The 72,089-nt window shown below is 35.2% G+C and overlaps 3 protein-coding genes and 1 pseudogene across 3 annotated transcripts; 2 read left to right on the forward strand and 2 right to left on the reverse strand.

Annotated features, from left to right (window-relative positions):
* The first annotated feature begins 20,791 nt into the window (after window positions 1-20,791).
* Window positions 20,792-27,010, forward strand: LOC145559776 (uncharacterized). The gene is made up of 2 exons (XM_081621086.1): window positions 20,792-21,557; window positions 26,572-27,010. The coding sequence occupies exons 1-2, from the start codon at window positions 20,878-20,880 to the stop codon at window positions 26,606-26,608; spliced, it is 717 nt and encodes a 238-aa protein (XP_081477212.1). The 5' UTR covers window positions 20,792-20,877; the 3' UTR covers window positions 26,609-27,010.
* Window positions 27,011-28,329: 1,319 nt separating this feature from the next.
* On the reverse strand, window positions 28,330-35,114 carry LOC145559777 (NAC domain-containing protein 73-like). The gene is made up of 3 exons (XM_081621087.1): window positions 34,445-35,114; window positions 34,115-34,316; window positions 28,330-29,059 (listed from the first exon to the last, which is right to left on the reverse strand). Exons 1-3 carry the CDS (start codon window positions 34,613-34,615, stop codon window positions 28,566-28,568), a joined length of 867 nt encoding a protein of 288 aa, XP_081477213.1. The 5' UTR covers window positions 34,616-35,114; the 3' UTR covers window positions 28,330-28,565.
* A 14,060-nt stretch (window positions 35,115-49,174) lies between these two features.
* On the reverse strand, window positions 49,175-49,681 carry LOC145557642 (uncharacterized). The gene has a single exon (XM_081618818.1). The coding sequence runs from the start codon at window positions 49,679-49,681 to the stop codon at window positions 49,175-49,177; it is 507 nt and encodes a 168-aa protein (XP_081474944.1).
* Window positions 49,682-66,086: 16,405 nt separating this feature from the next.
* LOC145557643 (protein DMP7 pseudogene) lies at window positions 66,087-66,728 on the forward strand (annotated as a pseudogene).
* Window positions 66,729-72,089: the final 5,361 nt, after the last annotated feature.

Raw genomic sequence — 72,089 nt, forward strand, 5'->3', positions numbered from 1 at the left:
TATTCATGAATTTCATGTAAATTCGAAATTTATAATGCTCGATTTGCTTTGTTTGTCAAGTTTTATGCCATGAAATTGCTTGATTATGTTTATATATTGCCTTGGGAGTAATTTGAGACTTGTTTGACTCAATTTGGTGAAGAAATGAGCAATTTTCCATTGTTGGACCTCTTAAGGTCGTGAAGAGCAATGTGGCTTGTTCTTGATGTTTTTGCTAGCAATTCTTGTCCAATTTGTCACTATAATTACTATAGTGTTGCAAGAAATTGTGTGATTGCTTGAAAAATGTCGTTATGCTCAAATTGAATTTGTGCTCTGTTTTAGTACTACGTACTCTGTTTTTTGCGAACATAGTATCATGCGGCTAGGCGAACTTTAGATACTATAGAACCTCAATTTATGATGTTTTTGCACAATGTAGCATGGCTAGACAACGAGGTTCGAGTTCACGGTCCCGAAACACCGGATGGGAGCATGAGCCCGTAGAGGATGACGTCACGCATTCCACTTCGCTTGGTCGTTTTTCGGAATGGGATGAGCGGACCCTGTTCTTTGCCCCCGTCCACCACATTTCTGAGAGGGTGAGACGGGGCATCACGCCCGGGAGGACGCGACATCATGACTCCGGCTGTGATGGTTTGGGCGATTTGTACAGGATGTACATCGCCAGAGATCTTGAGACGAGACTCCTATGGGAGTCTTGCGGGCTAGCTACTTTGTTCGAGACCTCTGAAGCTATGGTTGCCTCCAGCGGGGGTCATCATGTAGTGCGCGCTTTGGTGGAGTTCTTCTAGGACACCACCAACACCTTTCATTTCCCTTGGGGCAAGATGATGGTCACCCCTACGGACTTCAGTCTCATCACAGGACTGGAGTTCACCTCTGTACCACTGCCGTTTGACAGTGGAATCAACGTCTTTTCTTCAGAGGTCGAGGAGCTGTTGGGGCCGATCGCTATTCGGGCCCGAGCTGAGGTCGAGACGACTCAGTTTAGTGCTAGGGGAATTCGCCGCTCGACGCTGGCAGCGGCTCTTGATGACGATGCGACCACCCGAGAGCAGCGGGTGCGCATCTTTGCGTTGATGTTGTTGTCAGGGAAATTCTCCTCTGACAAAGGTAGTAGGGCGTTGCTTTACTATCTTCCTGTTGTCCGTGATCTTCACCGGATCGGGACCTATGACTAGGCCAACTTGGCCTATGCTGACTTTGTTCGTGCGCTAAGGGACTCGTGTTGACACCGGTCCTTTGGGACGAACGTTGCTTTGTCTGTCTTTTGGAAGGTCGTAGAGGTAAACATTATTCCCTATAAAGTTTAGCTCTACATATTAGTTAGCATTTACTCACACTTTTAACTCTTTGTAGATCTGGTTCTACGAGCACTTCCCTTCTGCTGCGCCGGCGAGACCATCGCCACGGGGATTTCCAGTGAGCGCCTCTTGGGGCGGCCACCATGTGGATATGTCTACTACACATGTCCGAAATCGGATCATCGCGGTACGACTTTTATTGTTTACTTGCTTTTTCGCGATGCTTTAGGTATACTCTCGCCTGTTGATGTTCGTTGTAGGGTCCTGAGGTGGTGTACCGGCCATGGGGCGGTTGGACAGTCCCTGGGTTAGCTGCTCAGTATTCTGCTGAGCGTCGCTATTTCCTGGGGACTTATGGAGCGATCGTGTACTTAGGAGAGAGGGTTGCTAGACAGCATTCCTCTGATGTCTTCGTCGTTCCCGCTGCTCCACCACGTCATATGTTCGACGACGTGCGGTTGTCGAGCATGTCTGAGGGAGATGGTACCCCTTGGCGATCCTATGTGATCCCTGGGCAGTGCTACGCTGAGGAACTACTACTGTTGTTAGCTCCAGCCCCCGTACCGGCCGAGGATGTGAGGGTAAGATTTTTCAGCCTTTACTTTCCATGAAGTAGCCCCCAAGTAATGTTTTACTGACTTTTTCTTGTTTTATCAAGACGGTGCTGCTGAGTTCGTGCCACCCCGTATGTCCATCCACTACCAGGGGATGTACGGGCCGATTGAGGAGATGATTTCTCTGGATCCCGAGGGCGAGCGCTTCGTAGAGCGGTCGATTCCTCGTCACCAGACTCAAGTAAGCCTAGTTATTCACAATTTTGTGTTCATATATCATGCATGTTTACTGACTTATTTTTCTGGCAGTTTTCGCGCGAAGTGGTTTCGGCGATGGCACGATGCATATATGCCTTCCGGAGCCAGCTCGTCCGGATGAGGAATGCGGTCACTTGCCGTCGGGATGACGTCATCCGAGAGGTAGTCTTTATATTTTTTGCATTACCGCTTCAATTTTGTCTTGTTTCTGATTTAATTCTTTTTGCAGGGCCAGCCTATTGCTTCTCACACCCGCACGAGACCTGAGGGGCGGAGGGATCCGGCGAGGTCTAGCTCGAGACACCGTCGTACTTTGTTAGGGGGTAGAGGTGGCCGCTCTAAGGCTGCTTGTGCTGATGTTGCAGAGGGCTCGGGATATTCTTCTGAGGGTGCTCATGTTGCACCGGTAGGATAGGCTACCTCGGCTTTCAGAGGTGGTGGGATGTACGAGGTAGGCTTGTCATCGCAGCAGCCTGCGCAGCCTCAGCCTCAGGTTGATCCTGGGTGGAGTGGTCCTACATTGAGTCTTCCTCCTCCTACGGAGACTGGAGCTGGAGCTGGGGCTGGTGGAGGGGTGACTCCTCGTACGGCGCAATTTTATGATATGATGGGCCTACGTCCTCCAGCGCCGTAGTTTGTTCATGTGTATATTTTATTTTGACTTTTATAGAACTTTGCCTTAGACTCATTATTTATAGACACAATTTGTATATTTATGCTATTTTGAGTTTATTTGTTTATTATTATTATGTGTATGTTTCTATGTGAAAGAGAAGTGTGACAAACAATTTTGCGCAAAAATTCCGTCATTTTTATTATTGATGGAGGGTATTGATGGAGGGTATCCGACTCTCTCCCCCAAAAAGAAAAATAAAAAAAGGAAAAGTCAAATAAAAAGTCGGGTGTTTGGAATTTAATTTAAGTAAAGTCCAAGAAAGAATAATATAATTAAAAATAATAGCTATTTTAATTAATTAAGAAAAAGGATGAAAAAAATGTTTAGGAAAAATAAACGGAGCCATAAAGTCATTAGTCGACTCGAGTTTAGGATTAAAAACGCAAGTTAAACACGTGCGTCTGATGTGGCAACTTGGCGCCAGCTGGCGCCACAATATGGCGCGTGGCGCCAGGCGCTACACTTGGCGTGTGGCGCCAAGCGCTGGCGCCAAGTACGGGGTTTTGACGCCAATTGACGCTGATACCGTATTTCATTCAGATTAAAACTTCTCGCAATTTGTGTATAAATAGCCCCCTGCCTAGTCGATTCTTCTCATAATTCCAGCGAATAAAATTATTCTCTGCTTTAGAAAAAATAATAACCATGTCTATAGTCACCAAAACCTTCACCCAATACACTCATGAATGGTGTCGATCTCTTAATGCTAGGGAGAGAAAAGAATTAGATTTATTTCACTTGGGGGGAATTTATGGCATCAAAGGGGTAGATCTTGACTTAGATTTCATACATACCGCTCTAGAATTTTGGAATGTTGATACTCATTGTTTCAGAATAGGGTATGATGAGATTAGCCCTTTGCTAGAGGAATTTGGTGCTATTTTAGGATTCCCTGCAATAGACCTCATAGTAATCCCTAGAGTAGATGCATACTATTATAAAGATTTTGAGCGCTTCTTTAATTTAAAAGAAAGGGATTTATCAAAAATAGTAGATGGCAATATAGTTAATTTGAAAGAATTTGCACGCCATTATTTTGATAAACCTCTTTCTGAATCTTTTTAAATATGTAGAAGAAGGGCGTTCCTATTTTGCATGCTTAATCAATTTTTTCTTAGTAGTGGTAAAAATAATGAAGGCCAATCAATTATAACCACTGTTTTAGAACAAATTGAATCAGGGAGAAATCTAATGCCATTGATAGTTGGAGAGACCATGATTAGTCTTGATGAACTGAAAAGGGACCCAAAAGCACCTTTTCGCGGCTCTCCAATTTTATTACAGGTAAAAAAATAATATTTTCAATTACAGAAATCAAAAAATATATTTTTGTATTGTAATAATAATTTAATTGCATTGCAAGTTTTTTACAGATGTGGCTTATGGAAAGGCAAGGATTAATTAGCCCTCCGGACGATATTGAGAAGTATACTCCTAATTGCTTCGTGAGGAGGAAGAAACGCTTCCCTAAGATTGGGCGTCATGGGTGGAGAAAAGTCTTCGAATCACGTGATTTTTCTATCAAGCAACCTTTCTGCCGTCTTCCAAGTTTGTCCCGTGTGACTTATTATTACCCCTGCAAGGTAAAAAGACAATACGGCTTGCTTCAGAATATTCCTTCCGGGGATCTTCGTCCTCCCTATGAGTACCCTGTATCTCAAGAAGTAGACAGATTTGATGCTTACTGAAGCGCTAGACCTTTATGGGAAGTGATTACCCAAAAGGTTCCTCCTTCTTTGCCCAATGATGTAAAGAAGTGGTTGCTGAAGAAGTCTTCGAAGGATCAGGGTAGAACTGATGTGAAGAATCGTCTAGGTGATAGGGTGATTCCTGCCAAGGAACGCTTAGGTGCAAGAATTGAATTCAAAACACCTGCAATGCCTAGGAAGAAAAATGCTACCAAAGGGAAAAGGAAAGCTAACACCACAGATAAAAAGGCTTGGGTGGAAAAGAAGCATGGAGTGTTAGCTGAAGGGGAGACTATCTACTCTAAAATTGAATGTAGGTCCTCTAAAGGATGCCTACTAGCTAAAGTTATGAATGAGGAGGAGGAAGCAGACAAAAATTGGAAAAGGGCTAGAAAGGAAAAGAAAGATTAGGAGCATTGCTTAGCTTTAAATTATTAGACTTAGATTATTTTTATTTAATTTAAAGTTTATTTGTTTCAGCTTTATTTAAATTCCATAAATAATGTAATTTTATTTTATTAATGAAATTTTAGCTTTCAATTAAATTATTTACTTTAAATTTATTTTATTAAAGCAATGAAAACCGAAAAAGTTAACTTTCCAGAAATTCTTCGAGTACGGAAGTCGAAAATTTCCCGAAAAACACCGAAATTTGCCCAGAATTTATTTTCAAATTGGCGCCACTTATTTGCAATTGGCGCCAATCATTGGAGTCTGGCGCCAAGCGCCGATTTCATCGGCTGGCGCTGATGATTTTTGGCTGGCGCCAAACTCTTTTCTGCGACGCCGATTATTCGCCGATCTTCTGTTGAATGTTTAATTAATTCTGGAACGCGGAGATGTCGAAAAATAAAGTGGTCGCACCCGTAAAGGGTTGCCTACGTATCCTTTCTTAAGGAATCAGGCCCAACGTAGCTCTCTTAAGTATCCTACTCAAGTAATTATGGGTAGTATTTCTTAAGTTGGTCAAGATTTGTCATGTTCGAGAATTCATTGCCATCCATATCAGTTAGTTTTGGTGCACCTCCTGACAGGATTGTTTTGACAATGTAGGGTCCAGACCAATTAGGTCTAAATTTACCCCTTGGATCTAAAACATTTTTCCTTAGTGCTTTTAACACCAAGTCTCCTACTTTGATATTTCTTGTCTTGACCTTCTTATTAAAATGCCTAGCCATACAAGTTTGGTAACACTGAGTATGATGTAGAGCTTCTAGTCGTTTCTCATCGAGTAGAATTAATTCCTCATATCTTGCCCTAGTCCATTCAACTTCATCGAGTTTACTCTCCAATGCAATGCGTAGAGATGGTATTTCTAGTTCGACAGGTTGTACGGCATCCATTCCATATACCAAAGAAAATGGCGTATTTCCTGTTGATGTACGGATTGACGTGCGGTAACCCCACAATGCGAAGTGAAGTTTGTCAGGCCAATCTTTGTAATTCTTCGTCATTTTTTCGATGATAGTCTTTAAATTTTTATTAGCTGCCTCGACTGCTCCGTTTGCTTGAGGTCTGTAAGGGGAAGAATGATGATGTTGAATGCCATATTTTTGTAGCAATTCCTCACATTCGGCTTGAAAGTGAGTTCCATTGTCACTTATCATTTCATGTGGGACTCCGTATCGACAAATAATATTTCTCTCGATAAAGAGTACTACATGTTTTGCAGTGAGTTTAGCATATGATTGCGCTTCGACCCACTTTGTGAAGTAATCGATTGCTACTAGGATATATTCGTGGCCTCCTGTTCCTGGGGGAGTGATTTTGCCGATGATGTCAATTCCCCATGTAGAGAATGGTCATGGCGATGTGTAGGTATAGAGCAAGGATGGAGGGACATGTTGTAAATTTGCATAAATTTGGCACTTAGGGCATCTTTTTACATATTGATGGCAATCCCTATTCATTGTAGCCCAATAATATCCTTCTCGCATTATCTTTTGGACTAACATTTTGCCATTTATATGAGTGCCACAGATTCCTTCGTGGACTATCCGCATTGCTCTTTGTGCATCTTTCTTTCCTACACATAGGAGAGCTCGACCCTTAGGTACCCTTTTATGTAGCTCGTTGTCTATGAGTACATATGGAGAAGCCAAAAGTCTTAATGCTCGTTTTTCTCTTTTGTCAGCATGAGGAGGGTATTCTCCATTGGTGACATAATTGAGTATGTCCGTGTACCACGGTTCTTTTTCTTCTTCTTCTTCTTCGCCTCGGACTATTTCGTCGTCTTCTATAGCCTGGACGTATGCTGGTTTATGCCTTTTTTTCCTATAGTTAGAGGCATTTGCTCGATTTCCGTGGGAATCCTAACCATTGAGGCTAATCTTGCCAAGGCATCAACAAATTGGTTTTCCTCTCTAGGTAGATACGTGTATTCTACCTTTTCTAACTGATCGGTAAGAGTTTCCAGATAGGTTTTGTTTGGGGCTAGACTTTCGCTCCTTACTTTCCACCTCTTAGATATCTGATTGATAATCAAAGAAGATTCTCCGAATATCCTAAACTTCTTTACTCCCAATGCCAAAGATGTTTCAAGGCCTACCACGCATGCTTCATATTCAGCAGCATTGTTGGTAACGTCGAAATCAAGCTTTATGGAGATTGGAACATGCTCCTCTTTAGGTGATACTAGTAGTACTCCAACGCCACATCCCTTTTAGTTTGAGGCTCCGTCGAAATACAAGGTCCAAGTATCATCTTCAGTGACCATTAGGTCTTCATCTGGAAATTCATTGTCTTGTATTGGCGTCGAGTCTTCTATTGGAAAATCTGCTAGAAAGTCTGACACCACGGATCCTTTGATAGCTTTTTGTGGCATGAATGTTACATCAAACTGGGCTAGATTGACTATCCATCTTGATATGCGTCCATTGAGCGTAGATTTCTCGAATAGATACTTGAGTGGATCTAATCGGGAGACTACGAAGACGGCATGCACCAGCATATAATATCTTAACTTAGTTGTGGCCCACACCAAGGCGAGGCACAACTTCTCGAGCGGTGTATAGCGTGCTTCGTATTCGAGCATCTTTTTGCTTAGGTAGTAAATTGCGTTCTCCTTGCCTTCTACCTCTTGTGCTAGCATAGCTCCCATTGTCTCTTTGGTAACCATCAAATATAACCTAAGAGGTATTCCGGGAAGTGCTGGTGCTAATACGGGAGGATTCGCGAGATAGGCTTTGATCTTTTCAAAGGCTTTTTGACACTCGTCATCCCATATTACTGGTACATTCTTCTTGAGCTTCTTGAAGATTGGTTCACATATTGTCGTCAGTTTTGATATGAACCTACTTATGTATTGCAACCGGCCAATAAATCCTTGAATCTTTTTCTCAGTCTTAGGCGGTGGCATTGACATGATTGCTTTGATCTTGGTTGGGTCCACCTCTATTCCTCTAGAGCTTATGATGTAACCCAAGAGCTTGCCTGAGGTGACTCCAAAAGCACACTTAGATGGATACAACCTCATATTATATTTCCTTAGCCTTTCGAAAAATTTCCTTAAGGATACTTGATGGCCTGGACGGTCTTTTGATTTTACAATCATGTCGTCGACATATACTTCGACTTCTTTGTGCATCATGTCATGGAGTAAAGCAGTTGCTGCACGTTGGTAAGTAGCACCCGCGTTTTTCAACCCGAATGGCATTACCGTGTAGCAGTAAGTGCCCCATGGCGTTATAAAGGTTGTTTTCTCCATGTCTTCTTCTGCCATGAGAATCTGGTTGTAACCTGCGTATCCATCCATAAACGAAAGAAGCGCGTGATTTTTCGTGTTATCTACCAGAATATCGATGTGTGGCAAAGGGAAGTCGTCCTTTGGACTTGCCTTATTTAGATCTCGATAGTCGACACACATCCTTACCCTTCCGTCTTTCTTCGGAACTGGGACGACGTTGGCGACCCATTCGGGGTATTTGGATACCTTGATAAAACCTGCAGTTATTTGTTTTTGAACTTCTTCTTTTATTTTAAGATCTACGTCGGGTTTCATTCGACGTAGCTTTTGTTTTACAGGTTTCATTCCTGGAATTAGTGGTATAGTGTGTTGAGCTATTTCTCTATTAATGCCTGGCATATCTTCATATGACCAAGCAAATATATCGATAAATTCTTTAAGTAAGTTAATTAAATCGGTTCTTTCTTGCTTATTCAATGTTAATCCAATTTTAACTTCTCTTTTATGAGTTGAATCATTTGAGATATCAACTGTTTCAGTTTCTTCGATTATCGGTGTTTTCTTTTCGAGTGTTTCCATTGCTTTAATAATTTCTTTGTCTTTTTCATTGTTAGCTAAGCAATGCTCGTCATCTTGGGTTAGAGAAGAACACGAGAGGTAAGGAGAATGAGAAATATTATTATACTCTGAGATCATTACATCAAAGAGTGATATGTCCTCAGGGACTGGATCACTAACTATCCTAGGAGAAGAAATAAGAGGGGGAGGTGTTACTGCTAAAGACTTAGAGGACTCTAGGGGAAAAAACTCTGACTCAGACTCAGACTCAGACGACTCTTCAAACATCGGTCCTTGCCCTGTCGTGATGGATATCTTCCTTCCGCTTGGAGTAGTCACCTTGATAGTCTTGCGCCACCCTTGTAGTGATCCTTCAGCTGGAGTAATTAGCTTCGAGGGATCGAAGCTTTCACTTTGTAGGACTGTTTGAATGAGCGAGGAGTTATCTTGTTTATAAGTTGGCTCATTCTTTTCTTGCCCGAACAGTAATCCCATGATGTTAAAGTCAAAGCATGGGGGTGCTTTCTCCTTGTGGACGAGAGTTGGGATTTCATCAGTGAAGTAGCAATCCAAGAAAATCTCAAATCCTGATTGTCTTATGCCATTTACAACAAATGGCTCGTGAAATTCATGGCATGGATAGTCCTCTCCTTCTTTTATGAACTGACCATTAAGCGTAAGAGGGTACTGATCCATTGGAATTGCTTTCTTTTGAATGCGAGCGTCCCTACGTGCTTTCGACTTTTCCTGGGCTCGCTTGAGATCTCTCCGAGTCGGTTCGAAACCAAGTCCGAAAGTATCTAACTTAGGGAGGCCAGGTGACTCCAGCGGTTTTGCCATTCCTTTCTTCTTCCCTAGGGTCATCCCAGGAAAGTGTCCTTGTTTCTTCAGCATGGCATTGACAATCATGTTGGAATGGGGGTCTTGGCAAAGAGGGGTCCTTTCGACCTCCTGGATTAAGGATACTTCTTCGTTAAAGCCCCATAAATCTTTATCATCCTCGTCGTGCTCCACATTAATGATTGGATTCTCTATGGATTTAATCCTCATAGGCGAAGCATCGATAGTGATTGGAATTCCCCCAACTATAGCTTTTACTTGTAGGTGGAGAGATGAAGGGACGGCCTTTAGATCATGAAGCCAAGGGCGTCCCAACAACAAGTTGAACGAAGCTTTAATATCTACTACTTGGAAAGTAGTAGCATGTTCTATTGCTCCTGCCGTTACATTTAGAGTGATCTTTCCAAGAGCTTGACGAAGAGTGTTATCGTAGGCCCTTATTCCTTGTGTGGACGGGGTTAAATCTTCGTCCCTTATGCCGAGCATCCTCGCAGTTCTAAGTGGACAGACATTGATAGCCGATCCATTGTCTACAAGAGTCATAGGAACATTCATCCTCTTGCAAACTACTGTGAGGTTTAATGCCTTGTAATGTTTGCCACCTTTTGGGGGTAAATCTTTGTCAGAAAAAATGATCAAATTAATCGGACTAGGAAGGTCACTTGTGAGGAAGTTGGCTAGTCCCTCAAGAGTAGTGTCAGAATCTATCCCGATTTTGTCCAAGGCATTTATTACAGCCAACCTATGTTCTCGAGATGTTGCCAGAAGTTTCCACACATTCGTCTCAACTTTTGTCTTCTTAAACTGCTTAACACTATCATTGTCTTCGATGATAGGTATGGGAACTTGTTGTGTGGTTGGCATAGGTTGTGTTGAAACGGGAGGTTGCATTCTCCCAGATCTTTTGAGGACGTCTATCGATGAATCTTCTTCACCCCAAATGTCATCTATGGTATATGACACAGAAGGTGTAGGTCCTACTACATCCTTCAGATAGACATCTTCTTCATCACTGTCCCAAACTCCATTGATGGTCGCATCCTCTTCTTGTTGAATTTGGACTAGTTTCTTTTCATTAATCATTTTCTGTACCAAATCCTTGAATTTGAAACAGTTTTCTATAGTGTGACCCCCTGATTGATGATACTGACAGTAATATCTATCTGTTCTTTTCAATGATTCGAATGGTCTCGGTTCGAGAGGTTTGATCTCGCCACTCTCGGAGAGAATTTCGAACATTTGTGCATATGGGATCCCAATTGGAGTGTAGATTCTATTGCTCTTCTTGGGTTTTTCAGTGACTTGTAAGGGAAAATGTTTTGCCTCATAAGTCGTTCTCACTAGTGTGAATTCTCTTTTAGGTTCATCTTTCGGAAGTGGAAGCTCATCATATTTCTTATGGAGTTCGTTCATAACTTTGAGAGCTTCACGTAGTAGTTGCGATACCTCCCTCATAGACAGTGTGAGCAATTGTATATCTTCCTTATTTACCAGTTCTGGAAGGTTATCTTTGACATCGAAAAAGATTTCCTCTTCTTTTTCTTTGACACGGATTTCTTTGACAGGTCTAATGAGAGATGAGGGGTCAACCTCGTTTTCCTCATCGGAGATAGCCAGGGTATGAGCGAGAGGTGCATTGTTAATGCTTGGCTTCTTACTGGCAGGGGGCAACGACAGTTTATTATTGTCGATTAGGTCTTGGATAGCTTCCTTAAGCTTCCAACAGTTTTCAGTGAGATGGCCCCTACCTTGGTGATACTTGCAGTGTGCATTGGGGTTCCAATTAGCCGACCTCTTCTCAACTGGTGGGTCGCCAAATGGTCCAATAGGAGTTATAAGACCTTTTGCATTTAATCGATCAAATGCGGTGTCATAACTCATGCCAATAGGAGAGAAGTTCCTCCTAAATGGTTTCTTCTGTCCTTGATTGTTCATAGCAAGGACTTCTCCTAAATTAAAGGTGCTAACATTGTTTGAGTGGGCGGTTTTGGAAGAAGAAGAATTGTCGTTCTTCTTTCCATTCCAGCCACTGTTGGAGTTATTGTTGGCAGCTTTTAACTTAGCCAAGTCATCTTCAATATTGATCCCAATGTCATAAGCGGCCTTGAAGGTATGGAGGTTATTTTGATATTTGAGATGCTTGGAAATTTTTCTTGAAGATTTTTAATGAACAGTCTCACAAACTCTTTTTCACTTGTCACCTCAATCATTTTTGCTGAGGTTTCTCTCCACTTGTTAAAGAAAGAGGTGAAGCCTTCATTCTCTTTCTGTTTGAGGATTTCAAGTTCCCTATGGTCAGTCTCGACTTGAATGTTGCACTTGTACCTATCAACGAAAGCGTTTGCTATGGACTCCCAGGTGGAGTTCTTTTCTTTCTCGAGAGAAAAGAACCATTGTTGGCAAACGGTCTCGAGAGATAGTGAGAACAGAGAAGGGAACACTTTCTTATCAATACCCTTGATACTCATTATTGTTTCAAATGCTCTTAAATGAAAGTAAGGGTTGTCAATTGCTCTGAATTTTGGGATGTCGTTGGCGTTGAACTTCTGCGGAAGAAGCTCTTTGTCCACCGAGACCCCTTGTGATGTAAGCTCTTGAAACTTGTAGTCGCTAGATAACTTGCTTAAACTCTCTTGCATGAGGTCCATCTGTTGTTGCTTCACGGGATCATCAATCTTGATTGCGAGAAGCTTCAGTGTCTCAGTCACGGTAGCCAGTTGGTTCTTAAGATCATTGACTTCTTCTTGTGTTGCCATTATAGTCTTAGCTTTCCTCTTACGAGCTATGGGTTTGTCGAAAAGTTGGACTTGTACGAAGAGGTTGTCTTTGATTAACCGTCCTTCCTTTCTTGACCACGCGCTGTAAATTAAACCATTTTACGTTTTAATTACTTGACTCGAATCAACTTGACTTTACGATTTATTTTAAGGAAGAAAAGAGAAAAAAAGAAAAAAGGGGTGCATATTTTCTGGCAAAAATAATGTACATATTTTTAGGGAACTAAGTATAGTTTTTTTTTTATTGGAGGATTAATATCCGACTTACCCCCCTAAAAAAATGACGGAAAAACGCGCACACAAGACTCTCTTAAACATGGTCAAAGTATGCGTATTGGTGTGTGCATTAAGTGTAAGTGACATGCTTGGACTCTTGTGTAAGACCATGGGACTTAGTGTCTAAACGCGATCATTTACTCAAATAAATACTATTGACAGCAAAAATTTAACAGAATTAAATAGAAAACTGATTAATTAGACTCTAGGTGATGACTCGACCAATAATCCGAACTTTCGGCCCAGCGACAGGACTAGCGTCGCACTGTGGAGCTTGGCGCCAGACGACAGAGCTGTCGTCAGGCGCTACACTCCAAAATGTGGCGCTATAGCTCAGACCTTGGCGCCAATATTGGAGCTTCGATCTGGGACTGTTTTCGGTGTTATTAGTCAACTGGGGTATGCCTAAAGTCGTACTAGGTCAATTCAGATTAAAATAAAATTAGACTTTATTAACTCAAATTATTTAATTAATTAATTAATTAGGCAAAGTTCTTTAAGTCATTAATTTATTAGTCTCAACACAAGTCAACAAACGGTTAAGAGAAACATAGAATATATATGCACAACAAATACTGCACAATTAGTCAAGTAGGCACAATATGATGCAATGCGTTCGCAACCTAACCATGGCTCTAGTTCTCTAAAGTTTGGGATATGGTTTAGTCAATAGGGTCCATGGTTAATTGTCCGGATGCACCGCGCGGAAGCCTAACCGTGAAGGGTTGGCGCGAGTGGATGGGACACCACGAGTTTTTAGAAAGAACTCGCTTCCATGGTTTGGTGAATTCAACATCTCGGATGTACCCTTTGTTGCACGGAGCGTTCAATCGGGTAGATGGAGCATGAATTCCCACAGGGTTATGTCCATATGTAGAACACATATGGGTTTCAGAAAAGTGAGAAAAAACTCAATCAGGAAGTAGGATCGAGCAAACAATACGAAAAACTGGTCGAAATTAGAACGCATATTTCTGGCTCGGTATTGGGGGAAATTGGCGCCAGCAAACAGAGACTGGCGCCAGCTTTTAACTGTAGCGCCTGGCGCCAAGGCTGGCGTCTGGCGCTACGGTTAAAATACTGGCGCCAATGCTCTGGCCCCTGACGCTACTTCCCACATGCCTCAGCAGCTTTCTGTGCTCGATAAAATTTTTGAGTTTCGCGCGGTGTTATTTCAGTCCTAGTTGTGAAAGATATTTCTCAAATTTCCTACGTGTAAAATCCTATGTTTTTAACTCATTACGGATGGTCTTTCCAATGAGAACTTTTTTATGCATATGACAATAATGTTAATCAAAATTACACACATGAAATACTTAGAACTTTTCGAGTCTCATCCACTCATTCTAAATCATTGTCGAAACAAATTCAGGAATTAAAATAGAAATCCTCCCTAGTGGAGTCGCCAAAAACTGTAGGGAATAATTTCAAGCCTTAGAATCCCACTAGCTTGAACCCCACTGTGATCATACACTAAAGTACGGTGGCGTCCAAAAGGGAAGAAGATAGAGCAAAAGAGTCGCCAACAAGTTTTTTAGGAACTTGTAAACCGTTCATAGGATGAAGGTTACACCCCTTAACGATCCAAGGGATCGTCAACTCCATAAGGTCATGAACCAAATAAGGGTTCGAGGATGAAGGTCCAAATCCAACCTAAAAGAGATTGAACCTGCCCTAATAATAGGCCTCTACTTTATTCTGATCGTATTCATGTGCGCTTTCTGATTAACATGCAATCAATAGGATTAACCCTAAACCTGTTTATCTATGTTGGTTGAATATTAATGCACAAATAAACTATTATTGGCGATCACTTGAAATTATAATCAAATTAACCCTAACAAGATTATCAATATCTTATTAAGCGTGATTACAAGTACCAATTCCCTTTAAACATGCAATAAAGGTGTGATCAAGCAATAACAATAAATATCAAGCAACATAATCATAAAATAAATATCATGAATAATAATTATAATAATAATAATATTCATAATCATCATAAATTATAACAATTACAATCATGTTAATATTAAAGCATAATAAAAATAGCAAGATCCTAGGCATGATACTGACAAGATTAATAACAAACCCTAGCATGTCACTAAGCAATAAAAATCAAATCTTTAACCCTAACATGATACTAACAATCATAAATATTAGGAAGAACATCGGAAGCATCGTAGGAATCATAATAAGCATATTTGATATTATAACTTTTCCCCTAAACATGATACTAGGAATATCATAATAACAATATAAACATGATTTCTACATCATAACATCAATAAATCAATTAAAGTACTTACTTTGATGCCTCGTACCTCTTTCTAATAAGAAAATACACACGTTAGTAACTTCAAGGAAAATAATAATCAAACAATCAAATTAAATAATTGAAAGAGAGATTTGGGACCAAACCCTCAGAAATTAAACCTTTCACGTCTAGGGCGAAGGCAACTTTGAATATGGCTAGGTGTTTCTAGATCTTGCGAATGCGGAATTTTGTATGTAAAAGCAAAGTTTAGAGAAAGAAAGAAAGAATTGAAAGATTAAAGAATGTTAACTGATTGTAGATGAGAACTTGTGAATGAGGAGAATTGGTGAATGTAGATGAATGAAAACGGAGTTTTTAATATGATATTTATAGAGAAAACCAACCAAAAAGATAAAATAAACAAAACAGAGTCTGACGCACAAAAAACAGAGCTGGCGCCAACCCTGGCTAGCTGGCGCCAGGCACCAACACTAGCTCCAGGCACCAATGGCTAGCGTCAGGCGCCAGGCCTGGTTCCAGGCGCCAAAGCCTGGGGTCAGGCGCCAAGCCTATTTCCAACGCGTTTTCGAAAATCAAATAAGTTTGTCGTACTGGAGGATAAAATCATATAATTTCCTCGAAAATGCTATTTGATTTTGATTAAAACTCTGAAAAGTCAAAAGTCAATTTATCAATGCTAATTGAATTAGGAATGAAAAGAACCTTCTAGAAGATTCTAGAAGACTAAAACCATTCCTAATTACATTAGGAATGATAAATCATATTAGGCCCTCCCCAAGATCATTGGGCCGTACATAAAGCTCAAACCGGGCTCAGTTTGGTAAATTGGCCATAACTTCCTCAATATTCATCGGAATTGGGCTTATAATATATCGTTGGAAAGGTCTTTGCAATCCCCATCCAACTACACTACTTTTGGACCCATATTATGGACCAATCAAACTGGATTGGCTGTTTTCTTAAAATAAGTTTTCAAAAACAGAGAGAGGGGAAAAGAAATTAAAACTTTCCGCAACACTAGACTTTCCACACTTTCGCTTCATTCGATTATGATTCGACGCGACAGGTACTCATCACTGGGTTTGGTTTTGGGGAGACACAAATGGGTGTCTACAAGAGTACAATGTGTAATGTAGTTTTAAACTCTATTATTTAATTGAGCTAGTCATGTTGATTATCCTATTATACTCTGTATTTCGATATGTGATGATTACTCAGCTTTTTGCTGGCGTATGTGTGTTTGTTTTTTGTGCTACTTGTGTTTATGGCCATTTTTTTTTCTTATGGTGGCCCTGCGACGATCTATTTTGGAATTTGCTCTTAATGATGAGCAGTCAAGTTTTTTCTAAGCAGGTTAAGCAAGCGATCTTATCTAAAGGAGCTCAAGTCTTTCGATTAGTATGCTATAATGAGTTTATAAGGGTGTATAAATATCACACTTATTTTATTGAGTTGTAATTATTGGGATTGGGATTTTGTAAGCCTTAACACTTGACAAGTTGTTGATTGTGGCGGTAATACCTCCAATTTAGGTGTATGCTTTCGCATTTTTATTTAAAGGTTGATTATTTTTCCTTTAATTCTTGATTATTATTATTAGCTAGTAAATCGGGGGTGTTACAAACAACAACACAAATTTGCTAACCCCGATATGGATGCTCTAAGTGCCCAAATGGAGGGGATGCAAATGCGTTTGGAAGGCATGTACGACCAAGACATTAAGACAATATATAATTAAATAAGAGGCATTTCGGAGATGCAACAAGGTATGTTTCTCCAACAACAACACTTATATGATGCAAGTGTTAACCATGAGGAAGTCTCCCCCGCGGTTAACTACCCATATTTTCCACCCCAACTTGGTCCTATTCCATCAAGTGGGTATCCTTATTGGCAAGGACCCCGGAGGTCCAACACCGTGACTCGCTCATTCCCCGATGAGCACGGTAACTATGATTACCGTGTTCCCGGTGGGAGCGATCATAGGAGTGATCCTAACTACCCTTATGTCCACCCCAGCTGCTCGCTTTGCCCGAGCAATATTCTCCCCTTGTCCCTTGGCAACAAGACAACTTCAAGAGGCACTATGGTTGGCCACCCGGTTACACCGAGGGATGGGATCCTTAAGGTCCCCCATCCGGATTTTCCTATGACAGGGATGACCATGATAGTGCTAGGCCGAGTGGTAGCTAGTTCCCTATTTTGTGCATTTTTCCTCCATCCCTTATTTTATGTGTTGTTTACTTTGTATTGATGGGATGTTGAGATGTATTCATGTTTATCTTGGGGGAACTTTATTTTCTTAGGGGTTTGTCTCGATGGCCAATATTGTTGTTGGGAATTGCCTTGTCTTATTTTTGCCTCGATGATTGATGATTTCATGGCTTGGTCTCTTATTGATGGTGTTTGATTGTTGTTTCTATGAGCTTTCTATGTCTATTCCTTCTTTTTTTATGATGTTGTTGTTGTTGTGTTAATATTTATGATGATGATGCATGTTGTTTGCTCCCATGAATCCAAAGCCCTAATATCCAAAACCCTTGAATCCAAATCCCTTCAATCCAAATCTTGTAGTTTAGGTGATTAGTTGCTAGTTTAGTGTATAGTTCCTTTAGGTTTCTTTGCTTATTCTTACTTTCTTTTTGGTATTTTAACTAGATTTTTGCTTTGTAGTTTCTTTTTGTTTAGTTTTTTTTTTCTTTTATATTGTTTTGAAGTTACCAACCGTTTTCTTTGTTTATAGCTCTATTTTCTATTTTTCTTCTCACTTGGATTTGATGATGATGCTATTGATTCTTGGAGCTTAATGAAGATGGTTGATCTTTCGCCTTATTTTTATTAGCATTGCTTGGAAGCCTGGTGAGATCATTCTTAGTTTCTTTCTTTAATTTCTTTACTTTGCTTGGACGCATAGATTAGGATTAGTTTTAGGAGAAGTCGAACGGTTCGAGGATTTATGCTTGTAACACGTTACAGTGTTTAGGTCATTGACGTTGTTGTCGAATGACCACTTGTTTGACGATTCGGAATTACGTGTTATACTTGCATCTTTGTCCCTTTCTTTATTTTCCTACTATTCTTTTATCTTTGTTTTCCTATTTTCTTTATTTTTCTTTACTTTTCTTTTCTTTTCTTTTCTTTTCTTCTCTTTTCTTTTTGTTTTTGGCTTGAATAAAGTTTTTGAGGCTTTTCTTTTTGTTGTCTTTCTTGTGAATTGAACTATATATCAACGGACTTTTGATTTTGACTGAACATCTTCCTAATTGGTGTGGTATGCACGGTTTGAGAATATGCTTGGTTGATTCTACGATGGCGTATGCTAAGGTAGCATGTCTAAGAACTAGGGGGATCATGAAAACCGATTCTACTTGTTTGTGGCATGCTTGGTAGTTGCTTCCTATGATCGATTAGACACCTATAGTGATTTTTTACTACATACATGTGAGGTTTACAATTTTTCAAGCCTTCTACACTTACTTGCATGAGCGGCATGGATCCTTGGCTATTGCGGACCTAATCTAGAATCTTGACTCATAATTCTTAAACCCGAGACCGAACCATCTTGGGAAGACAAAGGCATCTTTTTCGGGGTGGTAATTTTTCTTTTCTAGGATAGTCTCTATTATTTTTGGTCCTTGGGTTTACATTTTCCTACTTGCTAACCATTTGAGTCTTTTCCTTTCTTTTCAAGCCACATCTTTAGAACTTTGAGCCTTTTGTTTCATTTTTGTTCCATTTTTTGTTTTTGTGAAGCCAATGATCATGTTATTGGAGATTGTGGTATATGAGTTTGATAATTGGTTCTTATTTGTAAGTAAGCTTGTGTTTTATATATCTTGTGAATAATGGCAAGTGAATAAATCTTGTGAATAATGGCAAGTGATCGCCAATAAATAGTTTTGTTTGTGCATTAATATTCAATCAACATAGATAAAACAGGTTTAGGATTAATATAATGATTGTATTTTAGTCAGAAAGCGCATATGAATATGAGAAGAATAAAATAGAGGCCTATTTTTAGGGCATGTTCAATCTCTTTTAGGTTAGATCTGTACCTTTATCCCCGAATATCCAGTCATAGTTCCAGAACACTATGAAGTTAGCAATCTCATGGATCGTGAAGGGGGTGTAACCTTCAACCTGTGAACGGTTTTCAAGTTCCTAAAACTTGTTGGTGACTCTTTTGCTCTTGCTTCCCTCCCTTTGGACGCCACCACACTTAAGTGTATGATTACAGTGGGGCTCAAGTGTGGGATGCTTGAAATATTCCCTACAAAAATGAATCGAGCAAATTCAACATACAATACACAATGTAGATGAGCTAAGAGTTACATAAATAAGATAAACACTGTGTTTGGATAAATAAAGGGGAAGAAAAAGAAGGGGAGGGAGGAGAAGAGGAGGGGAGGGAAAGGGAGGGGAAGGAAGAATGATGAGTTTTCCTTCCAAATCTATCCCTTGTTGGAGGGATAAATTTCTTTCAATTTAATCCCTCCATTTCTCTTCCCTCCAATTCCCTTCCTTCCTCATTTGTTATCCAAATGAAAGATATTTCATGTTTCCATTTCCCTTCCCTCCCCTTCATTTCCTTCAATCCAAACACACCGTAAATTGGAAACAATTCTGCAATTGAATCTATTATATACGCTACGATATGGAATCGCCACATAACTTGTATATTTCAAGCATGACAAGCATGTTATACCAATCACATTCAATCTAAGTGAAAGATCATTAGATAATAATCAAGAACATCCAAAATACTTGAGTAAGCAAGACGATGAGTTCTTGATGTAAGTAAATGGTTAATTTTACTTAAAAAGGTTATAAGTGGGATAAACTTCTTAATATTTTTTCTTAACTCATTATATTTCAATATTAAGTTTAATGTTGTTTAAAATTAAGGATTTTTTTGAAAATAACACCACATATTTTGAAAAAAATGGATCATAACACCACATTTTCTCAAATTTTTATTATAACACCACATAAAAACCCAAAAATTAGATTTCACCACCATCTAACAGTATCTTTGGATGGAATCCGTTAGTGGGACCCAATAAGCACACGTGTCATTCATTGATTGGTTTAAAAAAAAAACAAAATTTTAAAAAAAAACAAAAAACTTAATCCCTAACCCAGCCCACCGTCGGCAGCCTTGAAACCCTAACCCAGCCCCACCGTTGGCAGCCCTGAAAACCTAACCCACCGTCGGCACCTCAAGCCACCGAAAAACCCACTGGAGGCAACTTCAAAACACCCCAGCCACCGAAAAACCCACCTAACCCATCCTTGAAAAACCTCAGCCACCAAAAAACACCTCAGCCGCCGCTAGCAAGGAATGGGGTCGTAAACTAGGGTGGGGATCAGGGCGGGAATCATCGTGCAGGAGGGATTTGTGGGTCGTCGAGCAGACGGACTTTGGTGGGTCGCGTGTCAGGGTGCTGGAGTCGCGTCTGGGTCGCGGTGGCTAGGGTGGTTTATGGGGAGGAGGAAGGATGGATTAGGTGGAGTTAGCGGTTTTGGTGGGGTCAGGGGGTTCTAGTGGGAGGTCAGGTGGTTTCGACGGGTTCCGGCGGGAGGTCAGGGTGTTCCGGCAAGAGGTCTGGGGCCGTCGACGACGTTGGTTGGTGGTTCTTGTGGTGGGGTTGGGTTGGGTTAGGATTTAGGATTTTTATTTTTATTTTTATTTATTTAAAACGAATCGCAATGTGACACGTGTCCAAAGTAAGCCCCAATAACGGATTCCATCCAAGAATCTGTTAGTTGGTGGTGAAATCAAATGTTTTGATTTTTATGTGGTGTTATAATACAAATTTGAGAAAATGTGGTGTTATAATCCATGTAAACTATTTTTCTCACATGTAAGTATGTAACGCGATAGAAAAATTAGTACAGTAGTACTCCATTCGTTTCTATTTTTCTCATATACTGCTAGCCAGAACAAACAAAGATCGTAGTAATTGTTAAGTTATCAACCATGAAATTTACAGACTCGCCGGTAATCGAACTTGTCGTCAACAACACAACTCTCTCACTCCAACAGGATAACAAGACTATGCATGTCGGCACTTCAGTCTGGCCTGCATCTCTCGTCCTCGTGAAATTTGCTGATCATTGGTCTCACTTAAACCCTAAAACTCCAAACCCAAATCCTTATTCCGATCTCCTAAACTTCATTGATAAACGCGGCGTCGAACTCGGAACAGGTTGCGGCGTTGCTGGAATGGGTTTATATCTCTTGGGGTTAACCGACGTTTACCTCACCGACATCGCCGCTGTAATGCCTGCATTAAAGTACAATTTGAAGAAGAATAAACCAGTGTTGAAAAAGTCCTTGAAGACGGCACAATTGTATTGGGGTAATTCCGCACAAATCTCGGCACTTTCACCGCCTTTTGATGTTGTGATTGCTGCTGATGTTGTATACTTGGAAGATACAATAAGGCCGTTGGTTGAAACTATGGTGGAAATGGTGTCGGAAAATGGTGTCGTATTGTTCGGGTACCAGTTAAGGTCGCCGGAAGCTGATAAGCTGTTTTGGGAGGTTTCTGCCGAGGTTTTCGAGATTGAGAAGGTGCCACACGAGGATTTGCATCCTGAGTATAATTATGAAGAGACTGATGTATATATATTCAGGAAAAAGAAGAATAACATCGAGTAAGATCACTATTAACCTTTTATTTAATTATGTATTTATTTTGTTATTTCTTATTCATGGAGGATTTTAGAATTTTAATTTTATTGTGATTTGGGGTTATTGTGATGATTTTATGATAAAATTTGATTGTATATGATTGTGACTAAGAATGTGTCCCTGACAATATAGTGTTTTGTGACTTGAGGAGAATGATTAAAATACACAGCCTAGTTAAATTGGCAATAATAATGTGTGCTGCACTTGAAACTTTGACGAATTTGATTGTTTCTTATGTGAAGATTATATGATCTGTGAGTGAGGAGGGATGGTTAACAGGTAACGTGTCTTTTGATGTTTGCTTGCAAATCGATTTGTGATTGTTGCTGTCGGTTTGACTACGGAATGACTATCTGTAGCTTAGTCTATCGTTTGATTGTATTGCAAAGAGGAAAGAGAGACCATGGAACACTTTGTCTTGAAGCAGCTTTCAGTTTAGATGGCTGTCCTAGTGTCCTGTATTGAATCGATCAAAGTTTTACTTTGGATAGTGAAGGGTTTGCTACTTTGCTTGCTACTATCATTTATTTAATTTTGCTTAAGAAAAGAAATATAGGCTTTTTGGATTTCGATGTAATTTGCAAATTTGCTAGTCAATTGTTAAATGGTGGAAACTGAAAATTTGTGTGTTTGAGTATGAGGTCTAAACTAATGAACAGCTAGTTGGTATTACTTGGTTTTGTCATATGCTTACTAAGTTACAATCATGATTGTTTTCTTTTTGGTGTATATTTTTACATATACATTTGTCTTTAACAGCTTGTTTGGATACAAATATACAATCATGGAAGGGGTAGGGAGGGGAGGGGTAGGGAGGAAGAAATTCAGCTCTGGATTAAGGAGAAGAGGAAGAAAGGGAGGGGAGGGAGGAAGAAAGGGTGAAGAAGAAGATTAGAACAATCTACAGCAGCAAAGTCGTGTTCCTTTGCTCCATTCAACTACCAAAATTTGAATTCACATTTAAACCAAAAACCGTTGATTTTCTTCTTCTTGCTATTTATCTTGGCTTGTTCAGCACATGATTCCTTCATCTTCAAATCAATCATAGCAAGTTACTTAGCTCTTAAATTTCAGCAAGACTTTGGAACAATAATAAACAGTTTGGATAGATGGATTTGTTGGCAAAGGGAGGGAAGGGAAAGGAAGGGATGCAATTTCCTTTTCTGGATAATAAATTAGAGGGTTGCAAGAAAAGAAGGAAAGGGAAATCAAGGGAATTTATTACCTTCAATGTTTTAATAAAAATATCTCTTAAAATTGGAAAGATTTGGAATGAAATTGGAATCATTAGGCTGTTACAGTGCTCCTCCTCTATGTCTGTTCTTCATTCTTCGTTTATCCACAAATAATTGCCACTTTCGCTGTCCTCTACTTTACAATTGGATAAACGGCAAACTACTTCCGCTTATTCGAAACTATAATTTTAATTTAATCATTGTTCAAGCAATCATGTTACTGACATCAATGACGACAAAAGTAGACACAACTTTAGATGCATTTCAGCTTTTCAAGCTCCATTTTAATAACTACTTCCTCCATTGATGACGAATTTTCTCTCCCTTCCCTTTCCCTCATGGTGTTTGTTATCCAAATTAAGGAATTTGTTTTCTTCTTCCTTACCCTCACTTTCCCTATCCCACCCTTAAAGAGATCAGCGAAGGAGGCGGAGAAGAGTTTGCTTAAACAGTAGAAGCCATTGATGACAAAGACAATGACACGGTGGTTCTTGAAAATTAGAATTAGGAAATTGGGGATGAGAAGGGTGCGATGTCCAGCGATTTGAGGAGAGAAAATTGAAGGATTTTTTTTTTTTTTAAAAGAAAATAAAAGAGTGCTTTCCTTTAACAATGCTCCCAAAAATTGTAATTCCATAAATATAGCCACACTTTTAAAATTTCCCATTATACTGTCCACATCATCATCCAAGTATTAATTCTTTTTTTAATCCGGTTGAACCCATAACCGCCATTTCAGTTAGCGGTTTTCCATTGTACGTAAAAAAAAAAAAAAAAAAAAAAAAAAAAAAAAAAAAAAAAAAAACTACAATATTCAGGGGGGAAATTTAGAAGAGCATAATGAAAGCAAGCTATGATTAATTATACTCCAAATTAAATCAAACTAAAAAAATCAAATCTTAGTTATGATTGATAACTAAATCAAACTAAAAAAATCAAATCTTAGGTATGATTGATAATACTCCAAACTAAATCAAACTAAAAAAAAAAAAACAAATACTCCAAATTAAATCAAACTAAAAAAAATCAAATCTTAGCTATGATTGATAATACTTTAAACTAAATCAAACTAAAAAATATCAAATCTTATTTTTGTTAGATCTTACATACTGTAATTATAAAAAATCACAATCTACATTATTAACCAAATGGCGGAAGTTTGTGACGATGAGGCAGCGGTACAGCTACGGTGGTGATGGCGGCGATGGCACAACAATGGTGGTGATAGCGGCAGGAGTCCATAGCAGTGTTTAAAATTTTAGGGTTGAGAAAGAGAGATTTGCAAGATAATCAATTTCCCAATCTTAATTTATCTATGCCCAAATTGAATCAAAAACCCACCAACCAACAGGCTTTGAGGATGATAATAAGCAATAAATGATGAAATTGGAAGAATGGGTGAGAGAAGTTTGAGGGAGATAAAGTTTGAGCAAGGTTTAGCAATGGAGAATGGATCTTTGGTTTGTACGCCGGGAGAGAGAAAAAGATGTGGGCTTTTATTTTTTAATGTACCTGCTGTAATTATTATAAGGTGGAAACCGCTACTTCAAGTAGCGGTTTTCCTATCTAATCCGCTTTTTAAAGTAGCAGTTTGTGATAAAACCGGACAAAATTTTTTTAATCAATTGAACCGCTGACATGGACATTATATTTGGAAATTGTCCGATTCGTTAATTTCCAAAATTTTAGGACATGGGGATTATGTCCTATATTTTGACACAGGTGCGGGGGCACAACATTTTCATTTTTTGCAAAAAATTACATTACAAAATATTTAATTATTTCATTAATATTCAAAAAATTTATACCATATAATCCTAAACTATGACAATAACACTTATTATTTGGGGTTTTTTTTTTTTTTTTTTTTTTTTTAAAAAAAAAAAAAAAAGATAAAGATGAAGTACTTAAGTAACTCAGTAACTCACTGTAAGAAATTAAATAAAGGAGTAAAAAAGTGATGGACACAACTGTCACAACAGTAAAAAGGGATTTTTAAAAAAAAAATAAAAAAACCAATAAAAGGGAGGAATACAGCTATAAAGCACTATCTCTTTGACTTTCTGATTTGCTCCCTCAAACTTCTTACTTATCCATAGCTATATTTCTCCTTTGCTTGAAAAATTAGGCATTTTAAAAAAAAAAAAAAAAAAAAAATCAGCTCTATTTCTCCCCTTCCCCTCTTTCTGAAGTGTCCGAGTACAGATTGCCGAATCTGACACGAATTTCGTGTCCGAATCCGCGTCGTGTCGTGTCGTGTCGACACGGACACTCCGGCATTTCAGCTGAGTCCGGTGAACATAGGCTGTATTTATGGAATTGCAATTTATTAGAGCAAGGGTAGAGTTGTTTTTCATAAAAATTCAGTTTGTATAATTTATTATATTTCCAAATTTTTTCAAATTTGAAAAGATTTTAGGAAAACTTTATTTTAATGGTCCTAACTTTAGGCCAATTTCTATAAACAATCCCACCCTCTAATTATCTCATAATGGACCCAACTTTGGGCGACTTTTTCCCAAAACAATCCTTGGCTTCAAATGACCGGGTTAACCAGTTACTAGTGCCATGTGTTGCATTTTTATTGAGCTTTTTTAAACTTTTCTTATAATTTATCTCTTCTCTCACTCTCAACCTTCATCAGCTCCACCCGCACTGCTAGTCCATCACAAACTAGCCTTCATGCAGTTCCACCACCCACACCATCATTGGAAACCCTAACCCATTTGCCACAACAACTAGCTTCAGACCCGCAACCACTTTTCCATATCTTATGCCAAACCCAAACCCATTTTCCGGGTTCACTGCCATTTTCCAGCGTGGTTGGCGTAATGGAGAGAGAAAAAGAATGTGGTGGTCGATGTGGCTGGGTGGCCTGTCAGGGTTCACACAGGGCAAGAGGAGAGAGAGAGAGAGAGAGAGAGAGAGAGGGTGTTGCTTGTGGTGAAGAGTTAAAGGAGAGAGGTGGTGTTCATGGTGGTTTTACAGGGGTGGTGGATGGTTTTCCATGAAAAAAAAAAAAAAAGAGAAAAAGGTAGTGGTTTCGTGAGGCTTGGGTGGTTGGGTATGGTAGCCTATGTAGGTGGCTAGAGGACTAGGTGGTCAGGCAGGCGCTGGTTGGGCAAGCAACGAGGTTGGTGAAAGGGAGGACTTGGAGGAGGTGCGTGGAGAGAGGATGATGGAGGTCTTTTTATCAAATAAAGATACAAACAATAGTGCCCAATAAAAATGCAACACGTGGCACCTCTAACCGATTAAACTAGTTACAACAGGTTAGGGATCGTTTTAGGAAAATTCCCCCTAAGTTGGGTCGGTTGTGTAATAATCAAAAGGTGGGACTATCCCCCTAAGTTGGGTCGGTTGTGTAATAATCAAAAGGTGGGACTATCTATAGCACATGACCTAAAGTTAGAATTGTTAAAATCAAATTTTCCAATATTTATTCTTAAACAATTAATGGAAAATTTTCCTTCCATTTCCCTAACCACCTACTAGGCTACAAATGTTATCCAAAACAATAGAAACTGCCCCCCTCCCTTTCCCTTCTGTTTTTTTTCCCCTTCCTTTCCTTGTATCCAAACAAGGTGTAACTCTGTTGATGATGATCTTTTATATTTTACATATTCACTATGATGGCTAGTGTGCTTTTGCAGTTGCTTGCTGAAATACAAAGAATATAAGCTTCCTCTGCTTTAATTTTGCCACTATTTCTTACCTACATATGACTATTGGTATATTGCAGAGATGAAAATCAGGCATACAGCCAACGAGGGTGGTAGTTCTTGAAGAATAGACGGGAGCATTAGGAAAAAGTTCCTACGGTGCCTAAGGAAATTGTTCTGAAAAGGAGAGTAGTTGGAGCCAGGTATTGGCAGGAACTTTGATTAGTGACTTATTATTAATTCCAAATAGTCTACTTTCAGCATACCGCTATCATAAAAAACTGTTTTTCCTTTGTGTGTACATGAAGGCCAATCTGGCTCTCTTGTAAAGGAGTTGTAATGGGGTTTGTGAGGATATAGGTTTAGTTTAAGTAGTAATATATATATTGTTGGGGAGATAATTTTTCATAGAGGAGCCTATCCTCAATGGATGGTAGGGGGACATGTACTATGTTTAATTGAACAGAAATAGAGAAACTCTATTAAGAAATTTAAGATTTGCCAGGTTTTGTTCTTGAAGTTCTTAAAGAGCAGATATACTAAATTCTCTATTTTTGATGGGTTGCTTTTATAATATTTTCTTTATCTGCCGTACTGCTGAACTTTTTTTGTATCTTTTTTTTCTTTGGCAATCCATCACGTGCTTATATATGACACACCCTGATATATAGTTTTCTGTACCCAATAAACAGTGAATGGCTAGGAAAATGCTTCTTAGGGTTGTATGTGAATTGTATCAGGTGTTATGATTTGTTGTTGTTTCTACCAACTGCAAAAGGCAGTATCGTTGAGACTTTCATAATGCTGCTGCTGGAACCTCATTTTCCACCAGTGGAGATTAAGGTAAAAGAGGGGAGGGATGGGGGGCTTGCCGAACTTGCTTGCACAAGTATATGGTGTAAACAAGGTATCCTGATTGTTACCAAACTCATATTTTCGGAGATTGTTTGCTCTAATTGTATGGGTGTTGGTTGTATCTTGTAGGTGACAAGCAATAAGAAATTTGGTGCTTTAGTTTTTCTGGTGGATGTAAAGGCCACCTGGTTGGGTTTCTCCTTCTAAAGAGTTCAAAGATTATTTTGCTTAGACTTTGAGGTCAAACTTAATCAATTTTGACCGTAATTTTAAGAAAATTATTTCGTTTATACTTCATATATGTGGAACTTAATTTACTTGTATGTTATTTGAATTTATTAATAATAATAAAAAAAAAATCACTTTAATTGTGAAAATTTTAAATAAAATTCATTATGGTATACCGCTAAGTTGGAGATTATGAGGAGAAATGTGAGAGGGTATTGGTGTTTCATTGAGATATATAAGTCATGTAGGTATCATAGTATCTAAGTACTACTATGCTAGAATGCTTTGTGAAGAAATGTGTTTGTGATATTATTGCCTTTTTAGGTACTTCGCCAGAAAGTCATTGCTAATGTGTTTTAGATATAACTTGCCTTCTGGCCATTGCAATGCACGAGATATTTATAGGTGTACAATATAATTTTTTATTTTATTATATATTTTAACTGAAAAATGAATAGTTTAGTTTACAAAGGAGAAGACAAGTGAAATTAAATATAATTGTAGAAGATATTAAGTTGGGGGAAAATGAATCAAATAACATTCATACATGTATTGAATTAAAGCTAGTTTAAAAATATGAGGAGATGATGGTTTGTGTTTTTAAATACTATGTATAGATTGCCTTTTTAAGTAGCGTTTGTTTCATTTCCTGATATTGACAAACTTTTCTGCATCATCTGTTCACTGATTTACTAGTAAAAAATGAGAATCTGGCAATTTAAACATAAATATGATAGTTAGAATTGTACCTTTATTACATTCAGTTTGATGCTATTTTAAAATAAATGTGTTGGGTCATATTAGACCTTATTACAGCACCCATGTACACTTCCTTATAAACTTATATACCAGTAATACCACTGATGAACAGAATTAGGGAAAATTAGTGGCTAGTTTTATTAGTCTCTGGTCATCTTCTGTTGAAAAAGAATTGTTGCCTGTTTATGTTCTTTTTTATGTACAGAAGATTTGATAGGTGATTAAGAAGCTATTATGGACAGCAAAACGGGAACATAGTTGTTGAAGCAGCTCCTTTGGTATTGTTATTGCTTCTCTGATCAAAGGAAATGATGGAGGAATGACTGCAATAGTCACCCGTCTCATTCCTTGGACCCGGGTTTGCTATTCGCCCATTTAGCTTCAAAATGGATCCACATTGTCTTGGCTGTGTTTGGTAAAAGACTTTAGAAACTACTAATTCCCCATCTTTTTCTTCTTCATCGACACCCAAATGATATTGATGCATAACCCAGTTAGTCTTTTGGGGTTTTTTTTGCTTGCCGTAATTCGTGTAGAGCACCAAGATCTTTTTGTATCCTCTCACTCTACCATTGATGAGGACGGGTCGGGTCTTGCCTGTTTTATGCCACCTTGTCTCGCTGCCATCTTCTTCGGTGTGGACCTTCCTTCTCTTTCTAGTACCTGTAGTGTATGCTTTGGAAGGTCGGTGGAAGAAGTGACGGACTTGTCCGTCATTTTTTACTCCTGTAAGATGTCATGCTAAATCATCATGCTCGTGCAAATTAAATTATAGATCGGATCACTTTAGACTAGGTCGGATTGGGCAGATTAAAAGGGGTTGTGCATTGTTAATATGTGGCTATTTATATATATATATATATATATATATATATATATATATATATATATATATATATATATATATATATATATATATATATATATATATATAATTATTGCTCAGTATACATCAATCTCTCTCCCTAGTTAGCATACATCAATCTCTCTCCCTAGTTAGTTTTTGACACCAAATGGACAAGACAAATAGACGTTTTGCCAAACATATACACACTCACCAACCCCTCTGCATCTATACAATTGAATAGAAAATAAGTCTTTGTTTTCACAAAATAGACTTGAAAAGGAAGTTGCATCAACATTTATGTAATTACCATGCATTCTATTTCGTGTTCAATAAATCAATGCATTGACATTAGACTAATATCTTTGATGGGTACTGATTAATAAACGAGGCACAACTATTGAGTATTGACTATAACATGTAATGTTTCCAATTGAAGTCACATGACAATTTCTAGACATGCTTTTATTCTAATACTTTGATTATCAGTAGGTTACTTGTTTTCTTTTGATTCGGAGGAAACCTTTTGGGTACATAGTTTTGTTTGTTAACGGTGGAAAATAATTTGGAAAATTTGTCAAAAATAAAAAGACCTTTAGCCGGTCTTTCAAAAATAAAACGATCATTGAATTATTTCAAAATAAAATGACTTTGTACTCGACACGTGTTATATTGTGATTGACTATGATATTTTTTTTATATTAATTTCTTTCTTTTGAAAAATATGATTTTGTTTCTTATAAAAAATTAAAAAAACTCCCACCCCTATCCCGTTTAGCCCCTCCACCCCTTTTTCGTTCACTCCTTACCTATCGTCGACCACTTCGCCCTTCCCGATTGTCGAGCAGACCCCACCCCTCCTTGTTGTTCGCCGCCAAAAGTCCCCCTCACCCCAACCCCGACGCCCTTCCACCTAAATAAGAAGCCCCCACCTCTACTATTCCGAAACCCAACCCTCAAACGATGTTCACCACTAAACCTAAAAATTGGTGGACGTTGTATTGCTTTCGAGGGAGGGTAGGTGGGATTTTGGGTTTCGTAACCCCTATCGAAGAATTTCGCTCATAGGGGTGGGTTGGGTTTACCGGGGAAGGGGGGTTGGTGGGATTAGCGTCAGAGTGGTCTAGGTTGGTGGCTACCAGGGAAGGGGGCTTTTGACGGTTAGGAGGGGTGGGAACAATTTGGGTTGATTTTTTTAATTTTTATTTTTAAATCAATTTTTTTTAAAAGATTAGTGTAATTTTTATTAAAAAAAAAAATCATTGTGATACGTGTCACAATAAACCATTAAACATATAATTAAGGGGGATACTAAATGCAGGACTTAATCCTTTTTACTTTTTAAAAATAATTAAAATAAAATCCTGTACAACCCTAACTACATAATCATCCCTACTGTTTAATTTACAACCATATTCTAACGTATTCAATCTAGATTCATATTTAATATTCAATACTATACAAATTCATAAACAATAATGAAGTACACTACAACATTTTTTTAAGGTATGAAAATTATATAATGTAATAGATGAACAAACAAACAAAATAAAATTTCCATCTTATACCGCTAAGATTTTCGAAGGTCTCTAGCACCCCCCTATAGATTTGCGGGGGTCTCCAATGCCTCCCGGCTCGGATTTTTGGGGGTCTCCAGTACCCCCCGGATAAAATTTCTTGGGGTAAATAGTACCCCCTGAAAAACATAGACGGGGTACTTAAAATGAAAAATTACAACAATTCAACAAAAAAAAATTAAAAAAAAAAAAAAAGATCGGATGATTTATGAGCGGTGAACGACTTCTTCGTCTTTAGGGCTCAGATTGAAGAATTTTAAGAGAAATGGTGAAATGAAATGAATTAAAAAATGGTGATTCCTGTCAAAAAAAAAATGGTGATTGAAATAATGAATGAAATGAAAAAAATTGGCGAGTAAATGAATTGCAAAATAAAAAAAAAATGTAAAAACCAAAAGCCCGGTGAAATAGCGAATCAATTTTTTTCATTTTGGAAAAGGGTATTTCAGTCTTTTTATTATTTTCGTATCATTAATTAATTTCTGTATTTATGTTATTTTGTACTGCATTTAGTACTTGCGATAATTAATTAATCACATTCTATTTTGAGCAGATGTATGTCAAAATTTTGATTTGATAATAATCAAAAAGTCAATTTAGTTTTGGAAGACAACCTAAATTTCGTTTTATTTTTGACAATTTTTTTAAAAAAAATTTCACGGCTGTTTCAACAGTGAGAAACATATTTCTTTGAAAAGAAAGAAATGCCACATTTCTTCACTACTCCTAACTAGGGATGTCAATGGGGCAGGCGGGTCGGATGTTGGTCTTTCCATCGCCATCCCCACCTAACATTTTCATACCCATCCCCATCCCCATCCACGCGGCGGGTCCAATATTCATCCCCATCCCCGCCCCGGTGGGTACAACTCCAAAACCATCCCCGCCCCACCCCCCACTTGGATATCCATCCCCACCTTATCCCCACCAAAGACCCGTCTAATCCCCACCCAAGACCCACCTAATCTCCGTCTCTCAAATACACATTCCTACATAATTAATACGAATTTGTAACTCTTTTCGACAAAAAAAAAAAAAAAAAAAATCACAAAATCACAAATTTTTTATATGTGGCTGGCCATATCGTGTGACAAGCCACATTAATTTTTTATTTATTTATTTATTTAATTTTTTTTTTTTGAAAGAATGGTCAGGGGTTACTTGGCCAGTCAGGGGATACTTACTCGGTTAAGGGTTACTCGATCGGTCAGGGGTAACTCGATCGGTAAGAGTTTACTGGATTGGTCATGGGTTACACAGTCGGAGGTTACTCAATCGGAGGTTATTTGGTCAGTCAAGGGTTACTCGTTTAGGGGTTACATGATCGGTCAAGGCCTTAAGGATTACATGGTAAGGGTTACTCGTGTGTTAGCTGGTCACACAATTTTTTTGTTCTATTTTTATACAATAGCTGAACATAGAAAAACACATAAGAAATCTAAAAGGGGAAAGGGGAGCTAAACAAAGTAAAAAGAAGCCGACATTGGTTGGCAAGTAGGTGAGCTTGATGAACATCCTCTCTTCAAGATTGCACGGTATTGGAACAAGCGACCTAACTTCTTAATTTCTTAGGTCGTCCAATGAGTTTCCGCATGAGCCATTTTCTTATGTAAAAAGGAGTTCACTAATAAAGCCGAATCTGTATGGATAGTAACTGATTGATGCCTGCAATTAAGACTCCAACGCAAGGCGGAGAGGCATGCAAAACCTTCTCTGCTTGAAGCTGGGTTGGTGTTACGCTAGGGGAGGGTTGGTATTACCCTAACCTCATTATGAGGGTAATGATTTTTTCACGCATCTCTCTCCCTTTCTCTCATGTAACAACTAAAAACACCTTCTCTTCCTGTAGTAACACCTCTAATTACTTACTTTTTTTCCTCGTTTGAATTTTATTACCTCTTAATCAATTAATCGAAGCATATCCTTAGTCTCCGTTTTTAATTTTTGAAAGGCTTTCATCGGACTTTACTAGTGGAAAGCCCAATCTTACATTTTTAAAAGTTTTTGCTTTTTGTTTGTTTTTAGCTTATAATAAGGAATTATTGACATTTGCTACCAGCGAAAGTCCCTCGTGTTACATTTGCTACCCGTTTAATTTTTTATTTTCTTTTGCTACCACCCAAATCTCTAAAATATTTATTTCACTACCAACTGATTTACGCCGTTACTATTTCCATTAGTTGGGTTTAGCCACCGTTCAACCACCTTGCAGCCACCCCTCCACCTCACTGCCACCCCTCCACCTCATTGCCACCCTCCCCTCAACTGCCACCCCTCCCCCTATCGGCGTCGGTGCGAACCCACCTCCTCCCTTTCCCCCACCCCTACGCAGCCCCCCTCCCCTTTCCCCGTTCTCGCTGCCCCGACCCCCACCCCGAACCAAAACAACCCCTTTCCCCTTCCCCCCATTTAAAAACATATGCATTGCACTCTTTTGTTTATAAAAAAAAAGATCAGTGATAATAACAATGATAATAATTATCACATTGTACCTCAAACCAAGGGCGGAGCCACCCCGGGGGGGCTGGTGGAGGCCGGGCCCTCGTGGCCAAACTGCAAGTTTCTTTAATGTTAAAAGCTGGCCCCCTTAAACAATTATTATAAACAATGAATTTGCATAAAAATGATGCCTTGTAATCTATATCTCAGCGGTAGGAGTGGTCATGACACGGCCCATTGGCAAGAAGGTCCCAAGATCGAATCTTTTTTATTTTTATTTTTTAACCATTCAACCTTTCTTTTTGTTAATTTTGCAAAGTTCCTATTTATTAGTTTGGTTTATTTGTTATTCCAATCATTCATATTCTTAATTGACTTAATTGTGTAGCGTAAATTTAAATCTAGTATTAGCTAATAAATTTAATATTTGATAACAAAATGGTTTATTTGAAACCATACATTGAATTTAATCATAATACGTATAACCTATTAGCTAACAACATTTGTTTTGTTATACATTTTTTTGGTGTTTAGAGAGCCACAAGAGCAGGTGATGAGAATCGATCCTAGGATCACCTGGGACTGGGAGGGGAGCTCTACTCTAACTACTTGAGCTATCCCTCAGTCTCATTTGTTTTGTTATATATTAGTAAAAAAAAAGTTATCAAAAAAATATAGTCGAAACTAATTTATAATAATGAAACAGATAATTTGGAACTGAAAACATATATAATATTATAAGTCTCGACCCCTATAGATTTTAATTCCTGGCTTCGCCCCTGCCCCAAACGCTTTGAGTCATAGTAATACATGCAATTTCTCAATACAATATTACGCAACATACATATGTTTATTACAGACCACAAATTGGTTTATGTACTGTATCACAAAAAGATTGTTAAATTAAACTTTATTAGTTACCTGGTAATTTTTCAGGGTGGGTGTAACAAATCCCATTTTCTCCTTCAAGCGTTGGTATAAACTCATCAATGAGAGGATGTAATCCATGAAACGGCGATTCATCATTCGGCCTCACCTTGCCCTCTAAATGCCGAATTATTTCTTGGTCAGTTGGATCGAATCTAACTCCCGCTGGTAAACCCGGCAGGTCATTTATCTTAGCCTAATAACAAGTACATTCATGTAAATCAATAATAAAAAAAAAAAAAAAATATTGTTAATCAGTAATTAATTAGTACACGTACAAAAGTACATACTTCTTCCGTTACTAAATAATTAAATTGATTATACCTGTTGTTGACATTTGATCTGGTGACCGCATGAAGGGCAAGACTTAGCTGATCTTGCAGTAACGTTATTAGTGTCAAGGTTGTCATTGCTTGGCCTCGACGACGTTGATGATGGAAGGGAGTTATTCTTCTCCACCGTTTGAACGTCGGTGACTTCGTTGCACCAAGTCATACTTCCGTGTGTAAATTAATAAGTTAACCTCTCTAGATTTATCTACTTCTCATGAGCTCCCCAGCTTAATAAGCTTTATGAAGTTTTTAATTCGCAACAAGGATCGAACAATAAATTAAGTAAACGAATACATGTATAAGCTAGCTTATAAAGCTTTATCTTTCTTTTGATGATAATAGTGTGTTCTAAGAAGGAAGGTATTCAATACTCCGATAACCCTTTTTAATAAGTAAGGTAGAAGAATGGAAATAATAAATGGTTTTGCACAAGATTTAGGAGCTTTTTTGAAGCATAATATGATAATAAGTTAACCCAAAAAAAGTGGGGGAGTAAAAAAGGGGAAAATGTTTTGCTTGGATCTTAAGTTTGTAATATATAAGCTTATTAGTTTGTGAAAAAATAATGTAGAGAAGTCTCTTTTAACACTATCCTAAGACAAAGTTATTTGTTTTGTTAAAAACTAGACGTAAAGAAGCTGAAATATATAGTATATAAATTTAGTGAAGACAGCAAAAGATTTAGGTATAGTGTGATATAATAGTAAAATATATTTGTAAGTTAGAGTGATAATTGGGCAATCTATTGTTTGTATGAGAGAGTGAATAAGATTTTAGTTCCTATGTCATGCTATAGAGTGTACACGAAGTAAGTGACATGAATAACACAAGCAATAGTATATTTATATTTGCATCTAATTTGGAGTATGAAGTTTATATCCAACAACTACCAATAAAACATATTTCTTCATCTACACATTTTATTTTTCAAGCAAGAAATCTCACTCTTCATTCACTTCACTCAAACAACTATGGAAATCCAAAAAAAAAGTTAACTAGTATATTTATATTTGCATCCATTTTTGCACTATTCATTTGTCCTACTTTGACTAATGTTTATGATTTATACATAAGAAAAAATGTAGTCTTGTGGGTACTTGTTGGAATCATCTCAATGAATAGATTATTATTTTTCAATTGTTAGAATTTATACTTATTGATAATTAAAGATATTAGTGATTAAAGTTTAGCATTGACATGCGTGTCCAAGAAAAATGAAGCAAGTATTTAAAAACGGAGGGAGTACATTTTTATTTATTTGTTTATAGAAATTATAAGCATCATTAGGTAGAATAGTTAAAAGACATTTCTATTTCAAGTTAGTTTGAGCGTAATCTATGTTGTGTAATGGATTAAATGAAAAAATATCTTCCTTAACATGCAAGTGTTTTTAAATTTGTAGTTGATGAGTGCGATTATCAGTTTTGTAATACTCTCAAGCTCGTCGGTTAGTATTACTAGGTTTTTTTTTTTTTTTTTTTTTTTTTTTTTTTTTTTTTTTTTTTTTTTTTTAATATTACTTTTATAATAAAACATAAGAAGTTGACCAATAAAGGCATTAAGAGAATGACCTTTTAAGGAATATGATACAATACCTTGATTTGTTTAAAAATAATAATTACTAGTTTTGTGCCCCTTGCGATGCCCGGGTTGTTTATGGAATTTTAAGATAAAATTATATTATAATTCAATTTAATTGATTGAAAATATAATTCTAAATTAACTTTTTTTTTTCTACAAAGTCTATCTTTATTTATCCAACGTGGTACGACACTTGGCGAAAAGTTAAAATGCTATACGATGTTGTCTTGTGGCTTAATTATAAGTTTATTATTTGGTATTTTATCGAAAATAAAACTCTAAACTAACCATCTTATTCTAAAATTCTATCCTAATTTGCTTGAAAAAAGAATTTTTAACTAACTTTTTTTATCTTATGAATCTATTTTAATCTATTCAAGGTGGCGCGACACTTAGCGAAAAGTTAGAATGCCAAGTGTCACAATTTCGTGGCCTGACTAAAAATTTAGCTTTATATAATAGTTATATGATATGATATTATTATATATTTTTTTAAAATTATTATTCTTATATGTTCTTTGTATTAATTTCGACCCCAATTATCTACAGTTCTTTAACTATATAGCCCCGAATTTTTAGTTTGTTCACCATATATATACTCCCATAATTTTTAGAATACAACATAATATACATTTTGAAAAAATTAGGGATTTTGGCGGCTATTTTTTGGAAAGAGTTTTTACGTACAATTGGACATAAATGTATTAAATGTTGTATAACCGGCTATTCTATTATAACTATTTGCATATAGGCGATAAATGTATTAGATGTTGTATAACCGTTTTAGTACAATTAATTTAGATTTAGTGAGGAATGACAAATATTATAAAGTTCTAGAAATATAAGTGTTTGATATATATATATATATATATATATATATATATATATATATATATATATATATATATATTTCTTTTTTTTTTTTTTTTTGAGAAGAACAATGTTATACTACTACTTAGGAGTACTTATTAGGGAAATGTATTAATGAGAAAAAAACCAAAGCTTCTTAATCTTATATATGAGGGTAAATATGTAAACAAACAATTTAATGTAAGAAAAAAAAGAGTTTAGTTCTTCAAGGTAACGTATAAACGGGGCAAATATGTAAATATCTGCACACTATTTATAAGAGCTCTCTTATACATTTTAAAAGGTAGGGAATAGGGATGCATTGGATGTCTTTTAATGACTAAGGATCCTAAACTCTGCTGCACTACAAGAAAATTGTCTTTTCGTAGCGATTATTTTGTAGCGATTGTACATTCGCTACAATATGCAAGTATGTTTGTAAAATAATTAAGGAAATTGTATCATTTTACAATCACCATGGTTTTCCCATGTAAAGTTGATACGGAAAACATAATAATACATATCCACACTTTATTTACACATTTATAAAATAATGAGAAATCGCATCATTTACAATCGCCACTAAATCCCAAAAATCGATATGAAAAGCCTTTTCTACACTAGATATATGGCAACAGGGGATATTGTATCGAATGACCATTCGTTGGGAAAGCTTTTTGTTGCAATTACAATCGATACTAAAGGTTAAAATAATCGCTACGAAAAGGTTATTTTCTTGTAGTTGTTAACTCTATTAACCTATCAACCCATAATTGACATATAATTAACCCATACTAATAATTCTATAATTTAGCTCTATTAGAGCATCTCCAATGGTATACAAATAGGGACTTTCTTGCAAATTAATTAAAATTACAAACATGTAGTTTATCATTAGAGTGAAAAACTGATGCAGCTAGGTTAAGCAACGTTGCTCAAACAAGCTACGTTGCTTGATTTTTCAAAGGTACTATCACCCATTAAACATATGACATTTGCATAATAAAAACTATTTTAATTATAGGATTTTTTTGTGAAAAACTACCTTTTAAACTCCAAATTTTGTGAAAAACTATACTAAAAACAAAATGTTGTAATTAACTACCTTGTATAATATAAAATGTTATAATTGACTACCTTCTACCGGAATGATACATTTGACTTTTATTTCTCAACGTTGACCATGTCACGTGACCCTTTAATGACTTAATTCTTCTCTTTTTCCCAAATTTTCCTGCTTTACACCAATTGAGCCCATATAATTATCAAAGGGGTTGCAAATAAACAATATAAAATATGATTAATCGTATTGTTAAGGAAAATAGTTGGTATATATAAAGCGGGAAAATTTGGGAGAAAGAGGGGGAATTGAATTAAGTCATTAAAGGGTCATGTGACCCTCACATGAATGTTCAACACCGAAAAATAAAAATCAAATGTGTTATTCCGGTGGGAGGTAGTCAATTACAACATTTTATACTTTATAAGGTAGTTAATTGCAACATTTTATACTTTATAAGATAGTTAATTACAACATTTTGTTTTTAGGGTAGTTTTTCGCAAAATTCAATGTTTAAAAGGTAGTTTTTCACAAAATATCCTTAATTATTTATATTTCTTCCAAGCTACAATATGCTACAATCAACCATTGGAGCACTTTGTAGCTACAAAATATATTAGCTTGAATATTTGATGAGACAAGGTAAGCTACAAAGTATTGTAGCTTACCATTGGAAATGCTCTTATCTCTCTCCTTTGACATTAACCACTAGACCCCCAACATTGACAAATCATCTACCCCCGAAAACTCCGTCCTCCATCGAAGACTAATTCAACCCCCTTGCTGGTGGTTACTAAAACTAGACTAGCACTACATCCACCTCACTCCACTTCCCAACCCTTAAAACCACCCCTTGGCTTCCTTCACCCCTGAAACCACCATCAATCCTTTCCCCCACCTTGAAACCACCCAACATCCCTTCCCTCACCCCTACTACCACTTCAAACTCCTTCTCCTACACCAAAAACTACCTTTTCTCCTCCCCAAACTCGAAACCACCTTTTCTCTTCCCCACCCTCGAAACCACTTCCTCTCCCCCCCCCCTCGAAACATTGTTACCCGGTGACTGGTTTGTGGTGGGGAGAAATTTCTACAATAAAAAATTAATCATTAATTAATATTATTAATTTATATTTAAATTTAAGAAAAAAGAACGAATTGATCAAATTGACATGTGGCATAGTTAATCAAATGATTAACAAAGTTAAAAACCTTTAGTCATCCATTAGATGTATATGGTGTTTTTTTAATTAAAGGGTAGATATTGCAAGATTTTTTTTTTTTGGATATAATTAGGGTTATAGTTATAGGGTTGTAGTTGATAAAAAGTGAAAAAAAATCATTAAAAAAAAGTAAAAGTGAGTAAAACATATAAAAAAAGGATGAATATAGAAAATGGGTAAAACTTAAAAAAAAAAGATGAAAAGTAGAATAAAAAAATTTGAGGGAGTGTAGAGCCCAAAATTACACTCCCTCAAATTTTTTAATTCTACTTTTCATCTTAATATATATATATATATATATATATATATATATATATATATATATATATATATATATATATATATATATATATATATATAGGACCAGGTTATAATGAGAACCTATTCTAGAATAGGAACTAGGAACAAATCTGGACCGTCAGATGTAGAAGAAGAGGCGCGCGATCTGACGGCCCATATTTGTTCAGACAAATTAATTGCAAAATTCAATTCAGGCGCCTTTTCTCTCTCTCCTCTCTCTCTCTCTCTCTCTCTCTTTCCGAAATTTTCTCACTCTTTCCATGATTTTCTCTCTCTTAATCGCCATCTTCAACTGCAAAAAACATTCGAAAACCGCCATAACCGTCAAATAAACTGCTCAATCTTGCTATAAAATTACAATTTCATGTTCTACTGTATACATTTTTCAATTTAGGAACAAAAATTTTTGAAAATTGGCGAAAATTGACGAATATAAGGTATTTTATCACAACTTCGAAGTTCATACTATTTTGTTTATTTTTGTTGCTATTTTATACTTATATTTGTGTTTTTTGCTTGATTATGTTAGATTTGAAGTAGCTGAACTTGAATCCGAGAAATTCAAAGTTCAAATTTAGTGTTTTCAGTTTGATTTCTTCATAATAAGGTATTATCGCAAATTAGTTCATTTTTGTTCAAATTATGATTAATTTACTTATAGTTTCTGTGCAAATATGTTGTAATTTAGGTTAATATCGACATGCATGTGAAAATTATTCAAAGTTTTAATTATATTTGTGTTTTTTTTTTTGCTTGATTATGTAAGAATTGAAGTAGCAAACCTTGAATTGGAGAAATAATTTTAGGCTAAAATCGACATGGATGAGATAATTATTCAAAGTTTTACATAAATTAATATTAGGTTTTTCATAAATTAGGTATAAAATTATAGTAAAGTGTTTTTGAAATAATATTTGAAAAACTTTAGATTTGTTTATATTCATGAACTTAAGTAATTTTACTTAAACTCATACTAATTTAGAATAATTTTGGTTAATTTATGAGTAATATTTGAGTGCATTATTGTTGATATAGTACTTCTGTTCTACTATTTGAGTGTCAGAAATTTGCTAAAAGTAAATAAAAGATTATTAAAAGTAGATAGAAACTGACTAAAAGTAAATTAAAAGTAGTTGTTTGAGTTTATATAGTTTTGAGTGCATAAAGTTTTAAAAGTAAATAGAAATTTGTTAAAAGTAGACAGAAATTGCCTAAAAGTAAATTTATTAATTGATACTGAATTACTATGAAATCTATAGATATTGTAGCTTGTGTATAATTCAATAAGTTAATGTGACTTTTGTATAATGGCTTGTGTATAACATAACAAAAATGATGATAATCATTGCTCATTTCATTACCCTATACATTATTCTTGGTCATCTCATATTTGTTTTGAATTGTTCACAGATTAAAATGGCTAAAACTACAAAGAAAAAACCTGCAACAAAACCAGATCCAACAAAGGATATTGCTGCAGCAAAGAAGGCTGTTGCAAGTAAAAAAGTTACTGCAATCAAGAAATCTCCTACAACCAAGAAATCTCCTGCAGCCAAGGTGACTCCCAAAGCCAAGAAAATTCCTGCAAATACAAAGCAATCTCCAATTAAAGGTATATAGTATAAAGTAAATGGAGTATGTTATAAAGTAAATAGAAACACTTATAAAGTAAATCATTTGTCAGAAATATGTTTTAAAAGATTTTTAATATGTCTCTACTTATAAACTGATTGTGTTAACTAAATGTAATAGGTGCTAAGCTTCAAAGGATTTCAAAAAAGCAAATATTGATAAAGAGAAGAATTAAGGAACTAGAAGCATCAAAAGGCTCATAAAAGTTTATATAATTAAATTCATTTGTTATGTATTATATTGCACCAAGGTATTACACCAAGGTATTACACCAAGGTATTACATAAAAGTAAATGAAGATTGATATAAAGTAAGTACAAATTGTAATAAAGTAAATAGTAACTCTTCTAAAGTGAATGAAGATTGATATTAAGTAAGTACAAAGTGTTATAAAGTAAATAGAAACTCTTCTAAAGTAAATGAAAACTGTTTTAAAGTAAACTGTTTAGAGTAAATCATTAAATGTCTATGATGTTTATTGATAACTTTAATAAAGTTAACAAAAATGTTTATAAAGTAAATATAAATGTTTTCAAAGTTGGTTAACATGTTTAAACAAATTATAGGAACAAAGAAAAGGTTAAAATCTGAAGTGAAAGATAGCAATTATGAACCAGAAGAAGATCAGAATGAGGATTCTGATGGTTCATCAGAAGAAGACAGAAAAAAGGGAAAAGCTCATTTAAAGAAAAAAATTTGACAATGCTGAGCTTGATGTACATTAAGTTATTGATGTGAATGATGATGATGATGGTAATCTGGAAATCAAGAAAACACACTGCAAACCCAATGCAGTTGTTGATTTAATTAACGATTTTAGTGAGCAGCAAAAAAAAGATGTCATAAGTATTGGTTTTGGAGGACTGCTTGAACTAAAGTTAAGAAGAATTTAAACAAAGATGCTTCCATGGCTTTGTCACCATTTCAATGAAAGCAGCTGCATGTTCAAGATTGACATGTTGAAAGAATTTTCAGTGAGTTCCTATGATGTTGAAGATATATTCTTGCTTCCGCATGTAACTGAGAACAAGGTGACTTTTCAGTTAAGGAAGCAACCTCTATCAAACTTGCTGATTCAAAAAGAATGGAAGAAAAAGCTAGAAATTCCGGAAGATGATGAGATAATTGTGAATAATTTGGAGAACAAATTAAAGAGTCTAAAGGAAGGAGGGGAGGATTTTAAAAGATTCTTTGTGATGTATGTTTGCAGCACATTCTTGGCCCTTGTTGCAAACAGAATGATTGATTACAAGATAATCAATTACGCAGACAATGTAAAAGAAATACATAACCTAGATTGGTGTGGTTATGTGATGAATAACCTGTGCAAATCAGTGGGAAGCTTCAAGAACAACAAAAAAAGGAATCAAGATCGGGAATAAGTGGATGTATCCTTATTCTTCAACTTGTATACTTCATCATCTAGCATTCAGAGGGCAACCTGAACCTACAACACTGCCATTGATCCAACATTGGTCAAATGAGAAAGTCAAAGAAAGAATTGCAAAAGAGGCAAAGGCATCTTTTGGTCAAGGAGAACTTCAAAAAGATGACTATCCAGTTTGTTGAAAAAAAGGAAAGCAAACATTCTTGGGAGATGTAATTGAGAATGCTTATAGAAATTTTACTGATAGGGAGAGAAGATTGGTGTCATTCAACCTACCAGAAGGTGTGATGATAGATAGTGAAATACATGAAGCTGCAAAAGATGTGACTAATTTTTATTTTTTTAGTTACAATGATTTCTTTTATTTACTTTAAAATGAAATGTAGTTACTTTTATCTCATATTTGTTTACTTTTATTATATTGAATTGCTCTGCTCCTAGTGGTAATAATATATAGTAAATGATAAACATAAAGTAAATAATGTTGACTTAAAAGTAAACAAATTAACTTTAAAAGTTAATATTATTTGTGTTAAAAAATAATGTACTAATAAATTGTTGTTATTTATTTTGAAGGAAATTGAAGAAGAACTGCATTTGTTGACTAGAGATTCACAACTCTTTGCAATGATACATGCTGAGCGTATAGCTACCTTAGGAGAAAAGATGAAAAGGCAACAAATGAATGTGTCTACATCTAATTCCCAACAGGTTTCTGAAACACAAAGGCTGATGGAAGATCCTATAGTATAAAGGGCTATGGATGAAATAGTCAGGCTTTATGATGATCTAAAAAATGTATCTAGTGTGATTCTGTCAACATGGGAGGAGCAACATAAAACTGACACAGATCCTAAAACTTTTGAAGAAGATGCAGTTGATCCTAAAACTGTCCATTTGGATGTTGATGATGAAGATTTTGAAATAGAGGATCTGGATGATGGAAAAAAAGAGAACAATGACAAAAAAGAAGAGAATGAAAATAATAGGCAGGAGGAGGAAGAACAGGATGAGGAGGAAGAAGATGAGGAGGAGGAGGAAGAAGACGAGGAGGAGGAGGAAGAAAAGGAGAAAAAGGAGGAGGAGGAAGAAAAGGATAAAAAGGAAGAGGAGGAAGAAAAGGATAAAAAGAAGGAGCAGGAGGAAGAAGAAAAGGAGGAGGAACAAAAAGAAGATGTTGACAAAAATGAAAAAGAGGAGGAAGAAAACCAAGAAGAGAAAGGAGAGAAAGATGCTGAAAACAAGGGTGTTGATAATCAGGGAGAGAAAGATGATGAAAACAAGGGTGTTGATGCTGATATTAGTAAGGTAGTGCACTCAGTTACTGAGAGTATCCTAAATCATCCAACACTTACAAAGGAAGGTAAGTTGTTAACTTTAATAAATATTAATCAATCCATAGTCGATAGTGTATCATTATATTGAAATTATATCTGCTATTTTATTACAGTTGTTGCTGAAAAACAACTTTAGGCAGAAACTTCCTCAATTAAGTTTAAGGACATTCACAATGAGATAGTTTCAAAAGTTAAAATCAATTTAGATTATGGAGAGAAAGATGTTGACATTGATTTTGTTTCTAAGACAATGAAAGGAAACAAATCAAGAATGAATGAAATGCCAGAGCTTTTTCAAGTAGTGGCTGATTACTGCTTTGTGAAGTACAGCCCATTCAAACAGTAAGTAATATATTATTTAGGTTCAACTATATTATATCTATTTTAAGTTATATTTAGTTTACTTTAAATAATATTTTATTTACTATAAATATTTAATTTTGCACAGTGAAGAGATTGGGAAATTTGAAAGTCTTCTCATGATAACAAGAGATGATACAACATCCCTAGCTCCAACAACCCCTGCTCAAATGATAAAATCTAACATAGTTCAATGTTGGTCATTTCTAATGAATGATTCTCGATTGAAAGAAGATCCTTCATGCTTTTTCTTTGGCATAGATCACAGTGTAAGAATTAAAAAAACTGTTAAGCTCAATCATAATTAAATATGTATGATCTCATAAAGTAATATTTTGTACGTTCTCATTAATACACAGAGACCTCTAGAGCTGTCTCTCAGGTCACAAGATGCTTCCCAGCCAACAGATAAAAAAACAGAGGTGAAGTCTCCTTTAGTACACTCACAAGAATTGAATCAGGCATGGTACGATTGGATGTGCATATGTGATGCAAAGGAGAAAATTAAGACAGCTCAGTTGGTATGTCTTATTATTCTAATTATTAAACTACATTGTATGGAATTATGATTTTGAATTTGTAAACTAATAACTGTAATTTAATGACAGATTTTTGTTCCAATCTGTATGAGTAACCACTATAGTTTGATAGTGGTTAACTTTATGAATCAGACAATTCAGTACTTGGATAACAGGGAGTATGATGACAGGCACAAGCCTTTCTACAGAATTCTTGGATCTATTGTGGTAAGATTTTTTTTGGTTTATAAAAAGTAAATTGTTAAAGTAAATAAAAGTACTATTAAAGTAAATGAAAATGTATTAAAAGTATAGATTATAATGACAGTTAAAAAATAAGATAAAATATAAAGTAAAAGATGATCCGATTAAAGTAAATAATATTTTTTTATTAAAGTAAAAGAATATCTATTAAAGGTACACATTTTATTACTTATAAAAATATAATATAAAATATAAAGTAAAAGATGTTCTAATTAAAGTAAATCATATGAAAGTAAATAATATAAATTAAAGATGCTCTAATTTATACTATAAATTTGTTTTACTTATATATTGCTTTACAAATGTTAAAGGTGAAGGAAATGTCAAACTTTCTGAAGAGAATTGATCATGAAAAAGCTGATGAAATTCTTGAATATGAGTTTGATGAAGTTAACTTCAAGTGAAAGACACCAAGATATACTCTTGATTGTGGTGTATTTGCAATGATCCATATGCTGTGTTTTTCTCGAGAGACTTTTGATTATGACCTTGATTTAGCAAATAGGAGAAAGGTGTATCGTGCAGAAATATGTGCTGCTCTTGCTTTGGCAGACATAAACACCAAAAGAAAACAACTTCTGAGAAAAATTTCAAGGTTTATGGTAGTTAGAAAACTAGAGAAGGAGAAAGGGGTAGAAGATATGATTTGTGTTTCTGATTTCTTGAAGAAACACAAGGATGTAATGGATAACATGAGTTTGCAATGTTACCAAGTGATCGACTACTTAGCAATCAATGATGGTGAAAAATTTCCAAACAAGAGGTATGTTTTAGACTTCCTAAAAAACAAATAATCATATTGCATTATATATAATATTGTTTGACATAAGTTTAACTTTAAGTTTAACTCTACATTACAGCGAAGTAGTTGGATGGTTTATAGATTCAATATAATTGAAACAGTAAGGCAAGATTGTAACGCTTTGCTCAATGAATGGAAAGTTTCAAGTAATGTGATCACTGCTTGGTCAAACCACCTGAATAACATTGAAATGGAAAAAGATAGGTCTGAAAATGACTTGATGCTTGGATTTGACTTCATGGTAAGTTTTTCAAATTAACTTTTATAGTTTAGAATTCTGCATCAAATAAATATTAGAAATAATAATTGGATTTTTTCTTTGGAAGGATGCTTTAACAATGTGTTTGAAAGCTCATGGAAAAAAAGGAGTAACAAGTCTGCAAAAACTATGGATTGATTGGAACACTTCACAATCATTGGACTTGGATGCAGCTCAATGTGTAAGACATAATTAATATTAAAGTAGAACAATATATGTTTAAAGTAATTAAAAATAGGTTTAAAGTAAATATGTTTATATGTAGGTGTATATACATCTGATGTTAGAAGATCATTATTTTTTTGCTGTGATAAACTTCAAAAATGAAACAATTGATCATCTAGACAACACTTTGTACGAGACAAATGAAGAATATGAGCCAGTATAGAGTTTTATCTTAGAAACACTAAAGAATCAATGGATTAAAAAATTATCTTTAAATTCATTTTTAAATATATTTTATTATACTAATATTCATTGCATTCAGGTGATACATGTACAAAAGTTGTTTAAAAAAAGGAAGCATCCATAGGCAAATGATATGCTGACCTACAAGCTGAGAATAATTGAACTTCCATTCCAAAAAGAAAGAGAAGATAACTTCTCAGCAAGCTATCTACTGTTGCATAGGAAGGTTTATAATGGTGAAAATGGCATAAGATTAGGAACAATAACAGAGGTAAGTTACCATACTTATTTTTGAATTCGTTACACTCTAGAACTAATCTATACAAAATTATACTCTTTTTTTTACAGGAATTTGCAAGACTGAATCACCATCATATAAGATTAGTACTTGACCTACTTCTCAATGAAAGAAATCAAATGAAACAGAAGTTGCTAACAAATGTTGAGGATTGGGAAGAAAATAAAGAATCAGAACAAATGTAAATGATATCAGTAGACTTGAATATATCATAGATATTTAGAGTACTTTAACTTGTGTAGTATTAATGCAAAAATTTTATTAAGTAGTGGTTGAAGATAAGTTACTGGTGCAGTTTCAAGTTCTGCAACTTGTATAGCAATTTGGTAGTTCTAGTATAATATTATGCCTTATTTTGGTTAGCATCAATTATAAATGTGAAAATTATGTGATGCTATTTGTAATTAAAACTATGGGTTTAGCCACTTAATATAATATTTTCAGTTTGTGTTAAAAAAAAGAATACATATTATATATCAAAGTTAAATTACTAGGAATGTTCTTTCTCAAAAATTATGGAAGATATAAAAGTAAATGTAAATATTGTTAAAGTAAATAACAATGTGTTTAAAGTAAATACAAAAGTTTTTAAATTTTTTTTTTTGAAATGTGGTGTTCGATTTTAAAGTAGAGAAAAATACTTTTAAAGTAATAAAAAATGAATTAAAAGTAGAGGTGGAGATGAAAAAAAGTATTAAAGTCAAAAAAATGTTATTTGATTATAAGTAAATGAAAAAAATGTTAAAGTAAATAATACTATGTTTAAAGTAAAAGGAAAAAGTTTTAAAAAAAACATTATGAAATAAGGTGTTCAATTTTAAGTACAAAAAAATACTGTTAAATTAATAGAAAATGGACATAAAGTAAAGGGAGAAATGGGATATAAAAGTATTCAAGTTATAATAGTTGACCAAACTCAAATGACACGACGCATGACCCAAAATTGACCCAAAATCATTAACCCAAAAAATGACAAAAAACTCAAAATTAACCCAACACAACCTATAACCGAGTTGAAAATGGAGTTAACCTAATGTTGACCATACACCCGAACTCACCTAGCCTGAAGTTGACCAAATTGAATTTGACTTGAAGAGTTTGACCCGAAGTGTTTAACCAATTCGAACATGATCTGAAGTGTTTGACCTGAAGTGTTTAACCAACTCAAATGTGATCATACAACAAACTGGGTATGGGTTAAGTCTCTTAGTTCATTTGCCTCGCTAACATCCGGCCTATGTTGATCGAATTACAACCGGTCAAATTACATTCAATTAAAGTCAATAATTAATGGTTAGAAAATTATTAACCCAAATAATGACACAAAACCCAAAATTAACCCAACCCAACCCATACCCGACTCGAAAATGGATTTGACGTTATGTTGTCCAAACACCCGAACTCACCTGACCCGAAGTTGACCAGCTCGAATTTGACCCGAAGAGTTTGACCCGAAGTGTTTAACCAACCCGAACATGATCCGAAGTGTTTAAACTGAAGTGTTTAACCAACTCGAATGTGATCTTACAACAAACTGAAGATGGGTCGAGTCTTCTACTTCATTTGCCTCGCTAACATCCGACCTATGTTGATTGAATTACAACCGGCCTTACATCTTATTAGATTTGGTACAAGTTTAGGTGAGTTTAATAAATGGTCAAATTACATTAAAGTAAAGTCAATAATTAATGATTAGAAAATTAACTCATTCTAGAATTTTAGTCTAATTGGTTCAAGTCAATAATTTTACGGGTTATAATCAAGTTGAAATCAGCAAGTCAATAATATATGGGTTACATTTAGGTTGGATCATTTACACGTCAATTCATGTTCAAAATCGGTATCAAATACTCTTGTCAACTCGGGTTCCACGAAAAATGTGACAAGTATTTTAGAACAAAAAATGGATATGGTAACAAGTATTCTAGGAGAAAGGGAATAATACAAGCAATTATCTTTAATTTTGTAAGTAGGAACATTATATAAATCTAATAATTCATATGATATAAAATATGATAAAAGTAGATGAAATATTTCATAAAGTTAAAGTATAATAGCTAAAAGTAAACAAACTAAACTTAAGTTCTGTAGTACAATCACTTATAGTAAATATAAAAATATTACAATAATAAAAATAATAAAAAATATTTGTTCATTAAATCTTGATCTTGATCTTCCAAAACATCTTCGAATTTCCAAGTATTAAAATAACTGCACAAAAATAAACATTAGTTATTTGTCACAAATTAAAGTAAATAAATTAGAATATAAAGTAAATAAATTAAAACCTAAAGTAAAAAGGTAAAGAGGTAAAATACCAATTAAAAAAATACCAAGTATAATAACACCTGCACAAAAAAAAAAGTAAATGAAGTTACTGTTAAAGTAAATAAATAGAAGTTTAAAGTAAATAGAACACACTTAAGAGTAAAATACCTGAAAGACTACTTGTTTGGACAGTTTCTACTGTAATGGGAAACACCAGATTGCCCACAAGCTCTACAAGTTCTGTCTTTTTTAGATTTTTCTTCAGTAGCTATTTCTTTTGCACTCTTCAACCTCTTTGAACTTCTGGCAGAACCCTTATTAACACACTGATTTGGAGGCAAGACATTTACATCAACTTCATTTGACCCAACCAAAACCTGAATATCAACATCTTTCACCTCTTTTGAACTAGGTGAATTTTCAAGATTATTCTTTGATATCATCTGCTCCTCAAATGAAGATAATGTCCTAATAAGCTCAGATAAATCATCCTCAGATTGATCAGTTAAACTCACACAACTGAAAATCTTGGACCATACATCACTGACCAATTGCTTCTTCTTATAATACTTAGAAGCATCATCCGGAGCAACATCTATGATAGAAGCTTTCTTCAGAACATCTTTTCTCCAACGATTCAAGATATAAGCATCAGGAATTTCTCGTATACACTTGCCTTTCATAACAAACAAAATGTGTCTACATAAAACACCTTGACTCTCAAACATTCTACAAGTACAACTTGACTCATATGTTGCCAAGTCAAAATTTACATAAAAAATTTTCCTTTTCTCATGATCAACAATAACTCAAAACTCCACACCATCTCCATACAGAGAACTACAACTTTCAACACCACATGAAAAACAGGCTTCCTGGCATTCTTCTTGAAAATCATAAAATATGGAACGAGTATAAACAACAGCAGCATGCTTTTCCAAGTGTAAATTAGTAAACAAATGAAGCTCAAGTTTATTAAGCCTATACAACTCATCCTGTTCATGCCTTTGAGCATCAAGAGCAGTTTCATAACGGACAAAGAATTCAACACATGTTACATGAGGATTTGTAAAATTACAAAAGAAACTGTTTTCACCTTCAGACCTAGATGTAGAACGCAGTAACCCACCCATAAATAGGTTAAAATCCTCCATAACACTATTCCAGCCATCAACGAATACATGAGGATTAATCTCTCTATCCCAAACTACTGCACTTAGCTTTTTCAGGAAATCAGTTTCATTACAAAAAGCAGTTCCAACCTTTTCAGGTACCTTCCTCATTATGTGCCACATACAAAGCCTATGTTTAGTCTTGGTAAAAACCTTTTCTATGGCAATACCCATTGCAGATCTTGATCAGTGATAATACAAGAGGGTTCTCTTCCCATACACTTCAAAAAAGTTTCAAATAGCCACAAAAAAGAATCTATGTCTTCCCACTACAAGAAAACAACAAAATTGCGACGGAAAAAGTTCGTCGTAACATATGTCAATTCCGTCGTAAAGTAGGGTTACGATGGAATTCCGTCGTAAATGGTCGTCGAAAAACCCTTTGTAGGAAAATGGCCATATTCCGACGAAATTTCCGTTGTAAACCTATTTTATGACGGAAATAATATCGTCGGACTTGAAATTGGCCTTTATTGAAGATCCGTCGCAAGCTTCCGACAGAAACAGATCCGTCGCAACCTTTAATTTACGACGGAATTTTCTGTCGTAATTTATAATTTACGACGGAAAAAAGCCTCGCAAGATATAATTTACGACGGAAAAAAGCGTTGCAAACTCTAATTTACGACGGAAAATTCCGTCGCAACCTATAATTTGCGACGGAAAATTCTGTCGGAAATTTATACTTTGCGACGGAATTTTCCGTCGTAAATTAGAGTTTGCGACAGAAAATTCCGTCGCAACCTATATATTTCCGACAGAATTTTCCATCGTAAATTGTAGGTTGCGACGGAATTTCCGTCGTAAATTATAGTTCCAGCCCAAAACAAATTTCTGTAATTTTCTGCATTTTCAAACCTGAATTTTTTTAATGATAAATCGACAAAAAAAAAAACTAAATATTGAGTCCTGAAATTGTTGTTTTAAAAAAATTAATTACCGACCTACGAAATTATATTTATGTACATATATATATATATAATAATTATGTCCTAGTACAAAAGATAGTCCACATTTTGGTATCTATACCAAACAAAAGCTAGGTTAGAGTGATTCTATGCTAGACTAAAGCTAAGCTACGCAATCGCCTGGAAACCCTGGCCTGCTCCACCACTACCCGGGTCGTCCCTTGGGTCTCGATGCAGAGGATGAATGGTGGAACATGAGTCGTTGTTGGTGAGACGACTCATCATCTCATCCATACTCTCCTTGTATCTCCTCTCCATTTCAGCCATTCGGGCTTCCATTTGAGTTTGGAGAGCTTGCACCCTGTGTTCCATCTGGTCTTGCATTTGAGAAATGACAGACGACGTGTATTGCTGTGAAGAACGGGAAACTCGACTCATCTGTTTGCCATAGTAGAGCACTGCACTTTGGCCAAGTCCCTTCACACGCCCCTTCTTATTGCGCCCACCCACCGACTCCCAGTACAACTCATTGGGACTCTTCTGAATCCCCTGACTCCTTGTTTCTTCGAGCTTCTTCTGGTAGGTCTCCTACAAAATATTGAAGATAATAAAAATATTGTTAGAAAAACAACCAACAATATAAGGTAAGGTTTCTTTCTTCTAACATTCCAATATCACATACTTTTAGGTGCCTAAGTATAGAAATAAAGAGAAATAAGCACATAAGTCAATTTTCGACCCTAACTCATCCAAAATCATCCAAATTTGACCTATATGGCTAAAACCATGCCTATTTTCTATGTTTTCAAGCAAATGGACTCGTTCTTTATTCTAACATTCCAATATCACATAATTTTAGGTGCATAAGGATAGAAATTAAGAGAAATAAGCACATATGTCAAATATCGACCCTAACTCATCCAAAATCATCCAAATTTGGCCTATATGGCTAAAACCATGCCTATTTTCTCTGTTTTCAAGCAAATGGACTCGTTATTTCTTCTAACATTCCAATATCACATACTTTTAAGTGCCTAAGGATAGAAATTAAGAGAAATAAGCACATAAGTCAATTTTCAACCCTAACTCATCCAAAATCATCCAAATTTGGCCTATAAGGCTAAAACCATGCCTATTTTCTAAGTTTTCAAGCAAATGGACTCGTTCTTTCTTCTAACATTCCAATATCACATACTTTTAAGTGCCTAAGGATAGAAATTAAGAGAAATAAGCACATATGTCAATTTTCGACCCTAACTCATCCAAAATCATCCAAATTTGGCCTATATGGCTAAAACCATGCCTATTTTCTAAGTTTTCAAGCAAATGGACTCGTTCTTTCTTCTAAAATTCCAATATCACATACTTTTAAGTGCCTAAGGATAGAAATTAAGAGAAATAAGCACATATGTCAATTTTCGACCCTAACTCATCCAAAATCATCCAAATTTGGCTTATAAGGCTAAAACCATGCCTATTTTCTATGTTTTCAAGCAAATGTAAGGTTTCTTTCTTCTAAAGTTCCAATATAAATTGCATTTAGGTGCCTAAGGATAGAAATTAAGAGAATTAAGCACATATGTCAAATATCGACCCTAACTCATCCAAAATCATCCAAATTTGGCCTATATGGCTAAAACCATGCCTATTTTCTATGTTTTCAAGCAAATGGACTCGTTCTTTCTTCTAACATTCCAATATCACATACTTTTAGGTGCATAAGGATAGAAATTAAGAGAAATAAGCACATATGTCAATTTTCGACCCTAACTCATCCAAAATCATCCAAATAAGCGTATAATGAGTTCTACTTTGCTAATTTGCCATATATCAACTCATATAATAAGTGTTTACCGCAATCCTTTTTGCTTTGTTGTTGGCAGCCACTTGGCCTTTTCCAGGCACTTCCTTAAAGTGTGTCTTCAAGAAAAGATCATGGGCATTTGGTAATTGGCCTTGGTTTTTTGCAGCCTTTATATATACATGCAGAAAATCAATGAAAACATGTTAGCCCACCAAAAATCATTAATAGACAAATGACTTAATTGTTACTGGACATATTGTAGGAACCTTACCATCCTTTTAGCATGTTGTACAGATGACATTGAACCTTGAAAGTGGGTCGGTTCAACGACATTTTCCATGGATCCACCTCTTCGGTTCTTCTTATTTTGTTCCGACCGCTTCTTATAATCTGGATCGGTGGCAACAATTCGCATCATGCCTTCGTGGACATCCTTATTAAGCCATCTTGGTCTGCGACCATTCAGCCTGTGTGTGATGTTGTAGAACGTGTCACGTAGGCGATTTGCAAACTTTTCTTCGAAAGTGTCCTTCACTTGGTTGTTTAACTCAGGTGCCCACTTGAATTTTTTCTGCAAATCAAGAAAATGTCTTTATTACTAAATTCAACTCCATCAATATAATTTATAAAACATGTATTATGTTAGGTTAAAGTTATCATACGCTGAACAAGTTCCAAAAGTGCTCTCTCGAATCTTCATCAACCTCTCCATAATTCCTCCAAGGCTCAACATAGTAGCCGCTTAGTGAGTCGGAGAGCACATTCTTCACCGGGATATCATCAAACCTATAATAAAGGATAGACATTCATGTAAGTAGATAATCAACAAAAAGTGAACAAAACATGGTTAAAGTAATACAAATTCACTTTATCAAAGTAAATACGAATTTAAGGATATTTCATTATACAAATACATACGCACCAAAGTGTGGAAGAGTCCAACTCTAGCAAGTCATTAGGATGCGGGTCTTGTAGCTCCTGTTCCTGTTGCTCCTGTTGCCCTTGTACATGCCTAGGAATCTGTCTCCGATTGACGATTTCTTGAGAGGCCCCCAAATCATGTGCCTCCTCTTCCTCCATTGACTCATCCTCGTTAACACGTACAACCTGAGATTTCCCCTTAGTCTTTCTCCTCTTGGACGTTTCTCCTTTATTTCCTCCTCCCATGATGACCACCTGAAAAAGTTGTTAGTACCATGATCGCACATTGTAAATTCATAAATTAGATCCATAAGACATTAAAATAATAAAATGAGACCAAAAATGTAATGCAATATTACAAGTCCGAGTAGTCATTAAAAACTAAACATTCGAAGACAATAGTTAAAGGAGTAACTACATATTCTCCTCTTCATTACTCTTATCACTACTACCACTATCATTATCACTATCATTATTACTATCACTAGTGTCATCTAAAAATACATCGATGTCCTCTTCTTCGTCACTATCACTGGAGCCAATGCTTTCTTCTTCTTCTTCATCGCTTGAGATAATAAAGCCATCGTCATCATCATCATCACTATCAAGTTCATAGTCTGGAATGTCATTTGGTGGACAAAGCGTTGCATGTACTTGTGGTGAAGGACCCTGCAAAAACTCTAAATCCACCGGAGCAACAATCACCGACCTTGCTTGAGTTCTAAATACAGCCCACCATTGAACCCGATCACGTTTAAGGCTAGGGTAAGATGCATAATACACTTGAGACACTTGGTAAGATAAGACAAATGGATCATACTTGGGATACTTCTTAGTATGATTTACTTCGACAAGCTTGTATTGTTCAAGAATGTTCATTGCTTTACCACAATCCATCCAACTACAACTAAACAAAATAGTCTTGTACTCTTTTTCGGGACCGGTGTAGACAAGTTCAATTATGTCGTTTAAAATGCCAAAGTACTCTCCACCGTCCTCACTTGAGACACACACCCCGTAATTCATCGTAGATTTGTGTTTGCCATAGGACTGTGTGTGGAAATTAAAGCCACCGACAAATATCTGGTTCCAAGTTCGAACACGCTTGAAAGGCCTCATAGACAATGCTCGCCAACACATCGGAACTTGGTTTTTGTTCTCCCACCTATAACCGTTACGAATACAAATGTCACACTAATTGAAATGAAATATATTATATTATATTATCACAAATTAATCGATATTCAATGTTCGAAAAGTATTATCATCTTGTGATGAAACCAATCAGGGAATTCACTTTCGCATTTCTCCATGACATCTTCTCGACGCAAATAAGTTCGAGTACTAAGAATGTAGTCCTCAAACTGCCTAATAGATTAATGACACATGGTTAATCATTGCAGCAATTATATTAAATTTAAGGGATTTTCAAAAGTTTATCCTAAACATATATACCTTTCGTATTCACCAAGAATGCCGGTATTTCTTAAAACGAACAAATGAGCACGTTCGAGTTCCTTGTCATCTAAATACCAAGTTTTACCCAAATTTGACACACGACCCTTATCCACCGTGAACAACTCTGGGATTTCATCGTTGTCAGCCGGGGATTCCACATCAGCATTCACATTTCGACCTAGATCTCGTGTTTTTTTGTCAACTGAGGGCTGAAAGTAATTGGAGCAGAAGTTTGATATCTCTTCAGTGAGATAAGCGTTGCATATGGAACCTTCAACACGAGCCTTATTACCAATTTTTCGTTTCAGGTGATTGAGGAACCTGTAATTATGTTTATGTAGCCGTAGAAGTATAAGTAACGAAAAGCAATGAAAGAGATGAAAGTAAGAGTTGAGAAAGGACCTTTGATTTACCTTTCGAAAGGATACATCCACCGATATTGAACAGGTCCACATAACTTGCCCTCATATGGCAAATGAATTGGTAAATGCTCCATGGAGTTGAAGAAAGATGGGGGGAAAACCTTCTCAAGCTTGCACAGGATCTCAGCTATGTTTTTTTCCAATCGCTCCATGTCGCTAACTGTAATTGTGTAGCAACATAAATCGCGAAAGAATTGGCTTATCTCTGTAATTGCATTCCATATATGGGTAGGGAGCAATTCTCTCAAAGCAGTGGGCAACAACCTCTCCATGAACACGTGACAATCATGAATTTTCATTCCATGTAACTTACCTGATTGCAAATCAACGCATCGGCTCAAATTGGAAGCGTAACCATCAGGAAACAGCAGCTGTTTGACCCACTCACACAAAACCTTTCTCTAAGCCTTGTCAAGAGAAAATGGAGCCTTTGGCATGAATTCTTTTCCTCTATCATCCTCTTGAAGATGTAGTTGGGGCCGTTTACAGTATTTAGCAATTTTATTCCGAGCTGATGGCGTGTCACAAGATAGCTTTTTCACGTCCATTATAGTGTGAATCAACTGATCAAAAAAGTTTTTTTCAACGTGCATGACATCTAAGTTGTGACGAACAAGAAGATGTTTCCAATATGGAAGGTCCCATAGAGTGCTTTGCTTGAACCACCCTTTTTTTGCATTCTTGAGACGTTTCAGTGCCTCGGGGCCAACTGTTGCTTTCGGGAGGTTTTTCACACATTCCCAAAGTTCCTCTCCTGACATGATGTGAGGTGGTGAACCTTTTTCGACTTTGTTTTTACAAAATGCATTTTTACTATTTCGAAAAGGATGATTTGTCGGAAGGAATCGACGATGGCAATCAAACCAAGAAACCTTACCACCATTTTCGAGCCAAAATGCTTTGCTTTTCTCCATGCAATATGGACAAGACTTCTTACCGGCTGTGGTCCAACCAGATAACATACCATAAGCCGGGAAGTCACTAACGGTCCATAGGATGGCTGCTCGAAGATTGAAATTTTGTTTTCTCAAAATATCGTAAGTATTTGCCCCAACTTCCCACAACTGTTTCAACTCGTGTATGAGCGGTTGCATGTAAACATCCAAGTTGCCCTTAGGGTTTTTAGGACCAGGAACGAGTAACGAAAGAAACATGAACTATCTTTTCATACACATTGACGGAGGCAAGTTATAAGGGATCAAAATGACGGGCCAACATGAATATTGTCCCCTAAACTGACCATGTGGAGCAAATCCATCCGTACATAGGCCAAGTCGAACATTACGAGGTTCAGAGGCAAACTCAGGAAAGCAACTATCTAGGTGTTTCCACGCTTCACTATCGCTAGGGTGTGCCATTGTGCCTTGAACTCGGGGATTTTTAGCATGCCATGTCATTTCCTCAGAAATGTTTTTAGTTGCAAAAAGCCTTTGCAACCGAGGTGTGATAGGGAAATAAAATAGAACATTCAAAGGCACTAAGCTACTTTTAGAAGTCTTCTTATATCGGTCGCTTCCACACACCCTACATGTAGATAATTGAGCATCATCTTTCCAAAACAACATACATCCTTTCGGGCATGCATGAATCTTTTCATGGGGCAGCTCTAACCCCTTAACAATTTTCTTGACCTCATAGAATGTCTCGGCCATGTGGTTGTTGTTAGGAATCGCTTCATTAACCAAAGAAGCAAATCCATCAACACATCTGTGCGGCAAATTATACTCACACTTTAGGCTAGTGATTCTAGAAGCCATCTCTAACACAGACAATGAACTCCCTTCGTATAACGGTTGTTCATAATCCCTTAACAAATCAAAAAATGGCTTGGCTTGTGCATTAGACTCCTCCTCTAATGAAACAGGTGGCTCTTCGGAATGGCCTTGATCTTGAGACTGACCAAAGGCATCCAAAACCATTTCACGATATTCATTTGACTGCCTTCTAAGAGTTCCTGGAAACCCTTCCCCATGACACATCCACTCATAGTAATTAGGTAAAAAACCGCTGCGATACAAATGAAGTTTGACCGTATCTGGATCCCAAAGACGTTTGTTTTTGCATTTAAAACATGGACACCTAACTTCATTCGGGTTGCTACTCTCGGGATGATCTTCCACATATTTAAGGAATTCATCTACCCCTTTCAAGAACTCAGGATTAATAGAATTCCCAACCTTCCTTTCGTACATCCAGCTACATTCTTTTCGTTTCATGATTACAAGTTCTACACAACTAACACATATGCCATTAATCACATTAGTCATAAAGCACAATATATATTCATTATAGATCAAACTGTTATGGAAATGCAAATGAGAAGAGAAATGATTTCCAAGGGTCCTTATCACTCCAACCTAACCCATCCTTGTACGTTCAATCTCACTAGTGAATGTATGCCAGAATTTCAATTCTATGGAAAATCCGGCAGCATCTCCCTACAGTTCCCCAAGTACACAATATAGGCGATTAGAAACACCTAAATATGTACCTAGAGAACATTGTAGAGAAATGACAAGCAAGGATCTTCCTTAGAATTAAAACAAAGGAATACATTCACCACCTAAGTGAGAATAAACGTACAAGGACAGTCCCAACCGGGGACTATTCAAGACATACTCCTAATGTGTATGCCTTGAACGGGTATCTAGGCATATGATTATGCAAATGATTTTTTTAAAAATATATATACTTAACTAACATACATAATATTAAACAAATATATCAAGATTAAACTAAACAAGAGAAACAAATCAAACCAAACCAAAGTAAACTAATATATCATATTAAACTAAACCAAACCAAACTACCGTTTTATATATTAAATTAAACTAACATATTTCTAAAAAAACTAAACTAAATTAAGATACTTTTTATTAAAATAAATTAAACTAAAACACATTATATTAACATAAAATTAACTAAACTACATTATGTTAAACTAAACTAAACCAAACTAACATTGTTTTCTTTTTAAAGATCAAGGGAGCAATTAATTAATTATAAGATTTATTTAAAAATATATATACTTAACTAACATACATAATATTAAACAAATATATCAAGATTAAATTAAACAAGAGAAACATATCATAACACCATACTATTAATATAAACCAAATCAAACCAAACCAAAGTAAACTAATATATCATATTAAACTAAACCAAACCAAACTACCGTTTTATATATTAAATTAAACTAACATATTTCTAAATAAACTAAACTACAATAAGATACTTTATATTAAAATAAATTAAACTAAAACACATTATATTAACATAAACTTAACTAAACTACATTATGTTAAACAAAACTAAACCAAACTAACATTATATTGTTTTTTTAAAGAGAAGGGAGCAATTAATTACTTATAAGAGATGACCAATGTCACTAAATTAACCAAACTAAAAGTTATTGAATACATTCTAATTATAATCCAACACACTATCTAACAACCAAAGTAAGATACACACATACATTATATTAGGGTTTGTAATGTAACTAACCTTTAGATCTGCACTTCTTTTTAACAATTAAACCAACAAAATTGTACAAATCCTACAACAAAATTAAAAAAAATAAAATAATTAAGGGTTTATAAGTAAACAAAATTAAATTGAAAAAAAAAGGGGGAAAGCAAAGACAACTTACTGTCAAGGGACGGAGGTGTGGCGTCGCCGGAAACAACCACGGCTAGGGGACGGAGGTGCGGCGCATAGGCTGCGTTGTGGTGGTTATATGTTAGCCGTTGGTGGTTTTTTTGCAAAATTAAAAAAAAAATAAATTAAATTGACCAATTGCACACACTTACCTAGACGCGGCGGCGTCGCCGGAAACCACCAGGGCGGTTGTTTCTGCCTCGACAGCTCTCCCTTCCTCCTTATCTTTCTCTTTCTCGTTCTCTTTCTCCTCTCAATTTCTTTCACCCTTCTTTCTCTCTTTCGTTCTCGGCGGCTGGTGTGCGTCGACTGCAGGCGTCGCCGGCGTAACGGTTAAGCGCCGCCGCGACTTTCTTCTATCTCCTTCTCTTTCTCTCTCTCCTCCCGCTGCTTCTCTTTCTCTCTCTGCGTTTCTTTCCCCCTTTTTTTTAGGTCAAGGATAGAATTTTAATTTTCAAAAATGACAATGAATTTTACGACGGAAATAAATTCCGTCGTAATTATAACTTCCGACGGAATATTCCGTCGCAAATCACTTTACGACGAAATATTCCGTCGGAAGTTTATAATTACGACGGAATTTATTTCCGTCGTAAAATTTACGAGGGAAAATGCCTCGTAATTGAAATTTTCCGTCGCTAAATTGCGACGAAATGTTTTCCGTCGAAAATATCCACCTTAAAGACGCAAAAACATGTCCGTCGTAAGTATTCCGTCGCAATTTAGCCTATTTCTAGTAGTGTCTTTAGATAATAGAGCAGCACAAAATGTAACACATCTCTTGTGATTATCAACACCAGTAAAAGGACAGAAAACCAATGAATATTTATTTGTATCATAGGTAGAATCAAAAGATAAAGAGTTACCAAATAATTGATAATCTCTTTACCCAATAGCATCAGCCCAAAAAGCACGGGTCAAATGCCTACTTCCATCAACACAGTAATCAAAATAATAACCCCCTTTACTGGTTTTCATTTTTTGTTCAAGGTTCTGAACAAACATTGCACCATCAGCATTAGAGATATAAACTTTCAAATCCCTAGAAAATTTTTTGAAATCATTTTTACTGCCCCTAACATTTTGAAACCCACCACAAAGTTTTTTCATGATCCTATAAGACATAACAGCCCCTATATTTAACTTTGAGTTGTCAAAAATAAACTTCTTATGAGCAAAATTTAAACCAACTTCATGTTTAGTAACCTGCCTAGTAATAGGTGTAGAAAAAGGGTGAGAATGATATTCATGACAACAATACACCATATATATACTTCCCACCAGTACAGAACCTAAATTTTATCTTAGCAGGACAACCAACTCTCTTCACAGTCTTTCTCTTTAAATTAAACAAGCACCTTCAACTTGTTTACCAGGTTTCTTGTTATTTGTCACATACCCTTCTTTGCTACATAATAAATATTTAATTATAGTAACTCCTTTAGCAGTAGGATCATTCTTATTCTTTTGTGATTTAGTAGTACTAGAACGGATTTTAAATCCACACTCATTAGCATATTTGTAATAAAAGGCAATACCATCTTGAAGGGTATCAAATAACATTCCCACAAAAGGTTTGTTTTCAGAAGAACATGACATATACTCTTTATCACCTCCAGAATTATAATATATTTTAGGAAGCAAAGGCTGAGTGGGTGTTTTAAAAATTCTTACATTGTTATCTTTAGTAGTGACAGAAGAAGAACAATGTTCTATGCTTTTAGACATGTTCTTGAAAAGTAAATGAATAGAAGAAAAATTAAATAAACAATAAATAAAAGTAAATAAACTATAACTAAAAGTAAACAATATATTTAAAAAATATGTTCTACGCTTTCACACATGTTCCTGAAAATTAATGAATAGAAGGAAAAAGTAAATAAACAGTAAATAAAAGTAAATAAACTATAAGTAAAAGTAAACAATATTTTTAAAAAATATACTAATAAAAACTATTAGAGATATACTAAAAAGTAGATGACTCAAAGCATAAAGTAAATATAAAAAAATTAAAAAACTTGAAGAAAATAGAAAACTAATAATGAAAAGTTAATGACTGAATGCAAAAAGTAAATTTAAAACAAAAAAAAATTATACTACTAGATTAATAACAACAAACAATATATCAACTATATGCAGACACAACTACATTGAATCCGTAAGTGTAAAACCATAAAATAGGAATTAAAAACCAATATCATAAAAATAAAACCCAAAATCAAACAATAAATTGTATAGAATAATTCAAAGAACAATTAATAAGCAAAAATTAAGAAAAATTACAATAAAAACCCTAAATCGAAAAACTAAGCTCAAAATAAACAATGAAATCAAAATAAACAAACAAAATACTAATATAATTATAAAATTACCTCAATGAATGAAAAAACCTAAAGAATACGATGTAATAAAAGATCAAAAACGAAAAATCTGGGCAAAAAAATTCGCGAAGTCGAAGAACTCAAATCCACGACGGAGAAATCGATGTTAGAGAGAGAAAATGTGGACGCTTAAAGAGAGAAAATGAATGGAAAAGAGAGAGAAAGAAAGGAGGTCATTCATTTTGGTAAAATTACCAAAATACCATTACTGAAATGAAAAACGCGGGTAAGATGTCAGCCATTGGATCAAGGAAGATCAACGCACCAGATTAGTTCCTAGTTCCTATTCTATGCTTAGGTTCTCACATGATCCCATATATATATATATATATATATATATATATATATATATATATATATATATATATATATATATATATATATATATATATATATATATATACCTTATAAAAAGTAGAAAATAACTCTTAGGAATAGTGTGCTACCAACTATACCCTAAAAAATATGTAAAAAATTGTGTAAAAAAATGTATATACTTTTTTACTCTCATTAATACGTTTACTCTCATTACTATATTTAATTATTTTTTTTTCATTAAACATACCATCATTTAATACAAAGTTTTTTATTAACAAAAACTTGTAATGCCTTTTTTTTTAAAAAATAAAATAATTATAGTGTTTTGTACTTCATATGTTATTATTATTATTTAAAAAGGAAAAAAATTGTATGTACGAAGACTTTGTTTATTACCACGAGATGATTTATTTTTACTCCTTCGTGGTTGCTCTTCTTATTTACAATTTTGTTGTCCTTTAATTACAAATATTGTTAAGGTTTATTACCTTTTCAATTGTACATTATTTGATGGCACGCACATAAACAACGTGGAATTTAAAATGACATTCATATTAAATAATGATATTTGAGCAGATGTTATCAAGAGGTATAAATAACTTTAAAATCCTAAAATCAAGGGACATCGATGATAGAAAAAAATGTATTAAATATGGAGAGAATTTAAGAGGAAAAATATAACTAAGTGGTTATTGCTTTAGTATTAGATATAGATATAGATATTAGATGGTTGTAGAACATTGAACTTACATTATTAAGTTTATAGCTACAACGAACATTTCACATATTATTACTCCGTATGACACTAGTGGAAAAAATCTCATTCGTAACAGACTATTTGTAACGGGCAAAGTTTTGCCCGTTACAATTAAGATATTCGTAACGGGCAAAATAGTGTCCGTTACAAATACTTATTTATTCGTAACGGGCAAAATAGTGTCCGTTACAAATAAATAAGTATTCGTAACGGACACTATTTTGCCCGTTACAAATACTATATTACACGTAACTTGGCCCAACTGATAGAGGAGCCCATTACTTGGCTTTTTAGGGTTTCACCTAATAGCCGTCATTTCTCCGCTCCTCCTCTCTCCTCTCTCCTCTCTCTCTCTCTCTCTCACTCTCTCTCTCCTCTCCTCCTCCTCTCTCTCCTCCCCGTCCTTCTTTCCTCTCCTCCATCAATCTTAGAGAAAAAAACTATTGTGCTTTCGTTGTCGTTGTCAATGTCGAATTTGAATTGCGATTTGTCTTCAATTTCACAGCCTCCATTTTCAAACTACTGCGCTTTGTCGTTGTCAATGTCGCCGTTGTTGACTACTCTTCCGGCGAAGTCCGATGACTTGCTTTCAGAATGAGAGAGAGTTTATCTTCCGATTGATCCTGGTGTTGTTCTACTTGATATCACCTTTGTTCCTGATGACCCTAATCACTGTGCGGTGCCCGTTACAAATAACAAAGGCCATCCGTAACGGCCGCATACGTAACGGACGCTGCCCGTTACGAATGGGTATTTTTTGCCCGTTACGGATGGCCTTTTTTCCACTAGTGTGACCAAGCTAAAAAAAAAATCGTTTGAAGAAAAATATGTTAAGTATTATTGAATCATGCAAATCAATTAAGAGTTCTAAACTAGCTTAAGATATGAAGGGATGCAAATCAATTAAATATTATTTAATAATAATTTTGAAATTACACTGTCAAATTTTTGAAGGTTTTAAAAAATAATTGTCATTAAAGATTTTGGTGGATTTTTTATACTTCTACAAAACCACTATATAGGCACATAAACCAAATAGTACGTATTAAAACTACCAGGTTTACCACCCAAACCAAAGCAAGGTGTAACAACGCGCTAATACAACTTCTATGCAAGGGCTAACTCTTTCGCGCGCATCGCGCGCGTAGGATACCCTAGTGTGTGTGTATATATATATATATATATATATATAATGGTCAATTCATAAAGAACATGAACTGTACCTACCTTACACATCATGCTGATGTTGCTCAAGTTAGGCCCTGTTCTCTTCACCTTAAAAAAATAATATTAAGTAAAATAATTTCAGTTCAGTAAAAATAAGTTTAGTTCAGTAAAATTAATTTCAGTTCATTAAAAATAATTTCAGTTCAGTAAAAATAAGTTCAATTCAGTAAAATTCAGTTTTCTTAAAGAAAAATTATAATAGAAAATCAGTAAAAATAATTTCAGTTTATCAAAAATATTTCAGTTCAGTAAAATTAATTCAAGTAAAAATAATTTGAGTTCAGCAAATATAATTTTGTTTCGGTAAAAATACTTTCACTTCAGCAAAAATAAGGTGAAGAGAATGGGGCCTTAATGTCCTCCGTCGAAAGCTTCAACCTCCATTAATCTATCTCCTTCTTCTTTACCTTCTTCCTCCTTCCACCGACATTATAAATACCACCATTTTTAACATCTCCTACACCAGCTTTTACTGAGAAATTCGACACTACGAAAATGAGTGACATTAAGGGTGTGGTCAACCCAAAGGGGTAGGGGTAAGCATTTCCTCCATTGAAACATGCATTAAGCTAGATTTTGTTCATTGAGTTTCTCCGATCCATTGATGTTCTTCAGTGTTGTCTCTTTATGAATTCATGTCTTAAGCTTGAAGATATATAATTAATTTTTTGGGTTTTCCAAAGCTGTACCCCTAAGGTATTCGAGTTTCTAAGGTGTATCCATGCTTTTTCAAGTTTCTAAGTTGTGCCCTTCAACTCCTTATCAATATTAAAATGTACCCTTATTAGTTGTTTAAAAGTTATTTGAGAGTGTGATTTCGTGGCTTCAGTTTTCATTTTTAGGGTTGCGGTGGCTAAGATTTCTTTCTCCTACCATTTCCTTATCTTTTATTATCTTTCTATTAAATTTGTAGTTAACTTTAGGTGACGTGGAAGTCCCAAGGAGGGTACCATTCATTAATGGTAGCGAGTTGAGGGGCACAACTTAAAAACTTGAAAAAGCATGGGTACACCTTAGAAACTCGAATACCTTAGGGGTATAGCTTAGAAAAAACCTAATTTTTTTAGTTGAAATGACATGATTGTCTCTACTCAAAGGCATAAAATGACGTTAATACCCTTAGATAAATAGAGTTTGTTTATCATGAAGATAAACTTGTATTTTCTCTTCATTGCAAGTTGCTATAAAGATATAAACATATGTTTTTTTTACATTTAAAAATTCTTTAAAGTTAACGCTAATCTATTTTTACGGTTACGACTTAAATTTTGATAAAATATTAATTTTTGTTTATCATATCTTTTTAGCTTTTGTAGTTGTAGGTATTGAGATCATGTGAGAACCAAGGTGAATAATGAGAACTAGGGACTGATCTAGATCGTCCATCGCGTTTTATTAAACGGTTTACACTTCACCCGCCTCATTGATGGAATTTTCGTAATCACGCAACTTTCTAAACATTTTTTTAAAAAAAATTTATTCACTTTTAAAGCAATTTCATTTACTTTTTGACATATATTATTTTATTTATTATTATTATTTTTTTTTTTTGCCTTAACTAACTTTTCATTTACTTTTAACAATATAATATAAAGTGTGTATTTCTGCATGATTGACACAAGCCATTTAAGAATTTTTCGGTAAGTTAAAGAAAAAGTTATGTTCACTAAATAACTAAATTTTTGTCCTAAACGTGTTAAGAAAATGTGAATACAAAAATTAGTACTTAATGTTAATATGGGCATCATGTAACAATCAAACATCTCATAGATAGAATGACAACTTCAGCTCTTAACAAAAAAAATCTAACTAATAAAGCCTCATGTGTGCGCGTTTAAAAAATTTAATACAGCATAAAGTTTCTATTTTTGCATAATTTGTCATATAATACACCTACCTCTTTTACGTATATAAGCACTAGAACCTACATTGATTAAACAAACAAAATATAAAATTGATTACCTGTATAAATAAATCATACTAATTCTCTTGCCTTAATTAAGTTTCTCTTGTAATCCTTATTTTATTTTTTCGCCATTTTTCTTGGGTAGATTTTCACCATGGATATCAAGATTGAAACTAAAGAATCTTTAGATAATCAGCAACAACAAAGGCAACCTTTTCTGGAAAATGAATCAGAGCAAACAAAATAACCAAAAACTCGAGCCCAAATGGCCATTAGAAAAACATTTAGAAGCACATCCCACTTATCTAGCCTCCTCCCCTCAGGATCAGTCCTCATCTTTGAAATGTTTTCTCCTATTCTAACAAACCAAGGTCGATGCGAAACTTTGCAATCCCATTTCTTAACATTAAGTCTTATAGCTTTCGTTGGTTTATCATGTATTCTCATGTCTTTCACTGATAGCGTAAGGGATGAACGTGGTAAAGTTCGATATGAAATTGCAACATTTAAAGGCTTATGGATTATTGATGGTTCTGTAACTCTTAGCCCCGAACAAGAAGCAAAATATCGAATTAGGGTTGTGGATTTTCTTCATGCAGTAATGGGGATATTTGTTTTCATGGCTGTTGCTTTGTTGTATCAAAATGTTGTCAAATGTTTATTTCCATTGCCATCTGAAGAAACCAAGGAGAGACTTGCTATGTTTACTATTGGAGTTGGAATTGTTTGTGGTTTATTGTTTGTTTGTTTCCCTAGCAAACGTCATACCATTGTATCTCCTCTTTCTAAACACTAATTATTGTGAAATTACTTCTTTTGTTTTTTCTCTTATATATGTGGGTGAATAATCTAATGATGCTTTTCAAATTATTTAATATTCCACCTCGGTTCTCAAAAAAAAAATATATTCCACCTCATATTTTTATAGTGTAATGAGGTAAAGAATGAGTTTACAAATACATTTTTTATCACTTGTTTTTCTTATTTTCTTGTACGTAAATAAATGTATTGTTAAATAAAGATTTTTTAGTTTCTTTGATTTATATCACCGATACAAAGTACTTCGTAGTAAACAAGCATATGATACAATATTAGGAAATGTTGACGGCCATGGAGAGTGAAAATGTATGTGAAACTTTAATAGATTAATAGGCTCATCTCACCTTGACCATGTGAAAACATTTGTATTGTCCAATTACCCTGCATAGTTACTATAGAAAAATTGTCTCCTAAATATGCCACAAATTTTAGATAATTCTTTATTATAATCCTCAGAGTTTAGGGCAAACTGAATATGCAATCTGTCTACTAGCACTTTATTTACTGCATCTATTTGAAAATTCACACTAAAAAAAGAGATGATCAACTATCTCTTCCCTATAATTGTAAAGGATATTGAGCATCTGGAGTCAGCTATCTTACAAAGATGAGCTTTAATTTTGATCTACAATTCTAGAGTATCATCTAGCTGATGAACTTATGCTTAGGGGAACTTATGTTTCAGACCCAACTACTCTTCATGACTCCGAGTAAGCCATTCGTACCCAATAGCTATAGTGTACTTAACTCTTCATGACTCTGAGTGAGCCATTCGTACCCACTAGCTATAGTGTACTTATCCTTCTCAATATTCTTTTGAAGGGATGAATATTTCAAACATCAACTTTGAGCCCCACTGTGATCATACTCTTAAGCATAGTCGTCAACAAGCTAGAGCAAATTAGTCGTCAACAAGTTTAAAAATTTGTAAACCTTTAACGGGTGTGAAGATACACCTCATTCACAATCACAGAGATCTCTAACTCCATATTGGTTCTGAACCATGACTGGGTATTCGGGGATGATTGTATGAATCCAACCAAGAAGGTATTGAACTTGCCCTACATGGGCCTCTACTTTATTCTTATCATATTCATATTCGCTTTCTGATCAACATACAATCAATAAATTAATCCTAAGCATATTTAATCTACGTTGGTTGATTATTATTGCACAATTAAATCTATTATTGGCGATCACTTTAACTAGATCATATTAGCCTAAATCAAATTATTAATTATCTTATTAAGCGTGATTTCAAGTATAAATTCCATTTAAACCTGCAAGAGAGGGCGTGATAAAGTAATAAAAATAAATTATGAATAATCATGCAACATATTAATTGACACAACAATCATGATCATAATAATAATCATCAAAGTATAATATTAACAAGTTCCAAGGCATGACGCTAACATGATTAATAATAAATCCTATGGTACTAGAAAACAATCAAACCATCCAAACATGATACTAGGAATTAATAAAAGGACTTTTTGTCAAAAACTATCTATTAAAAGCCATTTTTTGTGAGAAACTACCTAATAAAAAAAATGTTGTAAGAAACTACCTATTAAAATGAAACTGTTGTAAAAGACTACCCTTTCACCGGACTTTCACCGTTGACTAATTTTTCCGGTATTTTTTTTATTAGGTAGTTTCTCACAAAAAATTCCTTTTAAAAGGTAGTTTATGACAAAAAGTCCTTAATAAAATAATATAAGCATGATTTTTATAGAAATTGAGCAATCAAATTACTCACTTTGAAGCCTCGTTACTCTTTCTATTAAAAGAATACACACGTTAGTAAAATTCAATAAAAGATTTAATCAAACAATAAAATAATAATTGAAATATTAATTTGGAATTAAACCTTCAAAACTATCAACCTTTCACATCTAGGTCTAAGTCAACTTTGAGCTTGGCTAGGTGTACTCGAGTCTCGTGAATAAGGAAAATCAAAGAAATATCAATGATGTGTGTTTACGCTAGGCTTAGAAAATCAAGAAAGAGAAAGAAACAATAAGCTTTTGCTTAGAGAGAGAGAAAAAAATGAAGATTATTAGTGATAGAGCTTGCTGATGATTAAAAAGAGGGTCGAAGGATAAGAAAAGTGTCAGAATTCGAATCGAAATAAAACTCCTTTTATCGCGACGCGAGAGGAATATCACGGTGTACACAATAATTTTTTTACGGTTTTTTTAAATTTTTTTTTTTATTGTATCTTTTGATCTAGAAATTGGAATAAGATAAGTAATATGTCATTGGAAAGCTCTTAAAGTTTACTTTCCAACTCAATTAGAATCATATTCAAATATTTTGTAGAATAAAAGGTATGATCGAAATAGTTGAAGGGTGTCGGTTTTGGATAGAGTTTGGTATTTCATTCATATCTTTTTCGTTATAGCTTGGAAGCATCTCGGGATAGCCTCCATTAAGATTCAATTAGGTTATAATATATTATTGGAAATATAATTTCACGGGCTATCCAACCATAAAATATATATCTAAAAATTTGGACGCACGAAAATTATAACTAAATATCTTTGAATTTGAACGGGATTAAGATTTTCAAAAAGGGAAGTTTTATTCAATTTTAAACTCTTGATCTTTATTTTTAAGAAAGGATAGATTAGAACCCTCTAGAGATTTCTAGAAGTTCCTAATGAATCCTAATTGGTTTAGGAAATATATTTAAGATTAATGGACCCTCCACATGATTATTGAGTCCGCAATCAAGGCTCGGTTTGGGCTTAGTTTAGTATTCATCTAGCGATACATTCTTCATTATAACTCGAATTTGGGATTATAATATATCGTTAGAAAGCTCTTTTCAAACTTCATACAAATACAAAATAATTGGACAAAGATTATGGACCAAAATAAACTGGCTTGGACTATTTTATAAAGATGACACGAAATGAATTATTTTAAGGACATGAAATGAATTATTTTAGATTAAAACATTTAAACAAAGGTTAGAAAAAGGGGAAATTCACAACTCTTCAACTCTTCACCTGACTCGATAATCAAACACGTGAAAGGTACTCATCACTGGGTTTGGTTTTTGGGGAGACACAATCAAGTGCTACAGCAGTCCCCACTTTGATTGAGTTCGGAGAAACATAAGTTTCGAAAACAAAATTCAAAGTAGTCGATAGGGATTGAGAATAATTCCAAACGTTTTGCAATCCTAAATCATTCTTTTGAACGCCGATACCTGCAGAAAAATGTTAGTTATACAAATAAAAGAGTTAGAAACGCGTATCTTGCATCGTCGGGTACACCCCTCAATTATGACCAACTTTGGGGGGCGTTTTCTCTTAACAAGATCAGGTAAATGATCGGTGACTTTTTTAATAGATTATTTGTATTTTTAATTATTTTTCAAAGGCCAAGTGTCACAAAGTAATTGGAAAAAAAATTAGAAACAAAAAACAAAAATGGCCACCCCATTCCCTTACATGCTGCCAATTGACCCCCTAACTGCCCGACTACCCTAAGCCCCACCACCGGTCGACCTTCCCACCCCAACCCCTAAAGATGGCCGAATGGCCCACCCCTAGCCCACTTTCCTCCAACCCCCTAAATATTCCCTTCCCTTCTACCTAATTCACTCATTCTCTCTCCTCAAACGTATCAACAATTATTCAAACCATTACCTAATCATCATTAACAATAGCTAGCTAATACAACTCAATAGTGGAAGTTGAGCAACGAAGATCGAAGAGAAAACCCCATTTTGAATGTAAAAATACCCCTTAAAAATCGGCGAAAAATCCTTCATGCTCATCAAAAATGCCCAAAATGCAAACCCTAGTAAGAGGTTATGGGATGGAGGCAATTATCGAGGAGTTAGGGAAGGAAGTTGGATAGTTTTCCAGGATGGGAAAGGGAAGGGGGTGGTTTCCGGGGTGAGGGAAGGGTGGCCGGGATTTTTTAGGGGGGTGGGGGAAGCTAAGTGGAGGGGTTGTGTTTATGATTTTTTAATCTATTGGACCAACCAGAGTTTGACACATGTCAAGTAACTATAAGGAGGGTGTGCCCATCTTAGGGGATCTCTCTATTATTCCCATGGCTCTTTAAAAGCCTAGGACTTTACACTTTTTTAGGGTGTATTAGGATTTGAATTATTGACTATTTGAGAGACCTTGAATTAGAGTTGATTCTATCATTACGCTTTTTTGTAAGAAACTAACAAGGAGTCACTAATGAGTTTTAGGAAAACTCATAAACATCGTTCATGTTTTTCTCACAAGTACGCTTCAAGGGATATTTGGCATGCATCATAAGTATCCCATGTCTAAATTAGTCTACTTATCCCAAAATAAATTCAAGAGGGAGGGTAATAAAATAATGTTCCTTTAGGGAGGAATCGCTATTCTAGCCCTAGTGCAGCCTCTACTAGCTCTTCCTTTTACACAATTTCTTCAACAAAAAGTATATTCAACGTGTACCCTAAGTTAGTTTATTTTATTTACACATGTTAATAACTTAAAGATAACATTGCAACGAAAGTCGTTATTCTTTTTAATCAAATTCGTGAAAGAACAAAATGAACAATATTCGCCTTGGCTGAAGTGATAAAACAACAATTAACTATTCCAATTCTAGTCTTGATTAACGAAAGAATACTATGTGAAATAAATTAATTAAAAGTTTATTTAATTGGTCAAACAAAACTAATTAATCAATTTAATTTATTTAAACAATAAAAGAAAATTGATTTAATTAAGTGCTCAGGAAACTAACCGTTTTTCTTTTATGCTAAACCTCCATTTTAGATGTTTATGGAACTTCTATCTTCTTCGTACCTTCAAGGATTTCAATTTATTCATTTAGGGTTGAAAAGTATTTGGGAAGAGAGAAGAATTGTAGTATGATAGTAAGAGGACTTGAGAGATTAGAGTTTTAAGAAAGCTAGGGTATAGAATTCTTATTTTTCTGTTATCATTAGGGTTAAACAATAAACCCCTATTTATAGGGGTAGGAATTTGTTTGGTTTCGTGTTGCTAACACCACGCGGAACTAAAACCCGACCCCAAGACTTGCACATAAATTAATGCAACTAAAACATGCATATTAATTAACAACATAATTAATAGGAAATTTTGACTTTTTCTACCTCTAAAATACATGTATTTAACTTTTGCTACCAGGGAAAATTTTTATTTTATTTTACTACCATACAAATGACACTTTGTTAAAAATCGCTACCACTTAACACTTTCAGTTAGTAATTCCGTTAGTGAGATCCAGCCACACCTTCCGGCCACCACTCCCTCCCTAGCCACCCTAGCTGCCTCCCCGTCTGCCACGAGAATAAAAAAAAACAAAA

The sequence above is a fragment of the Chenopodium album genome, chromosome 9, assembly GCF_948465745.1.
Source record: "Chenopodium album chromosome 9, dcCheAlbu1.1, whole genome shotgun sequence".
NCBI classification, from domain to species: Eukaryota; Viridiplantae; Streptophyta; class Magnoliopsida; order Caryophyllales; family Amaranthaceae; genus Chenopodium; species Chenopodium album.

Coding starts and splice junctions, on each gene's coding strand:
- LOC145559777 (XM_081621087.1), bottom strand. CDS start 34,615: ATGACTTGGTGCAACGAAGTCACCGACGTTCAAACGGTGGAGAAGAAT. Junction 34,317..34,444: donor AGATCAAATGTCAACAACAG/GTATAATCAATT, acceptor ACTTGTTATTAG/GCTAAGATAAATGACCTGCC. Junction 29,060..34,114: donor CCACCCTGAAAAATTACCAG/GTAACTAATAAA, acceptor GACATCTTACAG/GAGTAAAAAATGACGGACAA.
- LOC145557642 (XM_081618818.1), bottom strand. CDS start 49,681: ATGAAAGGCAAGTGTATACGAGAAATTCCTGATGCTTATATCTTGAAT.
- LOC145559776 (XM_081621086.1), top strand. CDS start 20,878: ATGAAATTTACAGACTCGCCGGTAATCGAACTTGTCGTCAACAACACA. Junction 21,558..26,571: donor AAAAAGAAGAATAACATCGA/GTAAGATCACTA, acceptor GGTATATTGCAG/AGATGAAAATCAGGCATACA.